The following is a 72,089-nucleotide window of genomic DNA, read 5'->3' as shown; positions in this document are numbered from 1 at the left end:
TTCTCGTGTGGAACGGTCACAGACACCCAGTGTCCAGCACTGTAGTCTGAAGAAGACCAAACCATTTAAACGTCCTGGCTGGTTCGCCAAATGTAGTGTATTTTGCCAATTGTGGTAAAATGCACAAGTGTGACAATATTCTTGAAAGGAAAAGAAGTAGAAAGGTCCAGACCAGTAATGTTCCTCAAGTCGATTTATTGGACAAAAACAGAGTACAGAGCACCAGAGCACATGTCAGCCTTGCTGCTACATGGTGTGGCCGGAACAGAACAGAAGAAGAAGGGGCAAGGACAAGAAGGGCAAGGCAAGGGAAAGGGAAAGGGCCGGTTTCTTTGTCCTCACAGTATTTATAGGCAGACTTCACATGTGTGTCTATGTACTTGCATACATTGGATGTGCACGGAGCTAGGTGTGTGTGCTACATCTCTTGTGTGTGTGTATGTGTGTGTGTGTGTGTGTGTGTGTGTGTGTGTGTGTGTGTGTGTGTGTGTGTGTGTGTGTGTGTGTGTGTGTGTGTGTGTGTGTGTGTGTGTGTGTGTGTGTGTGTGTGTGTGTGTGTCCATTGTGCAGAAGAACAACACCCCAAGATCCTAGAGGTCAGCTAAGGTCAGATGCCCTCTGGGAAGCATCCTTTGAACTGGACATCTAGTGTTAAAGCAACCACTCTGGAATGTGCACTGTAGACCACTCAGTATCAGCCTCATGTCTCTCTGTGTGTGTGTGTGTGTGTGTGTGTGTGTGTGTGTGTGTGTGTGTGTGTGTGTGTGTGTGTGTGTGTGTGTGTGTGTGTGTGTGTGTGTGTGTGTGTGTGTGTGTGTGTGTGTGTGTGTGTGTGTGTGTGTGTGTGTGTGTGTGTGTTCAAATTGGGCTCTATAAGTCCATAAATGTGTATCAATTTACCACATTATATATGTTTATATTATATAATAACATAAATATAATGTACTTACTTCCTGGGATCGCTTTGACCTGGCTGTAATCTTCATCATCACTGGTCAAAACTGAACTGAATTTAATAGATGAGAATAAACAGATGAGGATAAACAGATCAGAATAATCAGATGAGAATAAACAGATCAGAATAAACAAATGTATTTATTTCTTTTACTGAAAGAGAAGTTCTGGAGTCTGAAAGAGAAAGAAGGAGGACACTTTCTCTAGTTCAGAAGAGTCAGCCAATCAGATTAAAGATATGATGTTACATCATCTGTATCCAAGAAGACGACAGTGTGGATTATTGCACATAACATGAACAGTATATACTGTAGCTGCTGCTTATGCATCTTATGTCTCCTCATGTACATGCTGTACCTTATGCACCTTATGTCTATGCACCTTATGTCTCCACATGTACATACTGTACTTTATGCACCTTATGTCTAACCTCATGTACTGTGCCTAATATACCTTATGTCTCCTCATGTACATGTACCTTATGCACCTTATGTCTCCTCATTTACATACTGTACCTTATTCACCTTATGTCTAACCTCATGTACATACTGTACTTTATGCACCTTATGTCTAACCTCATGTACATACTGTACCTTATGCACCTCATGTCTCCTCATGTATTACATACAGTATGCACATATCTGTGTTTAATTCATCTTTTAATCTCTCCTCGCCCCTCCCCCGTCTTCTTTTCTTTCTCTTTCTGAAAATAACTAAAACAATGGAGCTGCACTAAAAATAATTTCACCCACTTCTTTACACCTTTAACCTGTGATGTGACAATAAAGATGATTCTGATTCTGTTGAAGAGAAACACAAGAAAGAAAGAAAGAAAGAAAGAAAGAAAGAAAGAAAGAAAGAAAGAAAGAAAGAAACAGAAACAGAAACAGAAAGAAACAAAGAATTAAAGAAATAAAGAAATAAAGAAATAAGAAAAAAGAAAGGGGGAAAACTTGAATCAGAAAGTAAAATATCTGGTCACTTCAGAAGAGAAAACCCAAATAAAATGCTGGAGCACTCCACTGGTCTACTCTGCACATATGTATTATTATGCAGGGTGACAAGGGGGTGTGGTCTCTGAAGACCATATTCACACGGCGGCCATTTTGCTATTAAGTTAATGAAATGCCACCCTGTTTCTTCAATGCAGAATGCAAAAATGGCCGCCATGTGAATATGGTCTAATATTTCCAATTCCATATGAAAATAATACCAGTCAGAGTTCCATAGCTTTTGTCCCCCCTCCCCCTCCCCACCCCCCCCTCCGACAAAATCTTGCCCCCCCCCCCCCCCCTACTGACAGAGGCTAAAATCGCTTGTCTGCGTGCGTGCGTGCGTGCGTGCGTGCGTTCAGCGTCACTGGTAAAATACTGTTCATGTTCAATAAGCATCAATCCAAGCCTCATTACATCTCACTGCTGAAACCATCAAATGTCTATAAAAACACACTGGTCATGTGATCTGTGTGTGTGTGTGTGTGTGTGTGTGTGTGTGTGTGTGTGTGTGTGTGTGTGTGTGTGTGTGTGTGTGTGTGTGTGTGTGTGTGTGTGTGTGTGTGTGTGTGTGTGTGTGTGTGTTTGTGTGTGTGTGTGTGTGTGTGTGTGTGTGTGTGTGTGTGTGTGTGTGCGTGCGTGCGTGCGTGCGTTCAGCGTCACTGGTAAAATGCTGTTCATGTTCAATAAGCATCAATCCAAGCCTCATTACATCTCACTGCTGAAACCATCAAATGTCTATAAAAACACACTGGTCATGTGATCTGTGTGTGCGTGTGTGTGTGTGTGTGTGTGTGTGTGTGTGTGTGTGTGTGTGTGTGTGTGTGTGTGTGTGTGTGTGTGTGTGTGTGTGTGTGTGTGTGTGTGTGTGTGTGTGTGTGTGTGTGTCTGTGTCTGAGTGAGTAAGTGTGTGCGTGCGTGTGCGTGTCATCGTTCATATTTGGTTTTATATACTAACAGTATATATACATGTATATATTATATAATAACATAAATATAATGTACTTACTTCCTGGGATGCTTTGACATGAAGTACAGAGGAGAGGATGAGGAGGGTGGCTGAAATCTTTATCATCACCGATCAAAACTGAACTGAATTTAATAGATGGGATTAAACAGATGAGAATAAACAGATGAGAATAAACAGATGAGAATAAACAGATGAGAATAAACAGATGAGAATAAAAAGATGAGAATAAACAGATGTTTACTGAAAGAGAAGTTCTGGAGTCTGAAAGAGAATGAAGGAGGACTCGTTCTTTAGTTCAGAAGAATCAGCCAATCAGATTAAAGATATGGTGTTACATCATCTGTTTCTGGAAAGAGGACAGTCTGGATTATTGCACATATCATGAACAGTATAGCTGCTGCTGATGCACCTTATGTCTCCACATGTACATACTGTACTTTATGCACCTTATGTCTAACCTCATGTACTGTGCCTAATGCACCTTATGTCTCCTCATGTACATACTGTACCTTATGCACCTTATGCCTCCTCATTTACATACTGTACCTTATTCACCTTATGTCTAACCTCATGTACATACTGTACTTTATGCACCTTATGTCTAACCTCATGTACATACTGTACCTTATGCACCTCATGTCTCCTCATGTATTACATACAGTATGCACATATCTTTGTTTAATTCATCTTTTAATCTCTCCTCGCCCCTCCCCCGTCTTCTTTTCTTTCTCTTTCTGAAAATAACTAAAACAATGGAGCTGCACTAAAAATAATTTCACCCACTTCTTTACACCTTTAACCTGTGATGTGACAATAAAGATGATTCTGATTCTGTTGAAGAGAAACACAAGAAAGAAATAAAGAAATAAAGAAATAAAGAAATAAAGAAATAAAGAAATAAAGAAATAAAGAAATAAGAAAAAAAGAAAGGGGGAAAACTTGAATCAGAAAGTAAAATATCTGGTCACTTCAGAAGAGAAAACCCAAATAAAATGCTGGAGCACTCCACTGGTCTACTCTGCACATATGTATTATTATGCAGGGTGACAAGGGGGTGTGGTCTCTGAAGACCATATTCACACGGCGGCCATTTTGCTATTAAGTTAATGAAATGCCACCCTGTTTCTTCAATGCAGAATGCAAAAATGGCCGCCATGTGAATATGGTCTAATATTTCCAATTCCATATGAAAATAATACCAGTCAGAGTTCCATAGCTTTTGTCCCCCCTCCCCCTCCCCACCCCCCCCTCCGACAAAATCTTGCCCCCCCCCCCCCTACTGACAGAGGCTAAAATCGCTTGTCTGCGTGCGTGCGTGCGTGCGTGCGTGCGTGCGTGCGTGCGTGCGTGCCTTCAGCGTCACTGGTAAAATACTGTTCATGTTCAATAAGCATCAATCCAAGCCTCATTACATCTCACTGCTGAAACCATCAAATGTCTATAAAAACACACTGGTCATGTGATCTGTGTGTGTGTGTGTGTGTGTGTGTGTGTGTGTGTGTGTGTGTGTGTGTGTGTGTGTGTGTGTGTGTGTGTGTGTGTGTGTGTGTGTATAATAAGAAGAGAAAGAGGGAGACAGCTGGAGAGACGGTTCATATAACATACATGAACTGTCATACATACAGGAACATGGTTAAAATAATAATGAATGACGTAGTGATTATGAAACAGTGACTTAAGATTCCATCCGACAGCCCTAGTGTATCTGGATTAAAGGGATATTCCACCGCGGCCTCCAGCCGAGATCAGGCTGATTCCGGTGCGTCTCAGGAGCGTACACATTATGACTGAATAAAGAAGGCGCTGGAGCAACTCCATGATTTATTTTAGCAGGGAATGTAACCTGACATTGAAATGTTTGTCGTTTTTTTGTCTGCTTTGCATCCTGCTATTAAAATAAAAAAAGCTCCAATCATCCAAGTTGCTCCAGCGCCTTCTATATTCAGCCCTAATGTGTGTGTGTGTGTGTGTGTGTGTGTGTGTGTGTGTGTGTGTGTGTGTGTGTGTGTGTGTGTGTGTGTGTGTGTGTGTGTGTGTGTTTTTGTGTGTGTGTGTGTGTGTGTGTGTGTGTGTGTGTGTGTGTGTGTGTGTGTGTGTGTGTGTGTGTGTGTGTGTGTGTGTGTGGGGTTTTTTTTGATTGAAACCCCAGCTCATCAACTTTCCACATAATCCTCATCCTCATATTTCCCTGCATGTGTTTGGCATTTTGTCACGATTACTTTTTGACACTAGGACTGTGTTTATTGTTAAATGTTTATTGTTTTGTTCTGCAGAGTGCAAACTATTACAGTATATAGTCTTTTTGTTCATTATTGATAGTTTTTTTTAACGTTATTTTTCCTATACTTCTTTTACTCTGTAACTTAACTGCTGTGCCGCCTCTGGTGCCTGAATTTCCCCCGCAGGATCACTGTGGTTCGGTGGTTCAGTGGTTCTCAACCAGTGGTCCTTGGGGGGGGGGTTACCAGGGGGTTACCAGGGGGTCCCCAGCGAAATTAGTTAACATAGCGTCACAATCATTTTAACCACTTAGCTTTGGCTATTCAAAAATAGCAGATACAAGCTCGTAGCGCGGCACCGAGTACCACGCTACGAGCTTGTAGATCTGCTATTTTTGAAAAATCTAGAACATTTTGCAAATCTTTGAATATATAATTTTATAAACCAAACATTTTTAACTCAAATCTCTGCTTCTGGGGGTCTCTGGCACAAAAAAAAATCAGATGGGGGTCCGCGGCCAAATGCATATACATTTAGGGGTCCTTGGCATGAAAAAGGTTGAAAACCACTGCTAAAGAAAGGTCTCTCTATCTGTTTTGCGTTTTTCCTCCCACAGATTCGGGTTTCCTGGACGACGTGTCGTACGACAGCATCTCTCTGGGCCCCGGGTTCGACCGGCCGTACCAGTTCAACCCCAAGGTGCGCGAGGCCAAGAGCATCCAGCTCTACAAACACCTCAACCTGAAGAACTGCATCTGGACGTTCGACGCTTACTACGACATGACGGAGCTCATCGACGTCTGCGGAGGCTCCGTCACGGCCGACTTCCAGGTACACACACTGGCTGCTTTTGTTGGGTTAATGATGTCATTCGGTGTCACAACCTAAGCGTTTCCTGTGCTGTGTCTTGGTGTTCAGGTGCGAGACTCGGCCCAGTCCTTCCTGACGGTGCAGGTTCCTCTGTACGTGTCCTACATCTACGTGACGGCCCCGCGAGGCTGGGCGTCCCTGGAGCACCACACGGAGATGGAGTTCTCCTTCTTCTACGACACGGTGCTCTGGAGGACAGGTGTGTGTGTTCACCACGCCGCTGCTGAGCTCGGACATGACTCCAAGACCAAATTAAATGGCTTTTTTTTTGCGAGCGTAATATCGTGACCAGCGGTCGACAAAGTGCTCAAACCCCCAGTACTTGAGTCAAAGTATTGATACACCTGGTCAAATATTACAGTCGAATTACCTGAGTTAAAGTACTGGAAGTACAAATTACAAGTTATGTTTTCTTTTAAATATTGTCTTTTTAATAAGATTTTCGAGACATTATCAGAAAATATCAATAATAGTGAAAATAGGAGATCTACAAGCTCACAAAAGATCTGAGTCAAATGTACAATACAGTCTTTGAAATGTAGTGGAGTGAAAGTATCCAAAAATACAAATACTCAATTAAAGTATAGATATTACTTAATTACAAGTAAATGTACTTCGTTACTCCACCACTTGGGCTATGGGATCTGAATGCAACTACACTGCCTGGTTGCAATGCCGAATCATGTTTGTTTTACTGCATTGCCTATTCCTCACCTCAAGTGCCTTCAGGTACATATTTCAGTCACTGTTTAAAGTTTGAAAGGAGAACATTTATAATGCACCACCCGGCAGCCGTCTTGCTTTAGATTCAGAACAGAGTAGCAGCGCCCTCTAGTGTCTCCATAATACATCAGCTCTGTGTGGAAGAGGAACATTGAGATATGGATTTACATGGTGATATTGGTTGAAATATTGGTCTGAACCTGCCAATGTAATCATGCATTACCTTTTTGTTTTACAGAAGGTAATTAAGATTGGATTTTAGGGACTTTTCATATACAAATACAAATCTTTTTTTTGTTGTTGCATCTATTGTTAATGATGTGTCGGTCATGACCACCTTTATGCTCTGAAAGTGTTTTAAAGTCACTTTATGTCACACCACGAGAGACAGTCCCAACATGTTGGTTAGCGTGGATCTTCTGTTTGACCCCCTGACCTCTGACCTCCTGTGTGCAGGCATCCAGACGGACAGCGTGCTTTCAGCCAGGCTGCAGATCATCCGCATCTACATCAGGGAGGACGGGCGGCTGGTCATCGAGTTCAAGACCCACGCCAAGTTCAGAGGTTGGTCATATTTGTACCTTTGGACCATAATAAATTATATCAATATCAATCATATCCATTTTGATAGCCATGTCTTTTGTCGGCAGCGCAAAATAGCCATTCTTTAACATCTTGAGAATGAAGCGGAAAAAGCAGTGAGGAATCCTTACAAATTCTACAGAGAAACAGCCTATCTGCCCAGGTTACTTTCAGGACACTCATCCATGTATGAATTTCACATGACTTTACTGGTGGGCCATGAATAATGCATTTTAGGAAGAAAGCCACAGGCCATCAAATCTGCTCCCAACACGGGGGCCCGAGGGGACGCAGACGTATGGCCTGTGGCTAATGTCTGCTTTAGCTCCATATGAACACATTTACAGTGGTGGAAAAAGTACTCATATTTTTAACTTTAGTAAAAATATCAATCCTGCAATGTAAAATATTCGGTTACAAGTAAAAGTCAGGAATTCAAAATGTACTTAATTAAAAGTACAAAAGTATTGGTATCAAAATGTACTTAAAGTACAAAAGTAAAAGTACTCAGTATTGCAGAATGTCCCATTTCACAACTTTTCAAAGGTATAAAAATCTAGCAGATGTACAAGCTCACAATGCGTCGCATCATTGTGAGCTTGTAGATCGGGTATTTTCAAATGGCCGAAATGTATATAGGGCTGAAGCGGTTACTGTATGTTTTGTAATAATAATAAAACTCTACAGTAACTAGTAACTAAAGTTTTCAAATAATTTTAGTGGAGTAAAAGTACAATATTTGCCTCAGAGATGTAGTGGAGTAGAAGGAAAAGCACAGAAAATTGGAAATACTCCAGTAAAGTAAAAAAGTACCTCATAATTGTACTTAGGTACAGTACTTGAGTACACATGTACTTACAGTAGTAACTTTCCACTACTGGATATGAACACATTTATCTCATGGCTAAAATGCAGAAGAGAAGGTTACGGCTCTAGTCTTAAAGGGATACTTCACTTTCGGGCCGGGGACACATTTAAAAAAAATATTAAAAATAAATGAAAAAAGTTATGGAAAATTCATGGCCCCCTCACACATTAGTAGGACACTGCGTGTCGTGAGGGGGCCATGAATTTTCCATAACTTTTTTCATTTATTTTTAATATTTTTTTTAAATGTGTCCCCGGCCCGAAAGTGAAGTATCCCTTTAAGTGTCTCAATGGCTAATACCTCTATCACGCCCCCACCCCATGCAGGTCAGTTTATCCCCGAACACCACACCTTGCCGGGCCACAAGTCCCACCTGATGGCCCCGGACCACCTGGGAGGCATCGAGTTTGACCTGCAGCTGCTGTGGAGTGCACACACCTTCGACTCGCCCTACCAGCTGTGGAGAGCCACCAGCTCCTACAGCAGGTCAGTACGCTGCATGCACGTACACTATACACTCCCAGTGGTGGGGAAAAGTACTCACATTGTTTTACTTTAAGTAAAAGTATCAATACCGCAATGTAGAAAGTAAAAGTCTGGAATTCAACATTTAGTTGAGTAAAAAGTACAAAAGTATTGGTATCAAAATGTAATTAAAGTACCAAAAAGTAGAATGTACTGATTATGTAGAATGTCCCATTTCACAAGTTTTCAAATGTATGGTCTTTTGAAAATAGCCGATCTACAAGCTCACAATGCGTCGCATTGCGACGCATTGTGAGCCTGTAGATCGGCTATTTTCAAACGGTCGAAATGTATGTAGAGTTGAAGTGGTTAATCTATGTTTTGAAATAATCTACAAAGTTACTAGTAACTCAAATTTTTAAATCATTTTAGTGGAGTAAAAGTACAATATTTGGCTCTGAGATGTAGTGGAGTAGAAGTAAAAGTACTGAAAATTGGAAATGCTCTAGTAAAGTAAAAGTATCTCAACATTTTACTTAATTACAGTACTTGAGGAAATGTACTTCACATTCCACCACTGCGCACACACACGCACGCACACACACACACACACACACACACACACACACACACACACACACACACACACACACACACACACACACACACACACACACACACACACACACACACACACACACACACAGAGACGCGCGCACGCACACATGGTGATTTAAAAGGCTAGCTAGCTTGAACCTTGTTGGTTTTGTATGCGTCTGGGGGGAATGTATAGGCGGCCATAGCTGAATGGTTAGAGAGCCCCAGCAAGACACTTTAACCCCTAACTGCTCCCCGAGCGCCGTATTAATGGCTGCTTCACTGCTCTTTAATAGTTATAGGATGGCTAAATGCAGAGGGGCAAATCTCACGTATGTTTAAATATACCGTAGAGTGGCAAAAAAAAACACCTCAAGGAGAGGGGACCAGATTATTTATTGTATAGCATTTATCAGTTAACCCATTAAGACCCGGAACGCATACTGTGTCATTTTGAGATTTGCTGCGCTATGAGCTCGTAGATCTGCTATTTATTTTTTTTATCGTGAAAATCTTTGCAAATCTTTTGAATATATAGATTTTTAAAGCGAACATTTGTAAATCAAATCTTTTTCACATTTTCACGATTCTTTTCCAAAAAATAGCAGATCTACAAGCTCATAGCGCGGCACAGAGTGCCGCGCTATGAGCTTGTAGATCTGCAATTTTTTTAAATAGAAAAGAATGACACACAGATGCGTTCCCGGTCTTAATGGGTTATAAGCTGGAAGGTGTTGCGGGGTGTCGTTGTGTCCCTGTGGTGATTATTCTTGGTGGTTTGTGTGTCTTAACAGGAAGGACTATTCTGGAGAGTACACAGTGTTCCTCATTCCCTGCACGGTTCAGCCCACACAGCCCTGGGTGGACCCCGGAGACAAATGGTCAATTATAAAATAATAAAACCTTTTTCACAAACATGGTTGACTGACTTCCATTCAGATGGATATTAATATTATATGTTATGAAGAACTCTGATTGTGTGTGTGATCATTTATTTAATGTTTCAATATAGTGTAGAACTGAAATATTATGTTTGTGTTTTCTGACGACAGAAACTATACAAAGTAATTTGATGAACCGCCCACACTAAGTGGGACTCCCTCTTCCTTTGGTGTGGCGCCCAGGTGACGCCTAAACCCTGACCTTTAACTTCACATAAAATGTCTATAAACCTAACTTTAACCCTAACCTTAACCTCACCTCAAAACCACGTCGACCTGGGCGAAACACAGGGAAAAGACAGTAATTATCATTAGCTTTAGCTAGCCAATTAGCATTTTTAATTGTTTAAAGAACTCAATAGTGAAAAAGGTTGATGATGTCATCATTGTGCTGCTGTTATGAGTATTTAAAAGCTGAATGGACACACATGTATTTCCTCCTCTCTCCACCAGGGATCATCGCTGACTCTCTGCTTCTCTGAAAACACAGGTGTTCTGTGAAAAGAAAAGAAACCAATAAGTATCAGAATGTATTAACTGTGTGAACATGTTAACACTTTAGAATAACCTTCCCTTATAATAGTAAATTAATCATTCCCAAATTATTAGTTATTCATAACTTGTTAAATGTGTGTTAATGGTTAATGATTTAATGATTTAAAGGTTTAATGACATTCACTTTTACACCACATTCAAAGTCTTTGTCCTGGTCCTTCAAAAGTGTACAAAAAGTTTTAAGTGAAAATTCCATTCCAGTGATCAATGGCAGGTGTTTTTCTCACATTTCTAAAGTCTTTTCAACTGCAATGAAAAAATAAATCTTTGCCTGCGGGTGTCGCTGGTGAGGGATTTTGCCTGTCAATCATCGCCTCTGCTCCGCCCCCCCCCCCCCCCCCCCCCCCCCCAAAGGAAAGGATAGGGGAGGGGAGGGGCGAGGAGGAGAGTGGGCGGGATTAATCAACAGTGACCTCACTGTCGAAGGGCCAAGCTCAGATTACTTTTCAGCCTAATTATTCAGAAAACCCCAGGCCACAGAAAATCCACTGAATGTTCTAAGTTCAGGTTTTTTGGGTGTAATTGAGGTCATAAAACCCCAAATAAAACATTGAAAATAAAAAAAGTGAAAATGAATGTCATGATACCTTTAAAACTATGCTATAAATGGTTGATAGATCATGATCATAGATCATAGAACATAGATCATGTTATTAGTAAGGTTAAGGTTAAGTTTAGGTTTATAGACATAGTTTATGTGAGGTTAAAGGTCAGGGTTTAGGCACCACACCAAAGGAAGAGGGAGTCGCAAAGTGTGGGTGGTTCATCAAACTGATGAAAACACACACAAGCTCAGTAAAAAGTTCAGTAAAAATAAAGAGGAAGTGAACCTGGGTGTGTGGGAGGAGTCTAAAGATCGTCATTGGTTGTCGGCACCAGAATACGACCTGATAGAAGAAGAAGAGAGACAGTTAATACACACAAACAAATGAATTCTATGTACTGTATTATGTGTATTTCTCCATAAAATGCATAAATGTACACACAATAACACAATAACATTCAGTCATCAGAACTAATGTGAACATTTGACTCTTATTTAGGACTACATGTAACACTGATGTATTAAAGCTAAATGTGACAACATAGAACACACTTTGACCTCTAACTAGGTTGTCTAAACTGGTCTAAACCGGTTAAGGTTCAAAACCAATATAAACCAGTTTAGGTTGTGGCTTTACATGTTTGTTTGTTTGTTTGCATTTCTGTGAGGGTTCCACATGTCATGTGATCCTCTGTTGATCTGACCTCATTTCTTCCACTGGTAGTATAATAATTAATGAAACATGTTAATTAAACATGCTAATCACCTAATTTCTTCCACTGGTAGTAGATTAATTAATAAAACATGTTAATTAAACATGCTAATCACCTCATATCTTCCACTGGTAGTGTATTTATTATTTAAACATGCTAATTAAACATGCTAATCACCTCGTTTCTTCCACTGGTAGTGTATTTATTAATTAAACATGTTAATTAAACATGCTAATCACCTCGTTTCTTCCACTGGAAGTAGATGAATCCAGACAGGAACAAGACCATACCCAGAACCAGACCTGATGCTCCCATGGCCACCTTGTTCTTCACTGACTCTGGCATGGAGTCATCTGACAATACAATTATCATATCATATCATATCATATCATATCATATCATATCATATCATATCATATCATATTATTACAGTAGATTAAAACACCTTGTTCTTCACTGACTCTGACATGGAGTCATATGACAATAAGCTACAACAACCAAACACAATAAACAACTAGAAAAAGTGCTCCACGGAGCACAGGTCTCCGCCAGGTCAGGTATGTTATTGTGGCCTCCTGGTGGCGCTATAATAGGCCAATGTGAAAAGGGTGCCATTTCTTCTTAGGCCTTGCACGGCAATCGGACACTGCATTCATGATTTGAGGCATTTTGTTCCAAAAATGTGTTTTGCTAAATTAGACCTGCTGGTGGCGCTATAACAGGTCAATGTTAAAGGTTAAGGTTGGCATTTGCTCCTCAACATGGTGTGAATGTGTGTGCAAAGTTTGACCGCAATCGGACGCTGCGTTCATGATTTGCGGCATTTTGTTCAAAACAAGCCAGTACTGCAAACTTTAGATGTCAATCTTAGCCAACCAGGATGTAATATGAAAAATCAAACACATCTGTCTTGATCACATGACTATAGAGATCTTTACCGATTAGCGTGAAATTTGGATAAAATCGGAAGGAGTAATATAAAAAAAAGGTTTTACATATGTCGGCCTCCTGGTGGCGCTATAAAAGGCAGATGTGAAAAATTCCGGGCAAAGGTTTTTCCTTGACCTCTAGGGAGTGCGCTTAAAAAGTTTTACACAGATCGGTGCAGTTATATGTAAAAACAGGAATCGACCCGTTCTAGACGGACACAAGGACACACGGACAGGGGGCAAAATATACTCTCTCGCCATGCCTTTTGGCCTGGCGGAGACAATAAACAGACGACATAGTCATTGTGAGTCTGTTCAGTAATAATGAGTCCAACCCTATTGGTCCAGTCCTTGAGGAGTTTGTCTGAGGAGCTAAACACTACATCCAAAACAAAGGATATGATGATAGATTTTAGAAGACATGAATCAACCTTTTACTATGATGATTATAAACCAGGCTGTGGAATGTGCAGAAAGTATCTTAGGACAGAGTCATAGACTCAGAACTGTGAGGCAGTTTGTAAAAAAGGACATCAGCGCTTGTTCTGTCTAAGAAAACTGTCTTGTTTTCACATTGATAAAACCAAGATGACTCTTTGATCTGTTTTTATCAAATCAATCTGGTCTTTGATCTGCTTTCATCAAATCGATCTGGTCTTTTATCTGTTTTTATCAAATCAATCTGGTCTTTTATCTGTTTTTATCAAATCAATCTGGTCTTTTATCTGTTTTTATCAAATCAATCTGGTATTTTATCTGTTTTTATCAAATCAATCTGGTCTTTTATCTGTTTTTATCAAATCAATCTGGTCTTTGATCTGTTTTTATCATATCAATCTGGTCTTTTAACTGTTTTTATCAAATCAATAAGCTCATAGCGCGGCACCGAGTGCCGCGCTATGAGCTTGTAGATCTGCTATTTAAAAAAAGATCTTGAACATTTGTGCAAATGTTTGAATATAATTTTGATATATATTTTTTAAACAACATTTGTAACTCCAATATTTGCTTCTGGGGGGTCCCTGGAACAACATATTTTGATGGGGATCAGCGGCCAAAAACATAATTTTGGGGGTCCTTGACAAGAAAAAGTGCCACGCTCGGTGCCACGCTATGAGCTTGTATATTTGCTATTTAGACAGTAGATTACACTAGATTACAGTAACTGACCCCAGTCCATCTTGATAGGCGCGGTCAGGCTGGGATGTTCCACCATGCATGTGATCTTCTCTCCTGATCTGTAATAACACACACACACACACACACACACACACACACACACACACACACACACACACACACACACACACACACACACACACACACACACACACACACACACACACACACACACACACACACACACTGGTAGTACCAGTAGAGGTGTCTATTAGTTGTGTATTTCTATGTATAGGTGTCTGTTAGGTGTGCACCTGGGTGTGTACTCCAGGTAGGAGTGGTACTGGTAGTACCAGTCTCCATCAGACAGCTCATCAGTAGAGGAGAGACCAGAGGTCAAAGGTTCTTGACCTATCCACCAGGTCACCAGGATCACTTTAGGATAGAAGTCGTAGCTGCTGCACCTCAGCATGTGAGTGTGTTCACCACGACGAGGGGGAGTCTCTGACTTCAGTCTCACTTTGGGCTCCACTCCTAAAAAAGATGATGATATTATTATTATTATATACCAGTCATAGGAACATGTCGTTATAATTAACAATTGTATATCATCCAAATGCGATCCAAATGATCCAGAAAGCCGCAACACGCTTGTTCTTCAAACAGCCAAAATGTTCACATTTCCCGGCTCTCCCCCGTTCTCCTCTCCCTCCTTTGGCTCCCAGTTGCTGCCCTCACAGAGGTATGACACCCCCATATCTTCAAGACTCTTCTCCTTTCTCTAAAACACCCTGGTCAACGCTCCACACATCCTAGACTCTTCTCCCTTCCCTAAAACACCCTGGACAACGCTCCACATGTGCCAGACTCTTCTCCCTTCTCTAAAACACCCTGGACAACGCTCCATACGTCTTAAACTCTTCTCCCTTCTGGCTCCCAAACGGTGGAACAAACTCCCCGTTGCAGTTAGAGCTGCAGACTCACTTCCAATCTACCACCATAATCTGAAGACTGTAGCACTAGACCTAGCCTTGATGACCTTGCAGGCTTATGCAAAGGTTAAAATGTAATTTAGATATCACGTCATGTAGACAGATGCCAGGTTCATTGTACACCTGGTATCCTATAGTTTGGATAGTTTCAATGTACAGATTATTTTTTTGTTTGATATTATACTGTTTAGACTGATAATAGGTTCTTGGTTTACCTATAATCCTAGAATACTATTTCTATGCATTTGATGTATTACCTTGTGTTTTCCTTACTTACTGTAAATCACTCTGGATTAAGAGCATCTAATAAATGCATGCAGTGTAATTTTAAATGTCAGTGAACAACATTTCATAGAGTACTGTAGATTCTACTATAGTCTACAGTTTTCTACAAAGTAGAATTCATTTATATAACGTAATTTAAACATATTAAATAATTCACAGTTACACAGTGCTTTACATAAACAAAAATAAACCATTACATATCATTTAATGAAAATAGTTTGAATGAACTAGAGTAGAAACAAACAAAACAATACACAATATCCTGTAAATATTGTGATTAAAGCATACAAAACAAACTAATTAAGACAATAATTAAAATATAAAATCAGGTGGTGAAATGAAGTGTATAGAGGTGTGTTTTATCCTGCATGGTTCTTTTTAAAGTTCATTTAAAAACATTAATCCTGGTGTCTCTGTTTTAGGCAGGTCATTATATGAGGGTGAAAACACTCAGAAATAGATCTATATGTTTCATTTATACTCTGTGTACGATGGTGAAACCACATGTTGTGAGCTTGTAGATCTGCTATTTCCACTGCGTGACAGCGTGTTAGATTAAGCCTATAAATCAGGCTTAAAGGAGTAGTTCACCCCAAAAATGACTTATTTTCTATCAATTACACCCCATGAAGCATTGAATTCATGGAGATGTTTTAGTTTTTGTCTCATTCCTGAGACAATAATTTGATGACCGGCGGTCTCTCCGGTAGGAGACTCAAAGAGTCTCCTTTGAGTCTCCTACCGGATACATTAGCATATTTCCACAGATAATCAAATTAGTGTGCAGGAATGAGACAAAAACTAAAAAATCTCAAGGCTTCATGGGGTGTGATTGATATTTAAAAAAATAAGTCATTTTTGGGGTGAACTACTCCTTTAAGTGTTTAAGAGGATCTGAAATGTTTCTCAGCAGATTAAGTAATGTTTTATAATCATTATCAGATCAATATTAACACCATTAATCATCTCTGAATAGAATCATGTGATTTCATGTTATAGTTTATGAGGTGATGAGTGTTGAGTGCTGCTCTGAGATCAGCTCACCTCTCTTGTTCAGAACAGAGGAGTAGTAGTTCTCAATGTTGGGTTTGCAGAATGTCTCTGGTTGTGCTCTCCTATAAGCCAGTGCTCCAGGATCTTTATTGAGGCGCTCTGCGTTCTTCACACCAAACTCAGTGTATCCAACATACTGATCTACTCTACTGTCCCACCTGAGGAACTCATCACCATCGAAATTCATGTACTGTATGTACTGTATGTCCTTCAGCTCACTGGAGTTAAACACACAGCACTGAGCCACATAGAACACATATCCATCTGGAAATAGACAATTAAAAATGTCATTAATGTTCAGTTTTATTATCATCTGTATAACATCAACACTAGGCTAACTGCCCCCCATCGGCCAAACATGTCACTACAGAAAGTCTAAACTAGGTTCGGGATGTGAAATCTGGCATTAAAATGTTTTGAATGTATATTGAATATCTTTAAAAACAATTAGATTGAGCTACCAGTTAATTTTTGTTTCTCTATATGTCCAGTTATCTAGCGTGGCTGAGTAAACAAGGACTCTGTCTGTCTGTCTGTCTGTCTGTCTGTCTGTCTGTCTGTCTGTCTGTCTGTCTGTCTGTCTGTCTGTCTGTCTGTCTTTTTTCATATCCAGGCTATTTGAAAATAGCAGATCTACAAGCTCATAGTGCCGCGCTACGAGCTTGTAGATCTGCTATTTTCAAACATTTGAGTACTTTTACTTTTGGTACTTGTACATTTTGATGCCAATACTTTTGTACTTTTACTCAAGTGAATTTTGAATTCCTGACTTTTACTTGTAACAGAGTACTTCTAGATTGCAGCATTGTTACTTTTACTTAAGTCAAACATTTGAGTACTTTTCCCACCACTGACTCTAGTCAGCAAACAAGGTAAATAGTCACATAAGTAGAGAGTAGAGAGAACAATGTAGAGCCTCAAAGAAACTATAGGATACCAGGTCAATCATTATAACAATCAGCTGAGTTATATTAAACAAATAAAGGTCATTATTTATACTGTAATTAAAGCCTGCATTGCAAAACTAAATTAAAACACTAAACTGTTGCTTTTGAATTTAAATTGCAATATTTTATATAACCCCCAAATGTATCAAATAAATCATCATTCAATTCAAATAATTGAATGAGTGCATTGACTTCTGGGGGGTCCCCAGATGATTAGCTTAATAGGTAACATTGTTTTCTCACTCAACAGTAAACAAACCAACATACAGTATAAGTGGATACAGGGTATCTGCACATTTATAAAGTGACAATTTAATGATTTAAGACCTTTTTAATAGCAAATTGGCCAAATTGTCAAATGAATAAGAGAGAGGCAAACGATGTGAAAATAGCCGATCTACAAGCACAAAAAAATATGATTATTTTGGGAGGTCCCCAGTTCAAATAGGATTATTTTGGGGGTCCCCAGTTGAAATAGGATTGTTTTGGGGGGTCCCACCCAGTTTTTTTGTAGCCAGCGGATTCTAAAAAAACGCTGTGACGCACCTGTCACTCACATTCAAGACCGTCCCCGTAGCCCGCACCGCCTGCTGCCTTGAGCACCATGTTGCTTCCTGAATCTTGAGACGGACCGCCTTCCACTCACCCGATTGGACAGAGGGAGAAAATCAGCTCCTGCCTCCAACAGTTTTATGCTTCCACTGGACAAGTCGCGTAGATTCAGGAAGCACCATGGTGCTCAAGGCAGCAGGCGGTAAGGGCTACGGGGACGGTCTTGAATGTGAGTGACAGGTGCGTCACAGCGGGTTTTTTTAATCCGCTGGCTGCAAAAAACTGTGGACAACCTGCGTTTAACAGCGGCCAGCCAACTTTTGGTGAGAGAGCGCCCTTACAATTAAAAGTCAGAAACTCAAAATGTACTTGAGTAAAAGTACAAAACTATTGCATAAAAATGTACTTAAAGTACCAAAAGTAAAAATACTCATTATACAAAATGTCCCATTCCAAGTTTTGTAATGTATACAAATCTTTTGAAAATAGCAGATCTACAAGCTCACAATGCATCAAATCGTGATTAGTGACGCATTGTGAGCTTGTAGATCGGCTATTTTCAAATGGCCTATAGGGCTGAAGTGGTTACTGTATGTTTTGTAATAATAATCAAAATATACAAAGTAACTAGTAACTAAAGTTTTAAAATAATTGTAGTGGAGTAAAAGTACAATATTTTCCTCTGAGATGTAGTGGAGTAGAAGTAAAAGTATTGGAAATTGGAAATACTCGAGTAAGTACAAATGCCTCAAAATTGTACTTGAGTACATGTACTTAGTTACTCACCTCTGTAATTTAATTCATGAATCACAGGAACATTTTGATGGTAACTGTTGTATAATCGTATTATCTTGGATTTTGACATGATTCATATGTCTTTTAATTGAAAATCCAAATAAATAAATGAAAGTGTATCAGATATGCTCAGTGGTCATTGGTCATGGGCCGCGGTAACACGCCATCCCACCAGTCTTTTGAGCAGAAGCACGCACACGCACATGCATCCATTAAAACAACCCTTAAGTTCACACCTCAACAAAGGCTGCCGACTGCCGGATGTCACACCAGGTGAATTAACATAGGAATGAGCCTAGATGCATATCAATTGTCCATTGTGTGACATGTAGTGTAGGTGTTAAGCCACGTCTTTAATAGTGTCCCACCAGAGATAGATTCACCAAATCAACACTGGATACGCTTCCTCAGACGTTTTTTGGATGGTATACGCTTTAAAAAACAAATCTTTACAGTATACTATGTATATAGTGTAACACGGTAGAACACACCACTGCATCTACATAGTTGTACCATCTACACCTCACCTACAGCTCAGGCTGTACAGAGCAGATACTAATGCATAGATTTGTAGCACATATTCATGTTTACTAGAAATACATATTATTTAGAATATATTTCACCATAAATGCTTAATATACATGTTTAAACATTTTCATTAATGTTAAATATATTCAACCGTTTTAGTTAATAACTATTGTGTTCATAGTATTCATGTACCTTTGACTGGTGGTTTCTTCAAGGCAGTGAGAATGGTGTCCAGGTTGTATTTGCAGAGCGCCTGATTATTCAAAGCTGCTTCATAAGCTGCTGTCCAGTTGATATGATCTACAAACGGAGGCTGAGGCTCCACCACCTTCCCTTTGTTGAAGTCTGCGTACATCAGCACTTCACCATCCAGTGCAAACATGTATTCTTTATATGGGTCTTTGACTGTGTCTGAACAGCCAACGACACTAATCTCCTCATGGAACACTGGAAATAAAACAAAGATGACATTAAATTCAACAACAAACTTCTTCACAGTGACAATAACACATAATCATCATGTTAAACAATCATGTTTGCAGTGGTGGAAGAAGTACTCAAATATTTTACTTAAGTAAAAGTATCAATGCTGCAATTTAGAAGTACTCTGTTACAAGTAAAATTCCGGAATTTAAAATGTACTTGAGTAAAAGTACAAAAGTATTGCTATAAAAATGTATTTATAGTACCAAAAGTAAAAGTACCAAAATGTTTGAAAATAGCAAATCTACAAGCTCACAACACGTCGCGATGAGACGCGATGAGACGCGTTGTGAGCTTGTAGATCGGCTATTTTCAAATAGCCTAGGTATAAAATAGGGCTAAAGTGGTTAATGTATTTTTTATAATGTTATACTTTATATCTGCAAAGTAACTAGTAACTAAAGTTTTCAAATAATTGTAGTGGAATAAAAGTACAATATTTTTCTGTGAGATGTAGTGGAGTAGAAGTAAAATTACTGGAAATTGGAAATACTCCAGTAAAGATAAAGTATAAGTACCTCAAAATTGTACTTGAGTACAGTACTTGAGTAAATGTATTTAGTTACTTTACACCACTGCATGTTTGGTTCTTAACATGCAGTGGTGTAAAGTCTTCTTATGAAGTGGAAGGTTGGATATTAAAAGTAACTTCCTGTCAAACGTTTTATTCACTGAAACAGATTCAAATGTGTTTTTGTTTTGTATTTTATTATGAAAGTAATTCATACAGAATGATTTATTTCATGATGTCACAACAACAGTTCCTATCTGTTTTAATGTTATGTATTTGGACCAACATTCAAGATCCAATACTGTATATACTGTACAGGTAGTAAAAGGTGTGTGTGTGTGTGTGTGTGTGTGTGTGTGTGTGTGTGTGTGTGTGTGTGTGTGTGTGTGTGTGTGTGTGTGTGTGTGTGTGTGTGTGTGTGTGTGTGTGTATTGTATTGTTTATTGGATCTTGTTTAGTCGATACACTTATTTGTTTTAGCTCATGCTCATTTGATTTAGCTATTTTGTCTCATCTGTTTAAGGAAATAGGTAGCTGATATATTTTACCTTAGCGCTAGGTATACTCTTGGTTGCTTGTTTTTGCAGAAAATGCACTAAAGACTTCTGGTGATTAGTAGTTTTCGTTCCCTACCTATGTTGAATACACTTATTGTAAGTCGCTTTGGATAAAAGCGTCTGCTAAATGACTGTAATGTAATGTAATGTAATGTAATGTAATGTAATGTAATGTAATGTAATGTATGTGTGCGTGCGTGTGTGTGCGCGTGTGTGTGCGTGCGTGTGTGTGTGTGTGTGTGTGTGTGTGTGTGTGTGTGTGTGTGTGTGTGTGTGTGTGTGTGTGTGTGTGTGTGTCATTTGTTTATATTTTGCATTGTTCATATTACATTTTATATAATAACATTAGATATTGTAGTGTATTTTGCACAAGTGTGACAATATTCTTGAAAGGAGAAGAAGTAGAAAGGTCCAGACCAGTAATGTTCCTCAAGTCGATTTATTGGACAAAAACAGAGTACAGAGCACCAGAGCACATGTCAGCCTTGCTGCTACATGGTGTGGCCGGAACAGAACAGAAGAAGAAGGGGCAAGGACAAGAAGGGCAAGGCAAGGGAAATGGAAAGGGCCGGTTTCTTTGTCCTCACAGTATTTATAGGCAGACTTCACATGTGTGTCTATGTACTTGCATACATTGGATGTGCACGGAGCTAGGTGTGTGTGCTACATCTCTTGTGTGTGTATGTGTGTGTGTGTGTGTGTGTGTGTGTGTGTGTGTGTGTGTGTGTGTGTGTGTGTGTGTGTGTGTGTGTGTGTGTGTGTGTGTGTGTGTGTGTGTGTGTGTGTGTGTGTGTGTGTGTGTGTGTGTGTCCATTGTGCAGAAGAACAACACCCCAAGATCCTAGAGGTCAGCTAAGGTCAGATGCCCTCTGGGAAGCATCCTTTGAACTGGACATCTAGTGTTAAAGCAACCACTCTGGAATGTGCACTGTAGACCACTCAGTATCAGCCTCATGTCTCTGTGTGTGTGTGTGTGTGTGTTCAAATTGGGCTCTATAAGTCCATAAATGTGTATCAATTTATCATATTCCCCCCTACGGAGGGCCCTATTGGTCCTTCGTAAACAAGGGTACAATGAAGAAAATCAAAACACAAGTAAGAAAACCATAATTCAAAAACATACTCCTCAAAAAAACAGAACTCATCACACCACAACATCAACATCACCTCGACCCCCCTTGATAGACAAAGTACTGGGACACAAACAGACAAACATAAAACAGGCATTAAGATTACACAGTATTGTCATAAGGTGATTCACATTATATTTAAAGTAAAAATAGTCGGACTGCATAACAAATCAAAACATTTCTACAGCTGACACAGAGATTCATTTACATCAATTCATACACCGAACACCACTGAGCGTGGTATGGCGGTTATTCTAGATGCATAGAATAAACATAGACACAATCCCCTGTGTGCCAACGCATTTCCAATCAGTTCCAATCAGTGCATTAGGACCCCTCTGTTGTTCCTTAAACTCTGGGAAAAAATGTTAATCAGCCAACAATGGAAGCTGAAAGAATACAATGAATCATACACTCACTAATCGATAACACCACCCTCCACCAATGCCCCCTCCGCCGAGCTACCAAACTATAACCAAAGACAACGTAAAACTTTCCACAGTCTTAATACTGGGCAAAGCTAACCCTGAAATGTAATTACATAAGGTAACTCTATGGTAACTACCCAACGGAAGCATACACATTGATAACAGAAGGGAAAGTGTGCCGTCAGTGAAATAATAAAACACAAAGTAAACCCACATTAAATACAAGAGACCAGAGAGTGAAACAAAATCCTTCACAACACTACAATAAAACGGCAGCCAAACACTCCGCAGTTTAAATCACCATTATCACAAACATATAACCAACATACATTAGCCTACATGTTAAACCTTCCATCGCGTCCACAAACACAAAGTCCAGTCACACGGAGGAGAGATGGATCCTGTGGCATAGGCAAAGAATGGGTGGGGGCCATTTGTGCCCCTCAGTGCTGAGTGCTGTTCCAGCAAGCCAACTTGCTTCTGTCCTCTGTCCATACTCTGAAGTTCTCCTGTAACCCTCTTTTTACTTGTTTTCTTACATATCGTCACAGGGGTTGATGCTGTGAGGTTGAATACTAGTGTCATCACAGGGTTGGTGCTGTGAGGTTCCCTTTTTGTGGATCTGTTGAAAATCAGCTCTTGTCAATTTTCCATAGCCTGCTCCTCTGGTGGGTCTGCATCTGTGTAGGAAGATGGTCTGCATCTGGTCCGGATGAGCTTTCAAAAATCTTCCTCCCAAAAAGAAAATCACAGCTTGTACTCAACTTCTCAAGTTCTTCTCGTGTGGAACGGTCACAGACACCCAGTGTCCAGCACTGTAGTCTGAAGAAGACCAAACCATTTAAACGTCCTGGCTGGTTCGCCAAATGTAGTGTATTTTGCCAATTGTGGTAAAATGCACAAGTGTGACAATATTCTTGAAAGGAAAAGAAGTAGAAAGGTCCAGACCAGTAATGTTCCTCAAGTCGATTTATTGGACAAAAACAGAGTACAGAGCACCAGAGCACATGTCAGCCTTGCTGCTACATGGTGTGGCCGGAACAGAACAGAAGAAGAAGGGGCAAGGACAAGAAGGGCAAGGCAAGGGAAAGGGAAAGGGCCGGTTTCTTTGTCCTCACAGTATTTATAGGCAGACTTCACATGTGTGTCTATGTACTTGCATACATTGGATGTGCACGGAGCTAGGTGTGTGTGCTACATCTCTTGTGTGTGTGTATGTGTGTGTGTGTGTGTGTGTGTGTGTGTGTGTGTGTGTGTGTGTGTGTGTGTGTGTGTGTGTGTGTGTGTGTGTGTCCATTGTGCAGAAGAACAACACCCCAAGATCCTAGAGGTCAGCTAAGGTCAGATGCCCTCTGGGAAGCATCCTTTGAACTGGACATCTAGTGTTAAAGCAACCACTCTGGAATGTGCACTGTAGACCACTCAGTATCAGCCTCATGTCTCTCTGTGTGTGTGTGTGTGTGTGTGTGTGTGTGTGTGTGTGTGTGTGTGTGTGTGTGTGTGTGTGTGTGTGTGTGTGTGTGTGTGTGTGTGTGTGTGTGTGTGTGTGTGTGTGTGTGTGTGTGTGTGTGTTCAAATTGGGCTCTATAAGTCCATAAATGTGTATCAATTTACCACATTATATATGTTTATATTATATAATAACATAAATATAATGTACTTACTTCCTGGGATCGCTTTGACCTGGCTGTAATCTTCATCATCACTGGTCAAAACTGAACTGAATTTAATAGATGAGAATAAACAGATGAGGATAAACAGATCAGAATAATCAGATGAGAATAAACAGATCAGAATAAACAAATGTATTTATTTCTTTTACTGAAAGAGAAGTTCTGGAGTCTGAAAGAGAAAGAAGGAGGACACTTTCTCTAGTTCAGAAGAGTCAGCCAATCAGATTAAAGATATGATGTTACATCATCTGTATCCAAGAAGACGACAGTGTGGATTATTGCACATAACATGAACAGTATATACTGTAGCTGCTGCTTATGCATCTTATGTCTCCTCATGTACATGCTGTACCTTATGCACCTTATGTCTATGCACCTTATGTCTCCACATGTACATACTGTACTTTATGCACCTTATGTCTAACCTCATGTACTGTGCCTAATATACCTTATGTCTCCTCATGTACATGTACCTTATGCACCTTATGTCTCCTCATTTACATACTGTACCTTATTCACCTTATGTCTAACCTCATGTACATACTGTACTTTATGCACCTTATGTCTAACCTCATGTACATACTGTACCTTATGCACCTCATGTCTCCTCATGTATTACATACAGTATGCACATATCTTTGTTTAATTCATCTTTTAATCTCTCCTCGCCCCTCCCCCGTCTTCTTTTCTTTCTCTTTCTGAAAATAACTAAAACAATGGAGCTGCACTAAAAATAATTTCACCCACTTCTTTACACCTTTAACCTGTGATGTGACAATAAAGATGATTCTGATTCTGTTGAAGAGAAACACAAGAAAGAAAGAAAGAAAGAAAGAAAGAAAGAAAGAAAGAAAGAAAGAAAGAAAGAAAGAAAGAAAGAAAGAAACAGAAACAGAAACAGAAAGAAACAAAGAATTAAAGAAATAAAGAAATAAAGAAATAAGAAAAAAGAAAGGGGGAAAACTTGAATCAGAAAGTAAAATATCTGGTCACTTCAGAAGAGAAAACCCAAATAAAATGCTGGAGCACTCCACTGGTCTACTCTGCACATATGTATTATTATGCAGGGTGACAAGGGGGTGTGGTCTCTGAAGACCATATTCACACGGCGGCCATTTTGGTCTCTGAAGACCATATTCACACGGCGGCCATTTTGCTATTAAGTTAATGAAATGCCACCCTGTTTCTTCAATGCAGAATGCAAAAATGGCCGCCATGTGAATATGGTCTAATATTTCCAATTCCATATGAAAATAATACCAGTCAGAGTTCCATAGCTTTTGTCCCCCCTCCCCCTCCCCACCCCCCCCCTCCGACAAAATCTTGCCCCCCCCCCCCCCCTACTGACAGAGGCTAAAATCGCTTGTCTGCGTGCGTGCGTGCGTGCGTGCGTGCGTTCAGCGTCACTGGTAAAATACTGTTCATGTTCAATAAGCATCAATCCAAGCCTCATTACATCTCACTGCTGAAACCATCAAATGTCTATAAAAACACACTGGTCATGTGATCTGTGTGTGTGTGTGTGTGTGTGTGTGTGTGTGTGTGTGTGTGTGTGTGTGTGTGTGTGTGTGTGTGTGTGTGTGTGTGTGTGTGTGTTGTGTGTGTGTGTGTGTGTGTGTGTGTGTGTGTGTGTGTGTGTGTGTGTGTGCGTGCGTGCGTGCGTGCGTTCAGCGTCACTGGTAAAATGCTGTTCATGTTCAATAAGCATCAATCCAAGCCTCATTACATCTCACTGCTGAAACCATCAAATGTCTATAAAAACACACTGGTCATGTGATCTGTGTGTGCGTGTGTGTGTGTGTGTGTGTGTGTGTGTGTGTGTGTGTGTGTGTGTGTGTGTGTGTGTGTGTGTGTGTGTGTGTGTGTGTGTGTGTGTGTGTGTGTGTGTGTGTGTGTGTGTGTGTGTGTGTGTCTGTGTCTGAGTGAGTAAGTGTGTGCGTGCGTGTGCGTGTCATCGTTCATATTTGGTTTTATATACTAACAGTATATATACATGTATATATTATATAATAACATAAATATAATGTACTTACTTCCTGGGATGCTTTGACATGAAGTACAGAGGAGAGGATGAGGAGGGTGGCTGAAATCTTTATCATCACCGATCAAAACTGAACTGAATTTAATAGATGGGATTAAACAGATGAGAATAAACAGATGAGAATAAACAGATGAGAATAAACAGATGAGAATAAACAGATGAGAATAAAAAGATGAGAATAAACAGATGTTTACTGAAAGAGAAGTTCTGGAGTCTGAAAGAGAATGAAGGAGGACTCGTTCTTTAGTTCAGAAGAATCAGCCAATCAGATTAAAGATATGGTGTTACATCATCTGTTTCTGGAAAGAGGACAGTCTGGATTATTGCACATATCATGAACAGTATAGCTGCTGCTGATGCACCTTATGTCTCCACATGTACATACTGTACTTTATGCACCTTATGTCTAACCTCATGTACTGTGCCTAATGCACCTTATGTCTCCTCATGTACATACTGTACCTTATGCACCTTATGCCTCCTCATTTACATACTGTACCTTATTCACCTTATGTCTAACCTCATGTACATACTGTACTTTATGCACCTTATGTCTAACCTCATGTACATACTGTACCTTATGCACCTCATGTCTCCTCATGTATTACATACAGTATGCACATATCTTTGTTTAATTCATCTTTTAATCTCTCCTCGCCCCTCCCCCGTCTTCTTTTCTTTCTCTTTCTGAAAATAACTAAAACAATGGAGCTGCACTAAAAATAATTTCACCCACTTCTTTACACCTTTAACCTGTGATGTGACAATAAAGATGATTCTGATTCTGTTGAAGAGAAACACAAGAAAGAAATAAAGAAATAAAGAAATAAAGAAATAAAGAAATAAAGAAATAAAGAAATAAAGAAATAAGAAAAAAAAAGAAAGGGGGAAAACTTGAATCAGAAAGTAAAATATCTGGTCACTTCAGAAGAGAAAACCCAAATAAAATGCTGGAGCACTCCACTGGTCTACTCTGCACATATGTATTATTATGCAGGGTGACAAGGGGGTGTGGTCTCTGAAGACCATATTCACACGGCGGCCATTTTGCTATTAAGTTAATGAAATGCCACCCTGTTTCTTCAATGCAGAATGCAAAAATGGCCGCCATGTGAATATGGTCTAATATTTCCAATTCCATATGAAAATAATACCAGTCAGAGTTCCATAGCTTTTGTCCCCCCTCCCCCTCCCCACCCCCCCCCTCCGACAAAATCTTGCCCCCCCCCCCCCTACTGACAGAGGCTAAAATCGCTTGTCTGCGTGCGTGCGTGCGTGCGTGCGTGCGTGCGTGCGTGCGTGCCTTCAGCGTCACTGGTAAAATACTGTTCATGTTCAATAAGCATCAATCCAAGCCTCATTACATCTCACTGCTGAAACCATCAAATGTCTATAAAAACACACTGGTCATGTGATCTGTGTGTGTGTGTGTGTGTGTGTGTGTGTGTGTGTGTGTGTGTGTGTGTGTGTGTGTGTGTGTGTGTGTGTGTGTGTGTGTGTGTGTGTGTGTGTGTGTGTGTGTGTGTGTGTGTGTGTGTGTGTATAATAAGAAGAGAAAGAGGGAGACAGCTGGAGAGACGGTTCATATAACATACATGAACTGTCATACATACAGGAACATGGTTAAAATAATAATGAATGACGTAGTGATTATGAAACAGTGACTTAAGATTCCATCCGACAGCCCTAGTGTATCTGGATTAAAGGGATATTCCACCGCGGCCTCCAGCCGAGATCAGGCTGATTCCGGTGCGTCTCAGGAGCGTACACATTATGACTGAATAAAGAAGGCGCTGGAGCAACTCCATGATTTATTTTAGCAGGGAATGTAACCTGACATTGAAATGTTTGTCGTTTTTTTGTCTGCTTTGCATCCTGCTATTAAAATAAAAAAAGCTCCAATCATCCAAGTTGCTCCAGCGCCTTCTATATTCAGCCCTAATGTGTGTGTGTGTGTGTGTGTGTGTGTGTGTGTGTGTGTGTGTGTGTGTGTGTGTGTGTGTGTGTGTGTGTGTGTGTGTGTGTGTGTGTGTGTGTGTGTGTGTGTGTGTGTGTGTGTGTGTGTGTGTGTGTGTGTGTGTGTGTGTGTGTGTGTGTGTGTGTGTGTGTGTGTGTGTGTGTGTGTGTGGGGGTTTTTTTTGATTGAAACCCCAGCTCATCAACTTTCCACATAATCCTCATCCTCATATTTCCCTGCATGTGTTTGGCATTTTGTCACGATTACTTTTTGACACTAGGACTGTGTTTATTGTTAAATGTTTATTGTTTTGTTCTGCAGAGTGCAAACTATTACAGTATATAGTCTTTTTGTTCATTATTGATAGTTTTTTTTAACGTTATTTTTCCTATACTTCTTTTACTCTGTAACTTAACTGCTGTGCCGCCTCTGGTGCCTGAATTTCCCCCGCAGGATCACTGTGGTTCGGTGGTTCAGTGGTTCTCAACCAGTGGTCCTTGGGGGGGGGGTTACCAGGGGGTTACCAGGGGGTCCCCAGCGAAATTAGTTAACATAGCGTCACAATCATTTTAACCACTTAGCTTTGGCTATTCAAAAATAGCAGATACAAGCTCGTAGCGCGGCACCGAGTACCACGCTACGAGCTTGTAGATCTGCTATTTTTGAAAAATCTAGAACATTTTGCAAATCTTTGAATATATAATTTTATAAACCAAACATTTTTAACTCAAATCTCTGCTTCTGGGGGTCTCTGGCACAAAAAAAAATCAGATGGGGGTCCGCGGCCAAATGCATATACATTTAGGGGTCCTTGGCATGAAAAAGGTTGAAAACCACTGCTAAAGAAAGGTCTCTCTATCTGTTTTGCGTTTTTCCTCCCACAGATTCGGGTTTCCTGGACGACGTGTCGTACGACAGCATCTCTCTGGGCCCCGGGTTCGACCGGCCGTACCAGTTCAACCCCAAGGTGCGCGAGGCCAAGAGCATCCAGCTCTACAAACACCTCAACCTGAAGAACTGCATCTGGACGTTCGACGCTTACTACGACATGACGGAGCTCATCGACGTCTGCGGAGGCTCCGTCACGGCCGACTTCCAGGTACACACACTGGCTGCTTTTGTTGGGTTAATGATGTCATTCGGTGTCACAACCTAAGCGTTTCCTGTGCTGTGTCTTGGTGTTCAGGTGCGAGACTCGGCCCAGTCCTTCCTGACGGTGCAGGTTCCTCTGTACGTGTCCTACATCTACGTGACGGCCCCGCGAGGCTGGGCGTCCCTGGAGCACCACACGGAGATGGAGTTCTCCTTCTTCTACGACACGGTGCTCTGGAGGACAGGTGTGTGTGTTCACCACGCCGCTGCTGAGCTCGGACATGACTCCAAGACCAAATTAAATGGCTTTTTTTTTGCGAGCGTAATATCGTGACCAGCGGTCGACAAAGTGCTCAAACCCCCAGTACTTGAGTCAAAGTATTGATACACCTGGTCAAATATTACAGTCGAATTACCTGAGTTAAAGTACTGGAAGTACAAATTACAAGTTATGTTTTCTTTTAAATATTGTCTTTTTAATAAGATTTTCGAGACATTATCAGAAAATATCAATAATAGTGAAAATAGGAGATCTACAAGCTCACAAAAGATCTGAGTCAAATGTACAATACAGTCTTTGAAATGTAGTGGAGTGAAAGTATCCAAAAATACAAATACTCAATTAAAGTATAGATATTACTTAATTACAAGTAAATGTACTTCGTTACTCCACCACTTGGGCTATGGGATCTGAATGCAACTACACTGCCTGGTTGCAATGCCGAATCATGTTTGTTTTACTGCATTGCCTATTCCTCACCTCAAGTGCCTTCAGGTACATATTTCAGTCACTGTTTAAAGTTTGAAAGGAGAACATTTATAATGCACCACCCGGCAGCCGTCTTGCTTTAGATTCAGAACAGAGTAGCAGCGCCCTCTAGTGTCTCCATAATACATCAGCTCTGTGTGGAAGAGGAACATTGAGATATGGATTTACATGGTGATATTGGTTGAAATATTGGTCTGAACCTGCCAATGTAATCATGCATTACCTTTTTGTTTTACAGAAGGTAATTAAGATTGGATTTTAGGGACTTTTCATATACAAATACAAATCTTTTTTTTGTTGTTGCATCTATTGTTAATGATGTGTCGGTCATGACCACCTTTATGCTCTGAAAGTGTTTTAAAGTCACTTTATGTCACACCACGAGAGACAGTCCCAACATGTTGGTTAGCGTGGATCTTCTGTTTGACCCCCTGACCTCTGACCTCCTGTGTGCAGGCATCCAGACGGACAGCGTGCTTTCAGCCAGGCTGCAGATCATCCGCATCTACATCAGGGAGGACGGGCGGCTGGTCATCGAGTTCAAGACCCACGCCAAGTTCAGAGGTTGGTCATATTTGTACCTTTGGACCATAATAAATTATATCAATATCAATCATATCCATTTTGATAGCCATGTCTTTTGTCGGCAGCGCAAAATAGCCATTCTTTAACATCTTGAGAATGAAGCGGAAAAAGCAGTGAGGAATCCTTACAAATTCTACAGAGAAACAGCCTATCTGCCCAGGTTACTTTCAGGACACTCATCCATGTATGAATTTCACATGACTTTACTGGTGGGCCATGAATAATGCATTTTAGGAAGAAAGCCACAGGCCATCAAATCTGCTCCCAACACGGGGGCCCGAGGGGACGCAGACGTATGGCCTGTGGCTAATGTCTGCTTTAGCTCCATATGAACACATTTACAGTGGTGGAAAAAGTACTCATATTTTTAACTTTAGTAAAAATATCAATCCTGCAATGTAAAATATTCGGTTACAAGTAAAAGTCAGGAATTCAAAATGTACTTAATTAAAAGTACAAAAGTATTGGTATCAAAATGTACTTAAAGTACAAAAGTAAAAGTACTCAGTATTGCAGAATGTCCCATTTCACAACTTTTCAAAGGTATAAAAATCTAGCAGATGTACAAGCTCACAATGCGTCGCATCATTGTGAGCTTGTAGATCGGGTATTTTCAAATGGCCGAAATGTATATAGGGCTGAAGCGGTTACTGTATGTTTTGTAATAATAATAAAACTCTACAGTAACTAGTAACTAAAGTTTTCAAATAATTTTAGTGGAGTAAAAGTACAATATTTGCCTCAGAGATGTAGTGGAGTAGAAGGAAAAGCACAGAAAATTGGAAATACTCCAGTAAAGTAAAAAAGTACCTCATAATTGTACTTAGGTACAGTACTTGAGTACACATGTACTTACAGTAGTAACTTTCCACTACTGGATATGAACACATTTATCTCATGGCTAAAATGCAGAAGAGAAGGTTACGGCTCTAGTCTTAAAGGGATACTTCACTTTCGGGCCGGGGACACATTTAAAAAAAATATTAAAAATAAATGAAAAAAGTTATGGAAAATTCATGGCCCCCTCACACATTAGTAGGACACTGCGTGTCGTGAGGGGGCCATGAATTTTCCATAACTTTTTTCATTTATTTTTAATATTTTTTTTAAATGTGTCCCCGGCCCGAAAGTGAAGTATCCCTTTAAGTGTCTCAATGGCTAATACCTCTATCACGCCCCCACCCCATGCAGGTCAGTTTATCCCCGAACACCACACCTTGCCGGGCCACAAGTCCCACCTGATGGCCCCGGACCACCTGGGAGGCATCGAGTTTGACCTGCAGCTGCTGTGGAGTGCACACACCTTCGACTCGCCCTACCAGCTGTGGAGAGCCACCAGCTCCTACAGCAGGTCAGTACGCTGCATGCACGTACACTATACACTCCCAGTGGTGGGGAAAAGTACTCACATTGTTTTACTTTAAGTAAAAGTATCAATACCGCAATGTAGAAAGTAAAAGTCTGGAATTCAACATTTAGTTGAGTAAAAAGTACAAAAGTATTGGTATCAAAATGTAATTAAAGTACCAAAAAGTAGAATGTACTGATTATGTAGAATGTCCCATTTCACAAGTTTTCAAATGTATGGTCTTTTGAAAATAGCCGATCTACAAGCTCACAATGCGTCGCATTGCGACGCATTGTGAGCCTGTAGATCGGCTATTTTCAAACGGTCGAAATGTATGTAGAGTTGAAGTGGTTAATCTATGTTTTGAAATAATCTACAAAGTTACTAGTAACTCAAATTTTTAAATCATTTTAGTGGAGTAAAAGTACAATATTTGGCTCTGAGATGTAGTGGAGTAGAAGTAAAAGTACTGAAAATTGGAAATGCTCTAGTAAAGTAAAAGTATCTCAACATTTTACTTAATTACAGTACTTGAGGAAATGTACTTCACATTCCACCACTGCGCACACACACGCACGCACACACACACACACACACACACACACACACACACACACACACACACACACACACACACACACACACACACACACACACACACACACAGAGACGCGCGCACGCACACATGGTGATTTAAAAGGCTAGCTAGCTTGAACCTTGTTGGTTTTGTATGCGTCTGGGGGGAATGTATAGGCGGCCATAGCTGAATGGTTAGAGAGCCCCAGCAAGACACTTTAACCCCTAACTGCTCCCCGAGCGCCGTATTAATGGCTGCTTCACTGCTCTTTAATAGTTATAGGATGGCTAAATGCAGAGGGGCAAATCTCACGTATGTTTAAATATACCGTAGAGTGGCAAAAAAAAACACCTCAAGGAGAGGGGACCAGATTATTTATTGTATAGCATTTATCAGTTAACCCATTAAGACCCGGAACGCATACTGTGTCATTTTGAGATTTGCTGCGCTATGAGCTCGTAGATCTGCTATTTATTTTTTTTATCGTGAAAATCTTTGCAAATCTTTTGAATATATAGATTTTTAAAGCGAACATTTGTAAATCAAATCTTTTTCACATTTTCACGATTCTTTTCCAAAAAATAGCAGATCTACAAGCTCATAGCGCGGCACAGAGTGCCGCGCTATGAGCTTGTAGATCTGCAATTTTTTTAAATAGAAAAGAATGACACACAGATGCGTTCCCGGTCTTAATGGGTTATAAGCTGGAAGGTGTTGCGGGGTGTCGTTGTGTCCCTGTGGTGATTATTCTTGGTGGTTTGTGTGTCTTAACAGGAAGGACTATTCTGGAGAGTACACAGTGTTCCTCATTCCCTGCACGGTTCAGCCCACACAGCCCTGGGTGGACCCCGGAGACAAATGGTCAATTATAAAATAATAAAACCTTTTTCACAAACATGGTTGACTGACTTCCATTCAGATGGATATTAATATTATATGTTATGAAGAACTCTGATTGTGTGTGTGATCATTTATTTAATGTTTCAATATAGTGTAGAACTGAAATATTATGTTTGTGTTTTCTGACGACAGAAACTATACAAAGTAATTTGATGAACCGCCCACACTAAGTGGGACTCCCTCTTCCTTTGGTGTGGCGCCCAGGTGACGCCTAAACCCTGACCTTTAACTTCACATAAAATGTCTATAAACCTAACTTTAACCCTAACCTTAACCTCACCTCAAAACCACGTCGACCTGGGCGAAACACAGGGAAAAGACAGTAATTATCATTAGCTTTAGCTAGCCAATTAGCATTTTTAATTGTTTAAAGAACTCAATAGTGAAAAAGGTTGATGATGTCATCATTGTGCTGCTGTTATGAGTATTTAAAAGCTGAATGGACACACATGTATTTCCTCCTCTCTCCACCAGGGATCATCGCTGACTCTCTGCTTCTCTGAAAACACAGGTGTTCTGTGAAAAGAAAAGAAACCAATAAGTATCAGAATGTATTAACTGTGTGAACATGTTAACACTTTAGAATAACCTTCCCTTATAATAGTAAATTAATCATTCCCAAATTATTAGTTATTCATAACTTGTTAAATGTGTGTTAATGGTTAATGATTTAATGATTTAAAGGTTTAATGACATTCACTTTTACACCACATTCAAAGTCTTTGTCCTGGTCCTTCAAAAGTGTACAAAAAGTTTTAAGTGAAAATTCCATTCCAGTGATCAATGGCAGGTGTTTTTCTCACATTTCTAAAGTCTTTTCAACTGCAATGAAAAAATAAATCTTTGCCTGCGGGTGTCGCTGGTGAGGGATTTTGCCTGTCAATCATCGCCTCTGCTCCGCCCCCCCCCCCCCCCCCCCCCCCCCCAAAGGAAAGGATAGGGGAGGGGAGGGGCGAGGAGGAGAGTGGGCGGGATTAATCAACAGTGACCTCACTGTCGAAGGGCCAAGCTCAGATTACTTTTCAGCCTAATTATTCAGAAAACCCCAGGCCACAGAAAATCCACTGAATGTTCTAAGTTCAGGTTTTTTGGGTGTAATTGAGGTCATAAAACCCCAAATAAAACATTGAAAATAAAAAAAGTGAAAATGAATGTCATGATACCTTTAAAACTATGCTATAAATGGTTGATAGATCATGATCATAGATCATAGAACATAGATCATGTTATTAGTAAGGTTAAGGTTAAGTTTAGGTTTATAGACATAGTTTATGTGAGGTTAAAGGTCAGGGTTTAGGCACCACACCAAAGGAAGAGGGAGTCGCAAAGTGTGGGTGGTTCATCAAACTGATGAAAACACACACAAGCTCAGTAAAAAGTTCAGTAAAAATAAAGAGGAAGTGAACCTGGGTGTGTGGGAGGAGTCTAAAGATCGTCATTGGTTGTCGGCACCAGAATACGACCTGATAGAAGAAGAAGAGAGACAGTTAATACACACAAACAAATGAATTCTATGTACTGTATTATGTGTATTTCTCCATAAAATGCATAAATGTACACACAATAACACAATAACATTCAGTCATCAGAACTAATGTGAACATTTGACTCTTATTTAGGACTACATGTAACACTGATGTATTAAAGCTAAATGTGACAACATAGAACACACTTTGACCTCTAACTAGGTTGTCTAAACTGGTCTAAACCGGTTAAGGTTCAAAACCAATATAAACCAGTTTAGGTTGTGGCTTTACATGTTTGTTTGTTTGTTTGCATTTCTGTGAGGGTTCCACATGTCATGTGATCCTCTGTTGATCTGACCTCATTTCTTCCACTGGTAGTATAATAATTAATGAAACATGTTAATTAAACATGCTAATCACCTAATTTCTTCCACTGGTAGTAGATTAATTAATAAAACATGTTAATTAAACATGCTAATCACCTCATATCTTCCACTGGTAGTGTATTTATTATTTAAACATGCTAATTAAACATGCTAATCACCTCGTTTCTTCCACTGGTAGTGTATTTATTAATTAAACATGTTAATTAAACATGCTAATCACCTCGTTTCTTCCACTGGAAGTAGATGAATCCAGACAGGAACAAGACCATACCCAGAACCAGACCTGATGCTCCCATGGCCACCTTGTTCTTCACTGACTCTGGCATGGAGTCATCTGACAATACAATTATCATATCATATCATATCATATCATATCATATCATATCATATCATATCATATCATATTATTACAGTAGATTAAAACACCTTGTTCTTCACTGACTCTGACATGGAGTCATATGACAATAAGCTACAACAACCAAACACAATAAACAACTAGAAAAAGTGCTCCACGGAGCACAGGTCTCCGCCAGGTCAGGTATGTTATTGTGGCCTCCTGGTGGCGCTATAATAGGCCAATGTGAAAAGGGTGCCATTTCTTCTTAGGCCTTGCACGGCAATCGGACACTGCATTCATGATTTGAGGCATTTTGTTCCAAAAATGTGTTTTGCTAAATTAGACCTGCTGGTGGCGCTATAACAGGTCAATGTTAAAGGTTAAGGTTGGCATTTGCTCCTCAACATGGTGTGAATGTGTGTGCAAAGTTTGACCGCAATCGGACGCTGCGTTCATGATTTGCGGCATTTTGTTCAAAACAAGCCAGTACTGCAAACTTTAGATGTCAATCTTAGCCAACCAGGATGTAATATGAAAAATCAAACACATCTGTCTTGATCACATGACTATAGAGATCTTTACCGATTAGCGTGAAATTTGGATAAAATCGGAAGGAGTAATATAAAAAAAAGGTTTTACATATGTCGGCCTCCTGGTGGCGCTATAAAAGGCAGATGTGAAAAATTCCGGGCAAAGGTTTTTCCTTGACCTCTAGGGAGTGCGCTTAAAAAGTTTTACACAGATCGGTGCAGTTATATGTAAAAACAGGAATCGACCCGTTCTAGACGGACACAAGGACACACGGACAGGGGGCAAAATATACTCTCTCGCCATGCCTTTTGGCCTGGCGGAGACAATAAACAGACGACATAGTCATTGTGAGTCTGTTCAGTAATAATGAGTCCAACCCTATTGGTCCAGTCCTTGAGGAGTTTGTCTGAGGAGCTAAACACTACATCCAAAACAAAGGATATGATGATAGATTTTAGAAGACATGAATCAACCTTTTACTATGATGATTATAAACCAGGCTGTGGAATGTGCAGAAAGTATCTTAGGACAGAGTCATAGACTCAGAACTGTGAGGCAGTTTGTAAAAAAGGACATCAGCGCTTGTTCTGTCTAAGAAAACTGTCTTGTTTTCACATTGATAAAACCAAGATGACTCTTTGATCTGTTTTTATCAAATCAATCTGGTCTTTGATCTGCTTTCATCAAATCGATCTGGTCTTTTATCTGTTTTTATCAAATCAATCTGGTCTTTTATCTGTTTTTATCAAATCAATCTGGTCTTTTATCTGTTTTTATCAAATCAATCTGGTATTTTATCTGTTTTTATCAAATCAATCTGGTCTTTTATCTGTTTTTATCAAATCAATCTGGTCTTTGATCTGTTTTTATCATATCAATCTGGTCTTTTAACTGTTTTTATCAAATCAATAAGCTCATAGCGCGGCACCGAGTGCCGCGCTATGAGCTTGTAGATCTGCTATTTAAAAAAAGATCTTGAACATTTGTGCAAATGTTTGAATATAATTTTGATATATATTTTTTAAACAACATTTGTAACTCCAATATTTGCTTCTGGGGGGTCCCTGGAACAACATATTTTGATGGGGATCAGCGGCCAAAAACATAATTTTGGGGGTCCAGTCTCCATCAGACAGCTCATCAGTAGAGGAGAGACCAGAGGTCAAAGGTTCTTGACCTATCCACCAGGTCACCAGGATCACTTTAGGATAGAAGTCGTAGCTGCTGCACCTCAGCATGTGAGTGTGTTCACCACGACGAGGGGGAGTCTCTGACTTCAGTCTCACTTTGGGCTCCACTCCTAAAAAAGATGATGATATTATTATTATTATATACCAGTCATAGGAACATGTCGTTATAATTAACAATTGTATATCATCCAAATGCGATCCAAATGATCCAGAAAGCCGCAACACGCTTGTTCTTCAAACAGCCAAAATGTTCACATTTCCCGGCTCTCCCCCGTTCTCCTCTCCCTCCTTTGGCTCCCAGTTGCTGCCCTCACAGAGGTATGACACCCCCATATCTTCAAGACTCTTCTCCTTTCTCTAAAACACCCTGGTCAACGCTCCACACATCCTAGACTCTTCTCCCTTCCCTAAAACACCCTGGACAACGCTCCACATGTGCCAGACTCTTCTCCCTTCTCTAAAACACCCTGGACAACGCTCCATACGTCTTAAACTCTTCTCCCTTCTGGCTCCCAAACGGTGGAACAAACTCCCCGTTGCAGTTAGAGCTGCAGACTCACTTCCAATCTACCACCATAATCTGAAGACTGTAGCACTAGACCTAGCCTTGATGACCTTGCAGGCTTATGCAAAGGTTAAAATGTAATTTAGATATCACGTCATGTAGACAGATGCCAGGTTCATTGTACACCTGGTATCCTATAGTTTGGATAGTTTCAATGTACAGATTATTTTTTTGTTTGATATTATACTGTTTAGACTGATAATAGGTTCTTGGTTTACCTATAATCCTAGAATACTATTTCTATGCATTTGATGTATTACCTTGTGTTTTCCTTACTTACTGTAAATCACTCTGGATTAAGAGCATCTAATAAATGCATGCAGTGTAATTTTAAATGTCAGTGAACAACATTTCATAGAGTACTGTAGATTCTACTATAGTCTACAGTTTTCTACAAAGTAGAATTCATTTATATAACGTAATTTAAACATATTAAATAATTCACAGTTACACAGTGCTTTACATAAACAAAAATAAACCATTACATATCATTTAATGAAAATAGTTTGAATGAACTAGAGTAGAAACAAACAAAACAATACACAATATCCTGTAAATATTGTGATTAAAGCATACAAAACAAACTAATTAAGACAATAATTAAAATATAAAATCAGGTGGTGAAATGAAGTGTATAGAGGTGTGTTTTATCCTGCATGGTTCTTTTTAAAGTTCATTTAAAAACATTAATCCTGGTGTCTCTGTTTTAGGCAGGTCATTATATGAGGGTGAAAACACTCAGAAATAGATCTATATGTTTCATTTATACTCTGTGTACGATGGTGAAACCACATGTTGTGAGCTTGTAGATCTGCTATTTCCACTGCGTGACAGCGTGTTAGATTAAGCCTATAAATCAGGCTTAAAGGAGTAGTTCACCCCAAAAATGACTTATTTTCTATCAATTACACCCCATGAAGCATTGAATTCATGGAGATGTTTTAGTTTTTGTCTCATTCCTGAGACAATAATTTGATGACCGGCGGTCTCTCCGGTAGGAGACTCAAAGAGTCTCCTTTGAGTCTCCTACCGGATACATTAGCATATTTCCACAGATAATCAAATTAGTGTGCAGGAATGAGACAAAAACTAAAAAATCTCAAGGCTTCATGGGGTGTGATTGATATTTAAAAAAATAAGTCATTTTTGGGGTGAACTACTCCTTTAAGTGTTTAAGAGGATCTGAAATGTTTCTCAGCAGATTAAGTAATGTTTTATAATCATTATCAGATCAATATTAACACCATTAATCATCTCTGAATAGAATCATGTGATTTCATGTTATAGTTTATGAGGTGATGAGTGTTGAGTGCTGCTCTGAGATCAGCTCACCTCTCTTGTTCAGAACAGAGGAGTAGTAGTTCTCAATGTTGGGTTTGCAGAATGTCTCTGGTTGTGCTCTCCTATAAGCCAGTGCTCCAGGATCTTTATTGAGGCGCTCTGCGTTCTTCACACCAAACTCAGTGTATCCAACATACTGATCTACTCTACTGTCCCACCTGAGGAACTCATCACCATCGAAATTCATGTACTGTATGTACTGTATGTCCTTCAGCTCACTGGAGTTAAACACACAGCACTGAGCCACATAGAACACATATCCATCTGGAAATAGACAATTAAAAATGTCATTAATGTTCAGTTTTATTATCATCTGTATAACATCAACACTAGGCTAACTGCCCCCCATCGGCCAAACATGTCACTACAGAAAGTCTAAACTAGGTTCGGGATGTGAAATCTGGCATTAAAATGTTTTGAATGTATATTGAATATCTTTAAAAACAATTAGATTGAGCTACCAGTTAATTTTTGTTTCTCTATATGTCCAGTTATCTAGCGTGGCTGAGTAAACAAGGACTCTGTCTGTCTGTCTGTCTGTCTGTCTGTCTGTCTGTCTGTCTGTCTGTCTGTCTGTCTGTCTGTCTGTCTGTCTGTCTTTTTTCATATCCAGGCTATTTGAAAATAGCAGATCTACAAGCTCATAGTGCCGCGCTACGAGCTTGTAGATCTGCTATTTTCAAACATTTGAGTACTTTTACTTTTGGTACTTGTACATTTTGATGCCAATACTTTTGTACTTTTACTCAAGTGAATTTTGAATTCCTGACTTTTACTTGTAACAGAGTACTTCTAGATTGCAGCATTGTTACTTTTACTTAAGTCAAACATTTGAGTACTTTTCCCACCACTGACTCTAGTCAGCAAACAAGGTAAATAGTCACATAAGTAGAGAGTAGAGAGAACAATGTAGAGCCTCAAAGAAACTATAGGATACCAGGTCAATCATTATAACAATCAGCTGAGTTATATTAAACAAATAAAGGTCATTATTTATACTGTAATTAAAGCCTGCATTGCAAAACTAAATTAAAACACTAAACTGTTGCTTTTGAATTTAAATTGCAATATTTTATATAACCCCCAAATGTATCAAATAAATCATCATTCAATTCAAATAATTGAATGAGTGCATTGACTTCTGGGGGGTCCCCAGATGATTAGCTTAATAGGTAACATTGTTTTCTCACTCAACAGTAAACAAACCAACATACAGTATAAGTGGATACAGGGTATCTGCACATTTATAAAGTGACAATTTAATGATTTAAGACCTTTTTAATAGCAAATTGGCCAAATTGTCAAATGAATAAGAGAGAGGCAAACGATGTGAAAATAGCCGATCTACAAGCACAAAAAAATATGATTATTTTGGGAGGTCCCCAGTTCAAATAGGATTATTTTGGGGGTCCCCAGTTGAAATAGGATTGTTTTGGGGGGTCCCACCCAGTTTTTTTGTAGCCAGCGGATTCTAAAAAAACGCTGTGACGCACCTGTCACTCACATTCAAGACCGTCCCCGTAGCCCGCACCGCCTGCTGCCTTGAGCACCATGTTGCTTCCTGAATCTTGAGACGGACCGCCTTCCACTCACCCGATTGGACAGAGGGAGAAAATCAGCTCCTGCCTCCAACAGTTTTATGCTTCCACTGGACAAGTCGCGTAGATTCAGGAAGCACCATGGTGCTCAAGGCAGCAGGCGGTAAGGGCTACGGGGACGGTCTTGAATGTGAGTGACAGGTGCGTCACAGCGGGTTTTTTTAATCCGCTGGCTGCAAAAAACTGTGGACAACCTGCGTTTAACAGCGGCCAGCCAACTTTTGGTGAGAGAGCGCCCTTACAATTAAAAGTCAGAAACTCAAAATGTACTTGAGTAAAAGTACAAAACTATTGCATAAAAATGTACTTAAAGTACCAAAAGTAAAAATACTCATTATACAAAATGTCCCATTCCAAGTTTTGTAATGTATACAAATCTTTTGAAAATAGCAGATCTACAAGCTCACAATGCATCAAATCGTGATTAGTGACGCATTGTGAGCTTGTAGATCGGCTATTTTCAAATGGCCTATAGGGCTGAAGTGGTTACTGTATGTTTTGTAATAATAATCAAAATATACAAAGTAACTAGTAACTAAAGTTTTAAAATAATTGTAGTGGAGTAAAAGTACAATATTTTCCTCTGAGATGTAGTGGAGTAGAAGTAAAAGTATTGGAAATTGGAAATACTCGAGTAAGTACAAATGCCTCAAAATTGTACTTGAGTACATGTACTTAGTTACTCACCTCTGTAATTTAATTCATGAATCACAGGAACATTTTGATGGTAACTGTTGTATAATCGTATTATCTTGGATTTTGACATGATTCATATGTCTTTTAATTGAAAATCCAAATAAATAAATGAAAGTGTATCAGATATGCTCAGTGGTCATTGGTCATGGGCCGCGGTAACACGCCATCCCACCAGTCTTTTGAGCAGAAGCACGCACACGCACATGCATCCATTAAAACAACCCTTAAGTTCACACCTCAACAAAGGCTGCCGACTGCCGGATGTCACACCAGGTGAATTAACATAGGAATGAGCCTAGATGCATATCAATTGTCCATTGTGTGACATGTAGTGTAGGTGTTAAGCCACGTCTTTAATAGTGTCCCACCAGAGATAGATTCACCAAATCAACACTGGATACGCTTCCTCAGACGTTTTTTGGATGGTATACGCTTTAAAAAACAAATCTTTACAGTATACTATGTATATAGTGTAACACGGTAGAACACACCACTGCATCTACATAGTTGTACCATCTACACCTCACCTACAGCTCAGGCTGTACAGAGCAGATACTAATGCATAGATTTGTAGCACATATTCATGTTTACTAGAAATACATATTATTTAGAATATATTTCACCATAAATGCTTAATATACATGTTTAAACATTTTCATTAATGTTAAATATATTCAACCGTTTTAGTTAATAACTATTGTGTTCATAGTATTCATGTACCTTTGACTGGTGGTTTCTTCAAGGCAGTGAGAATGGTGTCCAGGTTGTATTTGCAGAGCGCCTGATTATTCAAAGCTGCTTCATAAGCTGCTGTCCAGTTGATATGATCTACAAACGGAGGCTGAGGCTCCACCACCTTCCCTTTGTTGAAGTCTGCGTACATCAGCACTTCACCATCCAGTGCAAACATGTATTCTTTATATGGGTCTTTGACTGTGTCTGAACAGCCAACGACACTAATCTCCTCATGGAACACTGGAAATAAAACAAAGATGACATTAAATTCAACAACAAACTTCTTCACAGTGACAATAACACATAATCATCATGTTAAACAATCATGTTTGCAGTGGTGGAAGAAGTACTCAAATATTTTACTTAAGTAAAAGTATCAATGCTGCAATTTAGAAGTACTCTGTTACAAGTAAAATTCCGGAATTTAAAATGTACTTGAGTAAAAGTACAAAAGTATTGCTATAAAAATGTATTTATAGTACCAAAAGTAAAAGTACCAAAATGTTTGAAAATAGCAAATCTACAAGCTCACAACACGTCGCGATGAGACGCGATGAGACGCGTTGTGAGCTTGTAGATCGGCTATTTTCAAATAGCCTAGGTATAAAATAGGGCTAAAGTGGTTAATGTATTTTTTATAATGTTATACTTTATATCTGCAAAGTAACTAGTAACTAAAGTTTTCAAATAATTGTAGTGGAATAAAAGTACAATATTTTTCTGTGAGATGTAGTGGAGTAGAAGTAAAATTACTGGAAATTGGAAATACTCCAGTAAAGATAAAGTATAAGTACCTCAAAATTGTACTTGAGTACAGTACTTGAGTAAATGTATTTAGTTACTTTACACCACTGCATGTTTGGTTCTTAACATGCAGTGGTGTAAAGTCTTCTTATGAAGTGGAAGGTTGGATATTAAAAGTAACTTCCTGTCAAACGTTTTATTCACTGAAACAGATTCAAATGTGTTTTTGTTTTGTATTTTATTATGAAAGTAATTCATACAGAATGATTTATTTCATGATGTCACAACAACAGTTCCTATCTGTTTTAATGTTATGTATTTGGACCAACATTCAAGATCCAATACTGTATATACTGTACAGGTAGTAAAAGGTGTGTGTGTGTGTGTGTGTGTGTGTGTGTGTGTGTGTGTGTGTGTGTGTGTGTGTGTGTGTGTGTGTGTGTGTGTGTGTGTGTGTGTGTGTGTGTGTGTGTGTGTGTGTGTGTGTGTGTGTATTGTATTGTTTATTGGATCTTGTTTAGTCGATACACTTATTTGTTTTAGCTCATGCTCATTTGATTTAGCTATTTTGTCTCATCTGTTTAAGGAAATAGGTAGCTGATATATTTTACCTTAGCGCTAGGTATACTCTTGGTTGCTTGTTTTTGCAGAAAATGCACTAAAGACTTCTGGTGATTAGTAGTTTTCGTTCCCTACCTATGTTGAATACACTTATTGTAAGTCGCTTTGGATAAAAGCGTCTGCTAAATGACTGTAATGTAATGTAATGTAATGTAATGTAATGTAATGTAATGTAATGTAATGTATGTGTGCGTGCGTGTGTGTGCGCGTGTGTGTGCGTGCGTGTGTGTGTGTGTGTGTGTGTGTGTGTGTGTGTGTGTGTGTGTGTGTGTGTGTGTGTGTCATTTGTTTATATTTTGCATTGTTCATATTACATTTTATATAATAACATTAGATATTGTAGTGTATTTTGCACAAGTGTGACAATATTCTTGAAAGGAGAAGAAGTAGAAAGGTCCAGACCAGTAATGTTCCTCAAGTCGATTTATTGGACAAAAACAGAGTACAGAGCACCAGAGCACATGTCAGCCTTGCTGCTACATGGTGTGGCCGGAACAGAACAGAAGAAGAAGGGGCAAGGACAAGAAGGGCAAGGCAAGGGAAATGGAAAGGGCCGGTTTCTTTGTCCTCACAGTATTTATAGGCAGACTTCACATGTGTGTCTATGTACTTGCATACATTGGATGTGCACGGAGCTAGGTGTGTGTGCTACATCTCTTGTGTGTGTATGTGTGTGTGTGTGTGTGTGTGTGTGTGTGTGTGTGTGTGTGTGTGTGTGTGTGTGTGTGTGTGTGTGTGTGTGTGTGTGTGTGTGTGTGTGTGTGTGTGTGTGTGTGTGTGTGTGTGTGTGTGTGTGTGTGTCCATTGTGCAGAAGAACAACACCCCAAGATCCTAGAGGTCAGCTAAGGTCAGATGCCCTCTGGGAAGCATCCTTTGAACTGGACATCTAGTGTTAAAGCAACCACTCTGGAATGTGCACTGTAGACCACTCAGTATCAGCCTCATGTCTCTGTGTGTGTGTGTGTGTGTGTTCAAATTGGGCTCTATAAGTCCATAAATGTGTATCAATTTATCATATTCCCCCCTACGGAGGGCCCTATTGGTCCTTCGTAAACAAGGGTACAATGAAGAAAATCAAAACACAAGTAAGAAAACCATAATTCAAAAACATACTCCTCAAAAAAACAGAACTCATCACACCACAACATCAACATCACCTCGACCCCCCTTGATAGACAAAGTACTGGGACACAAACAGACAAACATAAAACAGGCATTAAGATTACACAGTATTGTCATAAGGTGATTCACATTATATTTAAAGTAAAAATAGTCGGACTGCATAACAAATCAAAACATTTCTACAGCTGACACAGAGATTCATTTACATCAATTCATACACCGAACACCACTGAGCGTGGTATGGCGGTTATTCTAGATGCATAGAATAAACATAGACACAATCCCCTGTGTGCCAACGCATTTCCAATCAGTTCCAATCAGTGCATTAGGACCCCTCTGTTGTTCCTTAAACTCTGGGAAAAAATGTTAATCAGCCAACAATGGAAGCTGAAAGAATACAATGAATCATACACTCACTAATCGATAACACCACCCTCCACCAATGCCCCCTCCGCCGAGCTACCAAACTATAACCAAAGACAACGTAAAACTTTCCACAGTCTTAATACTGGGCAAAGCTAACCCTGAAATGTAATTACATAAGGTAACTCTATGGTAACTACCCAACGGAAGCATACACATTGATAACAGAAGGGAAAGTGTGCCGTCAGTGAAATAATAAAACACAAAGTAAACCCACATTAAATACAAGAGACCAGAGAGTGAAACAAAATCCTTCACAACACTACAATAAAACGGCAGCCAAACACTCCGCAGTTTAAATCACCATTATCACAAACATATAACCAACATACATTAGCCTACATGTTAAACCTTCCATCGCGTCCACAAACACAAAGTCCAGTCACACGGAGGAGAGATGGATCCTGTGGCATAGGCAAAGAATGGGTGGGGGCCATTTGTGCCCCTCAGTGCTGAGTGCTGTTCCAGCAAGCCAACTTGCTTCTGTCCTCTGTCCATACTCTGAAGTTCTCCTGTAACCCTCTTTTTACTTGTTTTCTTACATATCGTCACAGGGGTTGATGCTGTGAGGTTGAATACTAGTGTCATCACAGGGTTGGTGCTGTGAGGTTCCCTTTTTGTGGATCTGTTGAAAATCAGCTCTTGTCAATTTTCCATAGCCTGCTCCTCTGGTGGGTCTGCATCTGTGTAGGAAGATGGTCTGCATCTGGTCCGGATGAGCTTTCAAAAATCTTCCTCCCAAAAAGAAAATCACAGCTTGTACTCAACTTCTCAAGTTCTTCTCGTGTGGAACGGTCACAGACACCCAGTGTCCAGCACTGTAGTCTGAAGAAGACCAAACCATTTAAACGTCCTGGCTGGTTCGCCAAATGTAGTGTATTTTGCCAATTGTGGTAAAATGCACAAGTGTGACAATATTCTTGAAAGGAAAAGAAGTAGAAAGGTCCAGACCAGTAATGTTCCTCAAGTCGATTTATTGGACAAAAACAGAGTACAGAGCACCAGAGCACATGTCAGCCTTGCTGCTACATGGTGTGGCCGGAACAGAACAGAAGAAGAAGGGGCAAGGACAAGAAGGGCAAGGCAAGGGAAAGGGAAAGGGCCGGTTTCTTTGTCCTCACAGTATTTATAGGCAGACTTCACATGTGTGTCTATGTACTTGCATACATTGGATGTGCACGGAGCTAGGTGTGTGTGCTACATCTCTTGTGTGTGTGTATGTGTGTGTGTGTGTGTGTGTGTGTGTGTGTGTGTGTGTGTGTGTGTGTGTGTGTGTGTGTGTGTGTGTGTGTGTGTGTGTGTGTGTGTGTGTGTGTGTGTGTGTGTGTGTGTGTGTGTCCATTGTGCAGAAGAACAACACCCCAAGATCCTAGAGGTCAGCTAAGGTCAGATGCCCTCTGGGAAGCATCCTTTGAACTGGACATCTAGTGTTAAAGCAACCACTCTGGAATGTGCACTGTAGACCACTCAGTATCAGCCTCATGTCTCTCTGTGTGTGTGTGTGTGTGTGTGTGTGTGTGTGTGTGTGTGTGTGTGTGTGTGTGTGTGTGTGTGTGTGTGTGTGTGTGTGTGTGTGTGTGTGTGTGTGTGTGTGTGTGTGTGTGTGTGTGTGTGTGTGTGTGTGTGTGTTCAAATTGGGCTCTATAAGTCCATAAATGTGTATCAATTTACCACATTATATATGTTTATATTATATAATAACATAAATATAATGTACTTACTTCCTGGGATCGCTTTGACCTGGCTGTAATCTTCATCATCACTGGTCAAAACTGAACTGAATTTAATAGATGAGAATAAACAGATGAGGATAAACAGATCAGAATAATCAGATGAGAATAAACAGATCAGAATAAACAAATGTATTTATTTCTTTTACTGAAAGAGAAGTTCTGGAGTCTGAAAGAGAAAGAAGGAGGACACTTTCTCTAGTTCAGAAGAGTCAGCCAATCAGATTAAAGATATGATGTTACATCATCTGTATCCAAGAAGACGACAGTGTGGATTATTGCACATAACATGAACAGTATATACTGTAGCTGCTGCTTATGCATCTTATGTCTCCTCATGTACATGCTGTACCTTATGCACCTTATGTCTATGCACCTTATGTCTCCACATGTACATACTGTACTTTATGCACCTTATGTCTAACCTCATGTACTGTGCCTAATATACCTTATGTCTCCTCATGTACATGTACCTTATGCACCTTATGTCTCCTCATTTACATACTGTACCTTATTCACCTTATGTCTAACCTCATGTACATACTGTACTTTATGCACCTTATGTCTAACCTCATGTACATACTGTACCTTATGCACCTCATGTCTCCTCATGTATTACATACAGTATGCACATATCTTTGTTTAATTCATCTTTTAATCTCTCCTCGCCCCTCCCCCGTCTTCTTTTCTTTCTCTTTCTGAAAATAACTAAAACAATGGAGCTGCACTAAAAATAATTTCACCCACTTCTTTACACCTTTAACCTGTGATGTGACAATAAAGATGATTCTGATTCTGTTGAAGAGAAACACAAGAAAGAAAGAAAGAAAGAAAGAAAGAAAGAAAGAAAGAAAGAAAGAAAGAAAGAAAGAAAGAAACAGAAACAGAAACAGAAAGAAACAAAGAATTAAAGAAATAAAGAAATAAAGAAATAAGAAAAAAGAAAGGGGGAAAACTTGAATCAGAAAGTAAAATATCTGGTCACTTCAGAAGAGAAAACCCAAATAAAATGCTGGAGCACTCCACTGGTCTACTCTGCACATATGTATTATTATGCAGGGTGACAAGGGGGTGTGGTCTCTGAAGACCATATTCACACGGCGGCCATTTTGCTATTAAGTTAATGAAATGCCACCCTGTTTCTTCAATGCAGAATGCAAAAATGGCCGCCATGTGAATATGGTCTAATATTTCCAATTCCATATGAAAATAATACCAGTCAGAGTTCCATAGCTTTTGTCCCCCCTCCCCCTCCCCACCCCCCCCCTCCGACAAAATCTTGCCCCCCCCCCCCCCCTACTGACAGAGGCTAAAATCGCTTGTCTGCGTGCGTGCGTGCGTGCGTGCGTGCGTTCAGCGTCACTGGTAAAATACTGTTCATGTTCAATAAGCATCAATCCAAGCCTCATTACATCTCACTGCTGAAACCATCAAATGTCTATAAAAACACACTGGTCATGTGATCTGTGTGTGTGTGTGTGTGTGTGTGTGTGTGTGTGTGTGTGTGTGTGTGTGTGTGTGTGTGTGTGTGTGTGTGTGTGTGTGTGTGTTTGTGTGTGTGTGTGTGTGTGTGTGTGTGTGTGTGTGTGTGTGTGTGTGTGCGTGCGTGCGTGCGTGCGTTCAGCGTCACTGGTAAAATGCTGTTCATGTTCAATAAGCATCAATCCAAGCCTCATTACATCTCACTGCTGAAACCATCAAATGTCTATAAAAACACACTGGTCATGTGATCTGTGTGTGCGTGTGTGTGTGTGTGTGTGTGTGTGTGTGTGTGTGTGTGTGTGTGTGTGTGTGTGTGTGTGTGTGTGTGTGTGTGTGTGTGTGTGTGTGTGTGTGTGTGTGTGTGTGTGTGTGTGTGTGTGTCTGTGTCTGAGTGAGTAAGTGTGTGCGTGCGTGTGCGTGTCATCGTTCATATTTGGTTTTATATACTAACAGTATATATACATGTATATATTATATAATAACATAAATATAATGTACTTACTTCCTGGGATGCTTTGACATGAAGTACAGAGGAGAGGATGAGGAGGGTGGCTGAAATCTTTATCATCACCGATCAAAACTGAACTGAATTTAATAGATGGGATTAAACAGATGAGAATAAACAGATGAGAATAAACAGATGAGAATAAACAGATGAGAATAAACAGATGAGAATAAAAAGATGAGAATAAACAGATGTTTACTGAAAGAGAAGTTCTGGAGTCTGAAAGAGAATGAAGGAGGACTCGTTCTTTAGTTCAGAAGAATCAGCCAATCAGATTAAAGATATGGTGTTACATCATCTGTTTCTGGAAAGAGGACAGTCTGGATTATTGCACATATCATGAACAGTATAGCTGCTGCTGATGCACCTTATGTCTCCACATGTACATACTGTACTTTATGCACCTTATGTCTAACCTCATGTACTGTGCCTAATGCACCTTATGTCTCCTCATGTACATACTGTACCTTATGCACCTTATGCCTCCTCATTTACATACTGTACCTTATTCACCTTATGTCTAACCTCATGTACATACTGTACTTTATGCACCTTATGTCTAACCTCATGTACATACTGTACCTTATGCACCTCATGTCTCCTCATGTATTACATACAGTATGCACATATCTTTGTTTAATTCATCTTTTAATCTCTCCTCGCCCCTCCCCCGTCTTCTTTTCTTTCTCTTTCTGAAAATAACTAAAACAATGGAGCTGCACTAAAAATAATTTCACCCACTTCTTTACACCTTTAACCTGTGATGTGACAATAAAGATGATTCTGATTCTGTTGAAGAGAAACACAAGAAAGAAATAAAGAAATAAAGAAATAAAGAAATAAAGAAATAAAGAAATAAAGAAATAAGAAAAAAAGAAAGGGGGAAAACTTGAATCAGAAAGTAAAATATCTGGTCACTTCAGAAGAGAAAACCCAAATAAAATGCTGGAGCACTCCACTGGTCTACTCTGCACATATGTATTATTATGCAGGGTGACAAGGGGGTGTGGTCTCTGAAGACCATATTCACACGGCGGCCATTTTGCTATTAAGTTAATGAAATGCCACCCTGTTTCTTCAATGCAGAATGCAAAAATGGCCGCCATGTGAATATGGTCTAATATTTCCAATTCCATATGAAAATAATACCAGTCAGAGTTCCATAGCTTTTGTCCCCCCTCCCCCTCCCCACCCCCCCCCTCCGACAAAATCTTGCCCCCCCCCCCCCTACTGACAGAGGCTAAAATCGCTTGTCTGCGTGCGTGCGTGCGTGCGTGCGTGCGTGCGTGCGTGCGTGCCTTCAGCGTCACTGGTAAAATACTGTTCATGTTCAATAAGCATCAATCCAAGCCTCATTACATCTCACTGCTGAAACCATCAAATGTCTATAAAAACACACTGGTCATGTGATCTGTGTGTGTGTGTGTGTGTGTGTGTGTGTGTGTGTGTGTGTGTGTGTGTGTGTGTGTGTGTGTGTGTGTGTGTGTGTGTGTGTGTGTGTGTGTGTGTGTGTGTGTGTGTGTGTGTGTGTGTGTGTGTATAATAAGAAGAGAAAGAGGGAGACAGCTGGAGAGACGGTTCATATAACATACATGAACTGTCATACATACAGGAACATGGTTAAAATAATAATGAATGACGTAGTGATTATGAAACAGTGACTTAAGATTCCATCCGACAGCCCTAGTGTATCTGGATTAAAGGGATATTCCACCGCGGCCTCCAGCCGAGATCAGGCTGATTCCGGTGCGTCTCAGGAGCGTACACATTATGACTGAATAAAGAAGGCGCTGGAGCAACTCCATGATTTATTTTAGCAGGGAATGTAACCTGACATTGAAATGTTTGTCGTTTTTTTGTCTGCTTTGCATCCTGCTATTAAAATAAAAAAAGCTCCAATCATCCAAGTTGCTCCAGCGCCTTCTATATTCAGCCCTAATGTGTGTGTGTGTGTGTGTGTGTGTGTGTGTGTGTGTGTGTGTGTGTGTGTGTGTGTGTGTGTGTGTGTGTGTGTGTGTGTGTGTGTGTGTGTGTGTGTGTGTGTGTGTGTGTTTTTGTGTGTGTGTGTGTGTGTGTGTGTGTGTGTGTGTGTGTGTGTGTGTGTGTGTGTGTGTGTGTGTGTGTGTGTGTGTAATGGGGTTTTTTTTGATTGAAACCCCAGCTCATCAACTTTCCACATAATCCTCATCCTCATATTTCCCTGCATGTGTTTGGCATTTTGTCACGATTACTTTTTGACACTAGGACTGTGTTTATTGTTAAATGTTTATTGTTTTGTTCTGCAGAGTGCAAACTATTACAGTATATAGTCTTTTTGTTCATTATTGATAGTTTTTTTTAACGTTATTTTTCCTATACTTCTTTTACTCTGTAACTTAACTGCTGTGCCGCCTCTGGTGCCTGAATTTCCCCCGCAGGATCACTGTGGTTCGGTGGTTCAGTGGTTCTCAACCAGTGGTCCTTGGGGGGGGGGTTACCAGGGGGTTACCAGGGGGTCCCCAGCGAAATTAGTTAACATAGCGTCACAATCATTTTAACCACTTAGCTTTGGCTATTCAAAAATAGCAGATACAAGCTCGTAGCGCGGCACCGAGTACCACGCTACGAGCTTGTAGATCTGCTATTTTTGAAAAATCTAGAACATTTTGCAAATCTTTGAATATATAATTTTATAAACCAAACATTTTTAACTCAAATCTCTGCTTCTGGGGGTCTCTGGCACAAAAAAAAATCAGATGGGGGTCCGCGGCCAAATGCATATACATTTAGGGGTCCTTGGCATGAAAAAGGTTGAAAACCACTGCTAAAGAAAGGTCTCTCTATCTGTTTTGCGTTTTTCCTCCCACAGATTCGGGTTTCCTGGACGACGTGTCGTACGACAGCATCTCTCTGGGCCCCGGGTTCGACCGGCCGTACCAGTTCAACCCCAAGGTGCGCGAGGCCAAGAGCATCCAGCTCTACAAACACCTCAACCTGAAGAACTGCATCTGGACGTTCGACGCTTACTACGACATGACGGAGCTCATCGACGTCTGCGGAGGCTCCGTCACGGCCGACTTCCAGGTACACACACTGGCTGCTTTTGTTGGGTTAATGATGTCATTCGGTGTCACAACCTAAGCGTTTCCTGTGCTGTGTCTTGGTGTTCAGGTGCGAGACTCGGCCCAGTCCTTCCTGACGGTGCAGGTTCCTCTGTACGTGTCCTACATCTACGTGACGGCCCCGCGAGGCTGGGCGTCCCTGGAGCACCACACGGAGATGGAGTTCTCCTTCTTCTACGACACGGTGCTCTGGAGGACAGGTGTGTGTGTTCACCACGCCGCTGCTGAGCTCGGACATGACTCCAAGACCAAATTAAATGGCTTTTTTTTTGCGAGCGTAATATCGTGACCAGCGGTCGACAAAGTGCTCAAACCCCCAGTACTTGAGTCAAAGTATTGATACACCTGGTCAAATATTACAGTCGAATTACCTGAGTTAAAGTACTGGAAGTACAAATTACAAGTTATGTTTTCTTTTAAATATTGTCTTTTTAATAAGATTTTCGAGACATTATCAGAAAATATCAATAATAGTGAAAATAGGAGATCTACAAGCTCACAAAAGATCTGAGTCAAATGTACAATACAGTCTTTGAAATGTAGTGGAGTGAAAGTATCCAAAAATACAAATACTCAATTAAAGTATAGATATTACTTAATTACAAGTAAATGTACTTCGTTACTCCACCACTTGGGCTATGGGATCTGAATGCAACTACACTGCCTGGTTGCAATGCCGAATCATGTTTGTTTTACTGCATTGCCTATTCCTCACCTCAAGTGCCTTCAGGTACATATTTCAGTCACTGTTTAAAGTTTGAAAGGAGAACATTTATAATGCACCACCCGGCAGCCGTCTTGCTTTAGATTCAGAACAGAGTAGCAGCGCCCTCTAGTGTCTCCATAATACATCAGCTCTGTGTGGAAGAGGAACATTGAGATATGGATTTACATGGTGATATTGGTTGAAATATTGGTCTGAACCTGCCAATGTAATCATGCATTACCTTTTTGTTTTACAGAAGGTAATTAAGATTGGATTTTAGGGACTTTTCATATACAAATACAAATCTTTTTTTTGTTGTTGCATCTATTGTTAATGATGTGTCGGTCATGACCACCTTTATGCTCTGAAAGTGTTTTAAAGTCACTTTATGTCACACCACGAGAGACAGTCCCAACATGTTGGTTAGCGTGGATCTTCTGTTTGACCCCCTGACCTCTGACCTCCTGTGTGCAGGCATCCAGACGGACAGCGTGCTTTCAGCCAGGCTGCAGATCATCCGCATCTACATCAGGGAGGACGGGCGGCTGGTCATCGAGTTCAAGACCCACGCCAAGTTCAGAGGTTGGTCATATTTGTACCTTTGGACCATAATAAATTATATCAATATCAATCATATCCATTTTGATAGCCATGTCTTTTGTCGGCAGCGCAAAATAGCCATTCTTTAACATCTTGAGAATGAAGCGGAAAAAGCAGTGAGGAATCCTTACAAATTCTACAGAGAAACAGCCTATCTGCCCAGGTTACTTTCAGGACACTCATCCATGTATGAATTTCACATGACTTTACTGGTGGGCCATGAATAATGCATTTTAGGAAGAAAGCCACAGGCCATCAAATCTGCTCCCAACACGGGGGCCCGAGGGGACGCAGACGTATGGCCTGTGGCTAATGTCTGCTTTAGCTCCATATGAACACATTTACAGTGGTGGAAAAAGTACTCATATTTTTAACTTTAGTAAAAATATCAATCCTGCAATGTAAAATATTCGGTTACAAGTAAAAGTCAGGAATTCAAAATGTACTTAATTAAAAGTACAAAAGTATTGGTATCAAAATGTACTTAAAGTACAAAAGTAAAAGTACTCAGTATTGCAGAATGTCCCATTTCACAACTTTTCAAAGGTATAAAAATCTAGCAGATGTACAAGCTCACAATGCGTCGCATCATTGTGAGCTTGTAGATCGGGTATTTTCAAATGGCCGAAATGTATATAGGGCTGAAGCGGTTACTGTATGTTTTGTAATAATAATAAAACTCTACAGTAACTAGTAACTAAAGTTTTCAAATAATTTTAGTGGAGTAAAAGTACAATATTTGCCTCAGAGATGTAGTGGAGTAGAAGGAAAAGCACAGAAAATTGGAAATACTCCAGTAAAGTAAAAAAGTACCTCATAATTGTACTTAGGTACAGTACTTGAGTACACATGTACTTACAGTAGTAACTTTCCACTACTGGATATGAACACATTTATCTCATGGCTAAAATGCAGAAGAGAAGGTTACGGCTCTAGTCTTAAAGGGATACTTCACTTTCGGGCCGGGGACACATTTAAAAAAAATATTAAAAATAAATGAAAAAAGTTATGGAAAATTCATGGCCCCCTCACACATTAGTAGGACACTGCGTGTCGTGAGGGGGCCATGAATTTTCCATAACTTTTTTCATTTATTTTTAATATTTTTTTTAAATGTGTCCCCGGCCCGAAAGTGAAGTATCCCTTTAAGTGTCTCAATGGCTAATACCTCTATCACGCCCCCACCCCATGCAGGTCAGTTTATCCCCGAACACCACACCTTGCCGGGCCACAAGTCCCACCTGATGGCCCCGGACCACCTGGGAGGCATCGAGTTTGACCTGCAGCTGCTGTGGAGTGCACACACCTTCGACTCGCCCTACCAGCTGTGGAGAGCCACCAGCTCCTACAGCAGGTCAGTACGCTGCATGCACGTACACTATACACTCCCAGTGGTGGGGAAAAGTACTCACATTGTTTTACTTTAAGTAAAAGTATCAATACCGCAATGTAGAAAGTAAAAGTCTGGAATTCAACATTTAGTTGAGTAAAAAGTACAAAAGTATTGGTATCAAAATGTAATTAAAGTACCAAAAAGTAGAATGTACTGATTATGTAGAATGTCCCATTTCACAAGTTTTCAAATGTATGGTCTTTTGAAAATAGCCGATCTACAAGCTCACAATGCGTCGCATTGCGACGCATTGTGAGCCTGTAGATCGGCTATTTTCAAACGGTCGAAATGTATGTAGAGTTGAAGTGGTTAATCTATGTTTTGAAATAATCTACAAAGTTACTAGTAACTCAAATTTTTAAATCATTTTAGTGGAGTAAAAGTACAATATTTGGCTCTGAGATGTAGTGGAGTAGAAGTAAAAGTACTGAAAATTGGAAATGCTCTAGTAAAGTAAAAGTATCTCAACATTTTACTTAATTACAGTACTTGAGGAAATGTACTTCACATTCCACCACTGCGCACACACACGCACGCACACACACACACACACACACACACACACACACACACACACACACACACACACACACACACACACACACACACACACACACACACACACACACACACACACACACACACAGAGACGCGCGCACGCACACATGGTGATTTAAAAGGCTAGCTAGCTTGAACCTTGTTGGTTTTGTATGCGTCTGGGGGGAATGTATAGGCGGCCATAGCTGAATGGTTAGAGAGCCCCAGCAAGACACTTTAACCCCTAACTGCTCCCCGAGCGCCGTATTAATGGCTGCTTCACTGCTCTTTAATAGTTATAGGATGGCTAAATGCAGAGGGGCAAATCTCACGTATGTTTAAATATACCGTAGAGTGGCAAAAAAAAACACCTCAAGGAGAGGGGACCAGATTATTTATTGTATAGCATTTATCAGTTAACCCATTAAGACCCGGAACGCATACTGTGTCATTTTGAGATTTGCTGCGCTATGAGCTCGTAGATCTGCTATTTATTTTTTTTATCGTGAAAATCTTTGCAAATCTTTTGAATATATAGATTTTTAAAGCGAACATTTGTAAATCAAATCTTTTTCACATTTTCACGATTCTTTTCCAAAAAATAGCAGATCTACAAGCTCATAGCGCGGCACAGAGTGCCGCGCTATGAGCTTGTAGATCTGCAATTTTTTTAAATAGAAAAGAATGACACACAGATGCGTTCCCGGTCTTAATGGGTTATAAGCTGGAAGGTGTTGCGGGGTGTCGTTGTGTCCCTGTGGTGATTATTCTTGGTGGTTTGTGTGTCTTAACAGGAAGGACTATTCTGGAGAGTACACAGTGTTCCTCATTCCCTGCACGGTTCAGCCCACACAGCCCTGGGTGGACCCCGGAGACAAACCGCTGTCCTGCACTGCACACGCCTCCGAGAAGTAAGTCCACCACAGTTAGGGTTGGATTTTGGTGGGGGGGGATTGAGGGGGTTCCATGAGAAAGGTCATTACCAGTCAGTTTTCTGATGTGATACTGTACATCCAGGAATCTTAGGAATGTTATGGGGAAGGATTTGGAGACTTTAAAGGGATAGTTCACCCCAAAAAATGGATGTATGTTTTTGTCGCATTCCTAAGCCAATAATTTGATGACCAGCGGACCGGTAGGCAGCGGTTCCGTTAGGAGACACAAAGCAAGATCTACAAGATCAAACATACCGTACATACAGCCACATAACACAGTGTAGTAGCCAAGTAATCCCAATTCCCTTTATTAGGCAAGGCAAGTTTAGTTGTATAGCATATTTCTTCTAAGTGCTTTACATAAAACATTAAGAATTAAGACAGCATTGCAGATTAGCAGTGCAATAAAATAAAGGACAAATAATACATTACGGTGATTGACAAAAGCTCAGTAAAAGGCAGCATAAAACAAAGGTTTGTTTTTTATCTTTCATTTAAAAGAACTGAGAGTTGTAACAGAACTGCAGTTTTCTTGGGAGTTTGTTCCAGATATATGGTACATATATAGATATGTGGTACATATATAGATATGTGGTACATATATAGATATGTGGTACATAAAAACTCAAGTTAGGATTCCTGGGGTGGGAAGCAGATCTGTCCCAGATGACCTGAGAGGTCCTGGATGGTTCATGATGTAGCACAAGTTCAGAAATCTATTCTGGCCCTGAACCGTTCAATGCTTCATAAACCAACGGTAGAATGTGGAAATCAATTATCTGAAAGACACTGAGGCAGTGTAAAGATCTAACGGTCCGGTAATCAACATTTACTTGAGTTAAAGTACAAAAGTATTGCTATCAAAATATACTTAAAGTACCAAAAGTAAAAGTACTCATTGTGCAGAATGTCCCATTTCACAAGTTCAAAATGTATACAAATCTTTTGAAAATAGCAGATCTACAAGCTCACAATGCGTCGCATCGTGATGCATTGTGAGCTTGTAGATCGGCTATTTTCAAATGGACGAAATATATATAGGGCTGAAGTGGTTAATGTATGTTTTGTGATAATAATCTAAATCTGCGAAGTAACTAGTAACTAAAGCTCTCAAATAATTGTAGTTCAGTAAAAGTACAATATTTGCCTCTGAGATGTAGTGGAGTTGAAGTAAAAGTATTGAAAATGGGAAATACTACAGTAACGTAAGAATTCCTCAAAGGTGTATTACAGTACTTGAGTAAATGTACTTAGGTACTTTACACCACTGGTTTCACCTTAGGAACTGGACTGAACTTGAAAAAAAAAAAAAAAAACATATGGATGCTGGAAACCTAAACGTCTTGTCCAATCACCAACAGGTTCCTGGTTCCCATAGCGTTCCAGCAGACCAACCGTCCGGTCCCTGTGGTCTACTCCCTGAACACGGAGTTCCAGCTGTGTAACAACGAGAAGGTGTTCACCATGGACCCAGCCACCGCTGATGTCTCCATGGCTGAGATGGACTACAAGGGAGCCTTCTCCATGGGTACGTTATGCCCGGTGGTTCTGAACCTGTGGAGCGTGGCCCAAACATGGGCTGGGAGAAGCTTCTGACAGGCTGCATGCACTATAACTATGTGCTGCAAATCATTTCAGGGTACATCGTTTTCCAGCAGCGGAAAAAGTACTTGCATGTTTTATTTAAGTAAAAGTACCAATACTGCAATGTAGAAATACTCTGTTGCAAGTAAAAGTCCTGAATTCTAAAGTACAAAAGTATTGGTGTCAAAACATACTTAAAGTACCAAAAGTAGAAAGTGCTCATTATGCAGAATGTCCCATTTCACAAGTTTTCAAATAATTGTAGTGGAGTAAAAGTATAGTATTTCCCTCTGAGATGTAGTGGAGTAGAAGTAAAAGTACTGAAAATTGGAAATACTTTGAGGTATTTTTTTTTACTAATATAAGTAAAAAATGGCTCAAAATTGTACCTAAGTACAATGTTGTGCCAAGTAGAGACACCCAACAGACTCAGTCAAAAGGTATGCAGTATATAGGAAGTAAGTGGTTAAAGGGGTTTCACTTCTTGGGTCATTTTAACGTCTACTCTGGCATTTGTGTGCACCCCCAGACAGTTACAAAAAAAATGATGGTCAAATGAATATGCAATATTGAAAGCTGTGTGGGGGTGCACACAAAAGCCAGAGTAGAGCCAGAAGTGTTTTAAAGTGAAACGCCCCATTATGGAGTTTGTGAAGCATTATATAGCGTGCAGGTCGTCTATTCATCTTTTATACTGACTGTCTCAGCGCAAGCACCTTAGGATGCGTGCGTTCATCCGTCTCTGTTAGACGCTTTGACAGCGTCACAGAACACAGAACAAATAGAGGAAGATTGTGCCGTTCACAGGACACACTCACAGTGATGTTTGAAGCCGGTTGAAAATCACTGGTATCACCTATTCTCCTTTCAGAGAGTGATTTGGGATGTTTTGCCGTACTCATAAAACTAGATGGATTGCGATATCAAACACTTGCCGGGTGCAACGGCTCCAGGAAGTGAATCATGTGAAGAATGATAGCCAGCATTCACTCGCTCTGTCTGTCCATTCAGGCAGTTTTCATTTAGTTATTAAAGCAGGCTAACATGACCAAGACGGATGCGTCTCGGCCCCAAAGCCTTCCTCAGCGTATTGTACGATATTCATGTAAAAGACAGCATCGTTTAAAGTCATACCGTTCAATAAATCTTCCAAGTAATTTTTTTGTATAAAGTTTCACTGGTATATCTCCTTCCCACCTGCCCCCCACCCTCTTCTTCTCCCCCCCCCCTCTTCTTTCTATGGAAACTAACGTTGCGATGGGTACGATGTACAAAAAAGAATTTCACCCACTTTTTTACCTTGTAAACCTGTGATGTGACAATAAAACTGATTCTGATTCTGATTCTGATTCTGACAATAACCATTCCACATGAATGTGTTTTTGGACAACGTATTATTCTCTATTTTGCATGTACCTTGTATATCCCTATTGTACGATGAAGTAGGGCATTCATTTATGAAAAAAATATAAATAAATAAATAATTTTGCAATATGGAGATACAAGGTTTCTGCCCAACAGTGACGATACAATAACGCCATCTCTCTCTCTCTCTCTCTCTCTCTCTCTCTCTCTCTCTCTCTCTCTCTCTCTCTCTCTCTCTCTCTCTCTCTCTCTCTCCCCCCCCGCCTCTCTGCTTCCCCCTGCAGGTCAGACGCTGTATGGCAGGGTGTTGTGGAACCCGGAGCAGAACCTGAATGCAGCGTATAAACTGCAGTTGGAGAAGGTCTATCTTTGCACGGGCAGAGATGGATATGTGCCCTTCTTTGACCCCACGGGGACCCTGTACAATGAAGGACCTCAGTACGGCTGCATACAGCCCAACAAACACCTCAAACATCGCTTCCTCCTGCTGGTAAAAACAACATGATTGTTTTTATTAGACTGTATACAGGGATCAGTTTGTAGAAAAGAAAAGCCATAGACTTTGTTCTACAATAAATAGCATTCAATCTACTATTTGGCCAAAATAGGGACATCAGGTTGTAAGCTTGTAGATGAACTATTTCTGCTCTTTTTGGAAAATGTTTGAAAATGTATGAAGATTTTTCAACATAGAAACGATTATGCAAAATAATTGCAATTATCTCAAATAATTGCGATTAGGTGATTATGTAATAATTGTGACTATGGTTAACATCCATTTTGAACAAAAATGGTGGATTGTGATGTTATCAAACATAAATAAACATATCAGACAGTCTACATTTCCCAAAAGGAATGCATGTATCTGAACAGAAGCAGGGATAAAACATGAATGGCCAGAGGGCGGATATGAGGCATGGATTTTCCAACCCCCTTCCACCCCCAGCCAATACAACCCTGTGTATCTGATTTATATTTGACTGATAATACTAGTATAGTGGAAAAAGCGGCACTCCAAAATAAAGGATGCAAGACTTGCTCAGATACACATTCTCATTTATTGGGAATGCTTAGGCATTTCAGCCTCAGCCTTCCTCAGAGCAGATATTTTATTTTATTTTTAAATCTGCTCTGAGGAAGGCTGAGGCCGAAACACGTAAGCGTTCCCAATAAATGAGAATGCGTATCTGAGCCAGGCCTGCGTCCTTTATTTTGGAGTGCCGCTTTTTCCACTTGGGTGGTTTTTAATTGAAGTTATATTTCACTGCCTAAACAAAAAAGGCATCTATAGGAAGCACACCTGCTTTTTTTCCCCTTCTTACCAATACTAGTATATTATTAGTGTATAGAATAATATGCTAGATTTGGAGCATTCTGAGTATTTAGTCGTCCTCTGATTCCTTCCACAGGATCGCAAACAGCCAGACGTGTGTGACAGATACGTCCATGACGTTCCCTTTGAGGCTCACTTCTCCTCTGACATGCCTGAGCTGCAGTCCATGGCGCCCATGCCTGGCGTGGATGGTTTCACCATGAAGGTCGACGCCCTCTACAAGGTAAATGTGTTGCTCAGCCAGTCACTGTTACCTAGGGTTGTCACGGTTACAAAACCTAAGTTGATGATTAATTGTCACACAAATATTTGCGATTTAACGATTTAATTGTGTTTATGGCATTGAACACTGGAACATAATGAATACAAATTGTATTTCTGTTTGCCTTTTAGGCTTTGTAATAACAAATTGCACGGGGCAGATATGACAAATAACTCAATTATACACAGACATTCCTATAACTCTTTAAGTGCCAGAGTAAAAGTGTAATAGTGTCACCCCAGTGCCAGCGAAAACGAGTGTGATTGACCTAATGTACATGTATATACATTAGGTCAATCACAGATAGGGAGGGTTCCATTTGTAAAATGATAAAATAAAATAAAACAGAGGGGGGACATTTTATTAACTGCTTAAGTTCTATGTGTTTCATTAGAGATTTTGACCAATTTGCCCAAAATAGGGATGCCAGGTGTAATGTTCAAAAAGAGGCCGTGGTGCACCGTGATATACACATACCATGATCCAGCTGGAACAGTATATATGTCACAGGTAGATTGGCATTCCAGGTAGATTGGAAGTGGAGCGCTTGTTTTTAGGCTCGGGGCGGGGCTGCGATGCGAGCACAACACAACATGAATATACATACTTACTGGCCTCAGTGGCGCACTTCGAAAATCATTGGACTCCCCATCCACTACCACTGGGAGTCTGGGTTTGACTCCCGCTCGGGACATTACTTTTTCAAACAACCGCGGACTATTTTTTTTCGCCGATAAAGTATAGTTTTGGACCATGACGAGGCGCGCCGGCTCAGGAGACCTTGAGGCCAAGGAGTCGTGCCCGAGCGCCTCCAGGCGCGAGTGCCCGCGACGACCGGCCGATGGTCTCCTAGTCGACTAAGCGCCGTCCGAGTTATGTACCGATAGGCACAGAATAGTAAATGATGTTGTGGGGACTGCGTTTGCCCCGCTATGGTTTGCCCCAACTGCCACTCACTGCACTAACATAGCCCGCCAGCCCCGCCTCCTCAGTCTCGCCCCCTTGTTCGCGGGTGTGCGCGCGCGCGCGTGCATGTGCGCGTATGCGTGTGTGCGTGCTCGTTTGTGTGCGTGTGCATGCGTGCGTGTGTGGTGTGGGACTCATGTGTGGCTTGCATTGCCCTCTGGCGTTGGTTCTACAGAATTGCCTGGGGGGCGGACGGGCGGTGAAAACAAGCGCTTATTTTCCATTCTACCTGGAATGCCAATCTACCTGTAACATATATACTGTTCCAGCTGGATCATATGTGTAAATATGTAGATATCTTAGATTTTATTTTTCTCCTGAAAACGACAAAAACTCATTTCATCCACTTCTTTAAACCTGTAAACCCGTGACGTGACAATAACGTTTGATTCCGGTTTGCGATGGCCAGGTGGAGGCGGGCCACCAGTGGTACCTGCAGGTGATCTACGTGATCGGCCCCGAGTCGCGCTCCAGCCCCAGGATCCAGCGCTCGCTCACCTACGAGCTGGGCCGCCACCACCAGCGCCAGCAGCGGGCCCGGCGCGACCTGGTGGACCGCAGCGGGCGCCTCACCCTGGACGAGTCGCTCATCTACGACAACGAGGGCGACCAGGTGAAGAACGGCACCAACATGAAGACGCTGCGCCTGGAGGCCCCGGCCGCCGCCGCCACCTTCAACCCCCACCTGGGCAGCTCGGTGGGCGGGGGGGTGGCCGCGCTCACGCTGCTGGTCCTCGTCCTGCTGGCGTCCTGCTTCGCCTTCCGACGCTGCAAGGCCATGGACAAGAAGAAGGCTCCCAAGGTCAGTGGTGGTTTTTACAGCAACCCATTAACCCCTTCAGACCGGGAAAGCATCTGTCATTTTAGATTTCAGCCACTATTTTATACTTTGGCTATTTCAAAAATAGCAGATCTACAAGCTCATAGCGCGGCACCCACTGTCTGGGGGGTGGGGGAGGGTCTGGTCTATCCACCAGAGAAAAGATTTTTTAACCGCGGTCGGCCATTTTGTTCCGGTCGGCTGTTGAATAACAGCCGTTTTCACCCAAAAAAGAGAAAAAAAGGGAACAAAGTGTTTTTCTAAAACTCATAAAGAAGGAGTGGACGGGAGTGTCATTTTTTGGGGATGACGTCACATCCGTCCATTCCTTCTTTCAGGGTCCTAGGATCATTCCTAGGTTTATTTGTTGAAAAGACGGAGATCTCCGTCATTGGCAGGGATGTGAGTAAACGTACTGTGTTACTTTCCTCCACTGCCCCAGGTTTACGAGGAGTACCCGCTGAACACCAAGGTGGAGGTGTGTCTGGACAAGTGCGTGGAGAAGAACTTCAGCACCAAGCACTGCACGGTGAGGAACGTCAACGTGTTCAACCGCACCCGAGAGGACAATACCGCCACGTCCAACGGCAAGGTCAACAGCGGCAGGACCAAGGTCAAGCAGGTCAACCTGGAGGTCAAACTTCACAACAACCTCCATGACGGTACCGAGGTCTGAGCCCGGAACCCTACCAACTAATCCAGAAGCCGCGCCCCCTTGAGCCCGTAGCCCCTCCCACTACGCCAGGAGCCCTGCCCCCTGAGCCCGTAGCACCCTCCCTGTAAGCCAGGAGCCCCGCCCCCGACGCCCAACTCTGCTGTGTGTATGTCATTCCCAAGACTTTTTTTTGCGAGGGAGGGGGGCGCTTGTTTTGTGTCACTCAACATCCTGTGTTAGGGGTCGTGTCCACAGAAAGTGTTTTTTTTTTTGCGACAGAGCGCTTTGGATATCATGTCCATAGATGGCGCTGAGCGAGACGCCTCTGCACAATGATTGTGTGCGTGTCTCTCCAACCGTCTGCATAGGAAAGCGACATTGATGAGCTGCGCTCGTATCCCAAAAGTTGAACTCTTTTCTGCCCAGAGTGCTCCGGCAAGAAACGCTGGATGTCCTGAGCGCTGAAACCCGATGCTGGGCCGTGGGGCAGAGCAGCACTCCAGCGTGTATTTACCATAGAAATGCACGGCAGAAAGGCGCAGAAAGGAACTAAAAAAAAGCTTTCTGTGGACATGGCCCCATGTGTGCAAGGTTTTACAACAGATGAGGGACTTCTTAAATCACAAGCAAGTCATGGTGACAGCAAGGCCTCGAGGCGCAGTGAGGCGCGCGAAGCGGTCGACAGGTTATCACGTGAACCAAAATAAGCGCTCCCTCCGTGTTGATCGCAGCGATGCGGGGCATGGTTTCTTTGTGGTTTCGTCTTGGGAATAGCATACACGCCACTCTACTACTACTGTACTTCATGTCTCCACACTGGCCAGGACGTTGGAGAGAGGAAAAAAATCTAATTTTTTTCTTTTTTAAATGAAAGGTATTTTGTAAAAGAAAGTTTGTACTTACGGAATGAGATGTTGTTTTAATGTATTTTTATACTCAGTCTAAAGGGGGAAAAGGGAATAACGGCATGTGATGTGCAGCCAGCTATGCAGCGTTGAAATCATTTCACAACTGGGCTACCTCAGGAACCCACACACCCACTTGACTGTCAGAACATCAGCCACAACAACAACAAGAACAACAACAACAACAACAACAACAACAACAACAACAACAACAACAACAACAACAAAAAACAACAGCAGCAACCGGTCCAATCTGACTGAATTATGAGTCATACTGTCGCTGTCGGGTGTAAATCCAAAACAGTTAATTTTCAGGACATGAAAAAAAAAAAGAACATGTGTTCCAATGGTTCTGGTGTAGTTATTATCATTTAGTCACAAGCTCTTACCACAGACAGACTTAAACACTTTCAACGTGGCCTGTCTATATTTTGGGCATGACATTGTAGGTGAAAATCTAGTATCTTACACTTGCAGATTGGCTATTTTCGCTACTTTTGCACTACACTGTCATACGAAGAAGTAGGGCGTTAATTTACAAAAAAACATAAAAAGATTAAATATGAATGACAAGGTTTATGCCCAGCAGCGATGACATCAAAGTTGCAAGAGTTTTTTTGTATTTTCCATTTGAATGGTCCATCACGTCTAAGGACAGGTAACTCAGACACTGTCCATTGTTCACCATGTTATTTCACTGCTTAAATGTCAATACTGTAAAGCTCAATTTATCGTTGCCGTCAGGTGGAAACCTTGTACGTCCAAAACCGTTACTTTTCAGGAAACGGAAAGAAAAATAACCTGTGTTGTTCCAATGGTTATGAATTAGTCTCAAGTTCTTGTTAATACTTTTAATTGGTTAAACATTCATAAAACCCCGCAAATAGACGTTCACTTTCACATTCAAATGTTTTCGTAAATGGTGAAACTAGCCGATCTACAAGCGTTGTGAAGCGTTGTGAGCTTATACTGTAGATTGGCTATTTTTGCAATTTTTGTGTGACACTCTTGAACGACGAAGTAGGCATTGATTTGAAATTCTAAAATGTTGAAATACAGAGATAGAAGTTTTCTGACCGACAGCGAGGTTAGACTCCCACGCACGATGCTCTCGCTTGCCGACAACAAACCTACTGTAAGAGTTAACAAGCGACACTGTCATGCAACGGAGTTTACATGAGGCATAACATGACCACTATGAAAGTATTATAGCACCCCACAGAGTATTGGTTTTGCCCGAGGCCAAGGAAAGGATTGATATATATATTACAAATGATATCTATTCAAGTGCAATTACGTCATATCTTCCTTTTATCCTTCCCTCACATTTATGTTTCACAAATGTATACTTCAAGCCTTAATTTGTTCTGGACCGATATTGTTAACGATGTGCGAGCAACCATGTTGTTTTCCTAAACAGCTGCCAATATTAAGTGCCATGCAGTATTTCTTCTTCATGACTTTTAAAAGTCCACACATTTCACCCAGTGTTTTTTATTTTGTATTTTCAACCGCGTAAAGATTTCCCTTTTGATCATTAACTTCACCAAAACGCTACACCAGAAATGCAGTGTGCACTTTGAACACATCTCTGTGTAGGGGTTGAGACCCCATCCCACTCTTAACATAGAATGTTTAAGCCTAATTTATTCATAGTCATACAATGGTGCAAGGTTATTATAGTTAACTAAATCTACCCATATAACCCAAACTAGAATTGTGTTTACAAAACCTAAAAGTTTTAGTCTTTGTCAATTTATTTCATACATAAGCCCAGTATTTTTGGGTGGATATGAAATCTATCTTCCATTTTATTAGCTGTGCTTTATATAATAATTCAAGCCAAACAATCGTTTAAAACTATAATGGCCTTGCAACCGTGTCCCATGCCAAAAATATCGGATTCAACAAGCTCACAACGCATCGTGATGTTTGCAGCTCTGCTATTTCCGGCGCGGGACACCTTCGTGCGACGAAGCATATACCTTACAACGACTCTAAAGAGAAAGCTTATTTTTTATCAATATGTTAATTATTTTCTAAGATGTGTGACTACTGTATGCCTTCATTCTGCCAAAAAGACACGTTAGATTTGTTCCTATCTTTGTATATATACACAAGTTCAGCACCAGTTCATCACTGTTGTGGCTGAAAAAAATAAAAAACATTTGTCTTTTGTATTTTATGCTATTATGTTAGCCTTCATTACATACTATGTACGGCTCGTCTACTATGTTCTTACCCATTGTCTGTCAAGGATAATGCTAATGTTTCTTTTACATTAGCGTGTGGTTCAAGAGAGCTGCAGCATGACATCTAGCATCCCACAGCACTGAATGTCCTGCACTTTGACTTCATCTTTCTCTCTCTCTCTCTCTCTCTCTCTCTCTCTCTCTCTCTCTCTCTCTCTCTCTCTCTCTCTCTCTCTCTCTCTCACCACTGACTGAACGGCGTGCCTATCAAGGGACATGGGAATGGGAAGTCTGGGATATAACAGTATATTTTTGGTGCTATCATTTTGTGAAAATTAACTACAATGCTATCATCGGTATGATGCCTGTATTTGGTGCCTTTTTTTTTTAGTAATAAAAAAAAACAAAAAAAACAAATGTGTCCTTTTTTACCTGCAGGTTTTACCCATTGCTGTTGTTGGTTGTTGTTTTTCTTTATAATGTTTTGGTTTATTTAGATAAGAGAGTGTATACACAGGGTAGTGAGGTCCAAAGGTCCTGAGTTCAAATCCTAAAAAGCAGATCTGAATTTTTAAGAATCGTGAATTTCTTTTGACAAATTCTGAATAGTCAGCACCATAACATAGTCAGCAGCATAGTTATTAAAAGCACAGTATCACCAATTAAAAGTCCCAAAGTGGATTAATCACAAAAAAAGCTGGAGCTTGTGTCCATTGTGGTCGACATAAAGCTACCTGGACACCAGATAATGGTCTGGTCTTTAATTAAGACCAGAGGAACTCTTCCATTTGTTTTAACATGTCACTCTGCTACCAGCATCCGGGACAAAGATGTTTGTATCTGAGGGCCCAGGAGACACAAAGACCAACTTGCTGGCGAGCGTTAAGGCGGTTACACACCGGCGAATATGCGAATATACGCAACATTCGGACTCGTTCCGAATAATTAAAAGACGCTTTTTTCGCTCCGCGAAACTGGTGTGGAAGCGTGCATTGACTTTATAAGGTTTTTAAAAAAAACGTATTATTCGCATGAAAAAAATCGCCCCGGTGTGTAAGGACCTTTATTCTGGACAAAGCTGTGCAGAAGGCTTCGTCCAGAAAGAAGCTTAGGTCATTCGGTCTGCTCTGCTTTGCCTAAATTGGAGAGCTGTACATGCTGTGGTGGTGCCTTCAATGATCTGTGGAAATTCTATCCAGACACCTTCCCCTGGAAGAATGTTGAGCTCAAGGGGAAAGACCCACATGCAAATGATTTGTGCTGTGACACACACGTTGACAGATTGTATCATCCCACAAAGACGATGATACGATCTCCCACCATGTGGAAGACAATGGTCTGAAGCAGTCGGAACTCTCATGTGCACGTGCGTGTGCGCAGTGCAAAATGGTAAGAACTGAAATTCCCTATCAACTCCCACACAACATTGGCAGATAACTGGCCTGATAACTGACTACCAAGAGATGGTCTCTCATCCTCTTTGGAAGGAAGCAGACCTGTGTGGCTGGCTAAAGCCCAGACCACACCAATGATTCGTGACATGACCAAACTGTAGCAACTAGCAATACGTTGTAGAGAACTGAATAGAACCGCCTCGTCCATGTTGGCTCATTGAGTCACGAGACATTTAACTTGTTGACTCGTAAGCAACAGGCTACGTTTCAGAAGGTGGTCAAACGTTCTAACCAATTAGTGGCAAGCGTAAGTGTGTACAACTCTCTGGTATCATCACCCGTGCTGTAAACATACAGAAAGTGGACAGAGAAGATCAGCTCAACCTTTTTGAAGAATTACCCTGTTTGTATAGCACACATTTAAAAAGCTACTCCAACAAAATCAACAAACAGAAAGCTGCACGTCATATCGTTGAAAAACTCTCTCTCTCTCTTGTCTCTCTCTGCCTACGCCAGAGCTGGCGAAAACTTCTGGGAACTCAGATTACTCTCTGCCTGTCTCTCTCTTTCTCTCTCTCTCTCTCTCTCTCTCTCTCTCTCTCTCTCTCTCTCTCTCTCTCTCTCTCTCTCTCTCTCTCTCTCTCTCTCTCTCTCTCTCTCTCACACACACACACACACACACACACACACACACACACACACACACACACACACACACACACACACACACACACACACACACACACACACACACACACACACACACACACACAAATTCATAGTGTGAGTCCGTCTCACAAGGGTCGAAACCGAATCAAAACCAGTTGCCGTCCCTTGGCGGTTTTGATAGTTTTTAAGGTTTGTATTTTGCCCTGAGACATAGAAGATATGTTGACCTTTATCCTTGCTCGTCTGGAATGTGCATGGAGTTTACCTGTTTGGATTCCTTTCATTCATAATAATAGGTTGTTTGATCCTGTTTACATTGAACCTACCTGCATGCTGTTCTGGGGCGTTACAATCATTTACAATACCAGAACACATTTCCTCATACCAGGTTATAATTATCTTGTGCCACTGCCAAATTCAAATATTTGTGTGTGTGTGTGTGTGTGTGTGTGTGTGTGTGTGTGTGTGTGTGTGTGTGTGTGTGTGTGTGTTTGTTTGTGCGTGTGCGTGTGCGTGTGTTTGTGTGCGTGTGTTTGTGTGCGCGTGTGCGTGGGCGGGCAGGGGTGATGGCCTCCATAAGATGGATCTGAGTGCGGAAAACACACGCGTTGCATAATGAACTATATTTAAAACCGTCAGAGGCGAGGCTTGATACGTTTGACATTTCAAATCTGTTTTAATATGCAAATAACGCGACCTGTGTTGTTAGAAGGATGCATTCCAGATAATGTGTGACTGCTGTGTGTAACCCCCATGTCAAATTAGGGTGTACACATTATGACATAAAATAAATAAATATGAACCAGGTCATTACAATGAATAAATAAGTCATTAAAATACATGAGCAATTCATTAAATGTATAAATGATAAATAAGGATTGAAATGAAAATGGTTTGATAAAGTTTAGAGTCAACAGTAAAACTGTGCCTGTACAAAAAAGAACACATCCCTTTAAGGCAGACAGGTTACTTTCCCTTTAAGGATACACTGTGTGTCATACTGGAGCTGAGAGTGGAAGGAGAGAAGCAGCCACAGAACGTCAGAAAGTGACTTTAAATTGATTGAAGAAAGAACATTTTGATAAAAACGTTTGATACAATCTTAAAAGAGTGCATTAACACCTTTGTGAAGAGGTTGGTCAGACTTAAGAGCAGCACCTGCCTGGTTTGTGCTGGTGTTTGTACAGACCAAGTGTTTTGGTGAGTTAAAAACAAATTAATTTGTCACTGCTGAATGTTTGTACTTGCACTTTTAAATGCCAACATTTTGTATTATTTGAACTTATTTGAGTACAAGAGTGTGATTTTTGATGGTAAAATGTAAAGATTTATTCATGTAAAAACGAATTGTTTGATCAATTGGCAGCTTAGCTGGGCAGCCAGCTGACAGCAATCAGTCATCAATTTGGGTCTAGTTGTCCACTGCAGCTAGTGTTAATTGGCCCACAGTACCTGAAGCCTTTTGTTGTTTGATCTGAGTCATTGCTCATTGATAGTGATTTCTTTTCTTTATGACCTGTTGTACAGGTCAGGTTTTTTGTCCCTGTTGAAAAACAGGATAAGGATATTTCTTGGAGATACAAGATGGCGAGCTAGGAAGCCAGGATTCAAGGAACCGATCTACACCTCAGTGCAAGGGTCCACTTTGCATGGTCAGACCACAGTGAAACTCACTGCCAGAGCGGTAGGAGTGTTGGGATTTATTTAGGATTTTTTCCAATCTATTATTGCTATTTTTGGACTGAACACAACTGGAAAGCACAACCTGAACTGAAAAAAGACAAGTGTCAAAGTGCTACATTTTTGGGATTTAAGACACAGACTTAATTGAAAAAGGACAGAGTTACAGTGTCACATATTTAGTTTGATACAGATTTTTGAATTGATCTCTATAACCTGTTGAAATGTAACATTGTTTTATTTTATGGTCATAACATCTTGTTGTGATGTAAAAGGTACTGAGAACATTGTATTTTGATTTTTTGAAACTACCTCTACCTGTGAAACGTGATGACCCAATTGTGGTTATAATTCTAACTGTGGAGAAAAAGGAAAGAGAGTTAACTTAAGAATAGTTGAAACAAAAATAGAGAAAATAGGAAACTAGAAATAACTAAACTTAGTTATAAAACAGTAACTAGATTATCTCTAAATTTGGTTAACCCTTGTAGGGTCTTCGTGTTTTAGTCACACCCAGGGCCTTCGGGTCACTTTGACCCGAAGGCCCTGTGTGAAAATTTTCATTTTCATGAAAATGAAAATTTTCATTTTCATATCACATGTTTAGTACAGTAAATAAGGCAAATAGAAGAAGTTTCATAGAGAACAAAAAATGTTTACATACGTTTAATTCATGTTGAAAATGTTAAACCGGGTCAAAAGGACCCGAGGACCCTACGAGGGTTAAAGGAAACAAAGAGGGAAAGTGAGCAATACTTACCTTAGGATACCTGCAGGATATTTTGTATTTGATTTATGGGGTTTAAAGGTGATTGTTTTGTTATGTGTATGTGTTGTATGTCTATGTCTAACCATAAGTAAAACGTTGCCGGCTTTTGCATCTAAAGTAAGTGGTCTCTGGTCTAATATTTTATTGTTCCCCACTCACAAGAACCTAGAGCTCCCTGAGTAAGATGGCGCCAGTGTGTTTGGCTGCTCGTCTACTGCTCTCGCTTTGGTTTGTGTTCCTGCTGTGTCTAAGCCTTGGCACTGTTCAGATTAAGTCTCTGCTGGTGTACGATCGCCAATCCCTCCTGGACATCCGACAAAATGCCATGTTTAGTGGTTCATTTTGCCACAATGGACAAAAAACCGCGCCGCCGCTCCTAACAGGAATCCCGATTCATCTGTTCCGAGTCGCGCCCCCGCCGCCTAGGAGGAAACGGCTCCGCCGCCGTGGCAAACGGAGCGGCAAGTTGGTGAAACTGAAAGCCCTGGCATGCTTTTCGTCCTTTTCTTACGTGAAACCTGGATTATCGTCTCCATCCGCCCTGCCGCAGCGACTCTGGGACCCCAGCGCGACCTGCCTCGCTCCGGTTGCCAGCCTGGAGGTGCTATCCCAGCCTGGCCGCCCCTGTGCTCCTCGGCCCGGGAGACGCGGGGTGAATCCCCGCAATCTGCGGTCGCTGACCCGCGCTCCTATTTCCTCCGGATCAAAGGCTCCAGCTCCTGTCAGGATTGGCCTGGTGAATGCCAGATCGCTGACAAACAAAACGTTTATCCTGAGGGATTTCTTCAGCTCCCGCGCCCTGGATCTCCTCTGTGTGACAGAGACGTGGATGGCGGCGGGTGAGTGCAGCGCTCTCGTTGAACTGTTGCCGGCCGGCTGTTCCTACTTCAACACCCCGCGCCCCTCGGGCCGGCAGGGGGGGGGAACAGCGGTCATCTATAAGGATGATATCAAATGCAAGCAATGCTCTGCTTCTTTCTCCAGTTTTGAAGTGACAGTGTTTGAGGTGGGTCGTATTGAGCCTGTTTTGTGCGCACTCATTTATCGACCCCCTAAATACAACAAGGTTTTTGTGACTGATTTCTCCAATTTCCTGGCTGGAATATTGCCCAACTATGATCGAGTGTTGATTCTCGGGGATCTGAATATACATGTCTGCTGCCCTGACAAACCGATGGTGAAGGACTTCCTAAACCTTATTGAATCGTTTAACATGGTGCAGAATGTGTCTGGTCCCACTCATGAACGTGGACATACGTTAGATCTCGTTATCTCGTATGGGCTGCCTATACTTAACCTAGAGATCTGTGATACTGTTTTCTCTGATCATAGCTCTGTTCTGTTTGATGTTGTTCTCTCTTGTACTGAGATTAGTTCTAGGGCTCCTGCTAGACTCTGTCGGACTCTTAACCCCCGCACTGCTAGTCGCTTTTCAGCTGCCTTTGAACAGCTGTGTGTCCCGTCTGTCTCGGCTGTTCCCATAGAGGAACTATGCTCCTGGTTTA

General features: G+C 40.8%; 6 protein-coding genes across 6 annotated transcripts in view; 2 read left to right on the top strand and 4 right to left on the bottom strand.

Moving 5' to 3' along the window:
- LOC308089113 (HLA class II histocompatibility antigen, DP beta 1 chain-like) overlaps positions 1 to 1,389 on the bottom strand; it is a gene marked incomplete at both ends in the record, with an annotated part of 10,132 nt that extends 8,743 nt beyond the window's left edge. The window contains 2 exons of the mRNA XM_080433683.1: positions 951 to 1,006; positions 1,385 to 1,389. Of these exons, the coding sequence (XP_080289809.1) occupies positions 951 to 1,006; positions 1,385 to 1,389 (61 nt within the window). The remainder of the gene's footprint in view (positions 1 to 950; positions 1,007 to 1,384) is intronic.
- Positions 1 to 3,038, bottom strand: part of LOC308089222 (H-2 class II histocompatibility antigen, E-S beta chain-like) — a 42,137-nt gene extending 39,099 nt beyond the window's left edge. The window contains exon 1 of the mRNA XM_080433814.1: positions 2,956 to 3,038. The gene's annotated coding sequence lies outside the window, so the exon portion shown is untranslated. The remainder of the gene's footprint in view (positions 1 to 2,955) is intronic.
- Positions 3,039 to 14,079: 11,041 nt separating this feature from the next.
- On the bottom strand, positions 14,080 to 24,406 carry LOC308089112 (H-2 class II histocompatibility antigen, E-S beta chain-like; the record flags this gene model as incomplete). Its single annotated transcript, XM_080433682.1, has 6 exons — positions 14,080 to 14,161; positions 14,357 to 14,576; positions 16,364 to 16,636; positions 19,387 to 19,641; positions 23,968 to 24,023; positions 24,402 to 24,406. The coding sequence occupies 6 exons, from the start codon at positions 24,404 to 24,406 to the stop codon at positions 14,080 to 14,082; spliced, it is 891 nt and encodes a 296-aa protein (XP_080289808.1).
- Positions 24,407 to 27,823: 3,417 nt separating this feature from the next.
- On the top strand, positions 27,824 to 33,222 carry LOC308089111 (extracellular matrix organizing protein FRAS1-like; the record flags this gene model as incomplete). Its single annotated transcript, XM_080433681.1, has 6 exons — positions 27,824 to 27,845; positions 28,859 to 29,073; positions 29,161 to 29,311; positions 30,292 to 30,399; positions 31,612 to 31,771; positions 33,120 to 33,222. 6 exons carry the CDS (start codon positions 27,824 to 27,826, stop codon positions 33,220 to 33,222), a joined length of 759 nt encoding a protein of 252 aa, XP_080289807.1.
- Positions 33,223 to 36,379: 3,157 nt separating this feature from the next.
- LOC308089109 (H-2 class II histocompatibility antigen, E-S beta chain-like) lies at positions 36,380 to 47,161 on the bottom strand (the record flags this gene model as incomplete). Its single annotated transcript, XM_080433679.1, has 6 exons — positions 36,380 to 36,386; positions 37,100 to 37,265; positions 39,053 to 39,325; positions 42,076 to 42,330; positions 46,723 to 46,778; positions 47,157 to 47,161. 6 exons carry the CDS (start codon positions 47,159 to 47,161, stop codon positions 36,380 to 36,382), a joined length of 762 nt encoding a protein of 253 aa, XP_080289805.1.
- A 3,360-nt stretch (positions 47,162 to 50,521) lies between these two features.
- Positions 50,522 to 64,249, top strand: LOC308089108 (extracellular matrix organizing protein FRAS1-like; the record flags this gene model as incomplete). Its single annotated transcript, XM_080433678.1, has 11 exons — positions 50,522 to 50,543; positions 51,567 to 51,781; positions 51,869 to 52,019; positions 53,000 to 53,107; positions 54,320 to 54,479; positions 55,850 to 55,966; positions 57,352 to 57,518; positions 59,224 to 59,429; positions 60,349 to 60,495; positions 61,910 to 62,302; positions 62,763 to 64,249. 11 exons carry the CDS (start codon positions 50,522 to 50,524, stop codon positions 62,994 to 62,996), a joined length of 1,920 nt encoding a protein of 639 aa, XP_080289804.1. The 3' UTR covers positions 62,997 to 64,249.
- Positions 64,250 to 72,089: the final 7,840 nt, after the last annotated feature.

This window comes from Gymnoscopelus braueri (genome assembly GCF_963280865.1).
Source record: "Gymnoscopelus braueri genome assembly, chromosome: 7".
Lineage (NCBI taxonomy): Eukaryota > Metazoa > Chordata > Actinopteri > Myctophiformes > Myctophidae > Gymnoscopelus > Gymnoscopelus braueri.
The sequence above is the reverse complement of the archived record's forward strand: the minus strand, read 5'-3'. Positions and strand labels throughout refer to the sequence as shown.